The sequence below is a fragment of the Magnolia sinica genome, chromosome 15 (assembly GCF_029962835.1).
Source record: "Magnolia sinica isolate HGM2019 chromosome 15, MsV1, whole genome shotgun sequence".
In the NCBI taxonomy this organism is placed as follows: domain Eukaryota; kingdom Viridiplantae; phylum Streptophyta; class Magnoliopsida; order Magnoliales; family Magnoliaceae; genus Magnolia; species Magnolia sinica.
The window spans coordinates 53291979-53364067 of NC_080587.1; the positions used below are offsets into that span (position 1 = coordinate 53291979).

The 72089-nt window shown below is 41.3% G+C and overlaps 1 protein-coding gene and 1 pseudogene across 1 annotated transcript in view; one reads left to right on the forward strand and one right to left on the reverse strand.

Moving 5' to 3' along the window:
• Positions 1–7327: 7327 nt before the first annotated feature.
• On the reverse strand, positions 7328–49350 carry LOC131226938 (aquaporin TIP4-1-like; annotated as a pseudogene).
• A 15434-nt stretch (positions 49351–64784) lies between these two features.
• Positions 64785–72089, forward strand: part of LOC131227231 (probable lactoylglutathione lyase, chloroplastic) — a 17546-nt gene continuing 10241 nt past the window's right edge. Inside the window, exons 1-4 of the mRNA XM_058222984.1 lie at positions 64785–65030; positions 71255–71459; positions 71561–71685; positions 71895–71959. Of these exons, the coding sequence (XP_058078967.1) occupies positions 64841–65030; positions 71255–71459; positions 71561–71685; positions 71895–71959 (585 nt within the window). The 5' untranslated portion in view covers positions 64785–64840. The remainder of the gene's footprint in view (positions 65031–71254; positions 71460–71560; positions 71686–71894; positions 71960–72089) is intronic.

Genomic DNA, 72089 nt, shown 5'->3' on the forward strand with positions numbered 1-72089 from the left:
TGGTAGATTAGACCATGTATCAAATAATTTTATTGGTACCAATATCTTAAAGGTTTTCAATAGTTTTACGAATGTTTTTTAATCATTGATATTTTATTTTAATTGTTGAATATTTTGGACAAAGTAACGTGATTATTGGATAAAGTAACGGGGTTCAATTAGACAAAGTGACGATGTTCCACTAGATAAAGTTTAGGTTTACCAGACAAATTGATAAGGTTTTGCTTGATAAAATGTTGAGTTTTCTAATAAAGTGACTTGGTTCCACTAGACAAAGTGACGATGTTACTGTGAAAAGTGAGACGATGTTACTATAAAAAGTGACACGATTTCACTAGATAAAGTAGTGGCTTATCAAATAAAATGACAGGGTTTCAATAGACAAAGTGACGAGTTCATTTGACAAAGTGATAGGGTTCCATTAGATAAAATGATAGAGTTTCATTAAATAAACTAATGTATCCATTTTATATAATTATCTTCGTGGGTCCTATAAATTTTAAGGGTTGATATCTCTTTTCTAAATATTTTCTTTGGTGTGCCTCACATGAATCTCGTGTTAACATAATTTTTTTGGATTTGAGCCTAAATGATTACACATCTAATTGTTAGAATGGATTCTGCATACATATCATAATGGGCCCCCGCCAAAAATTCAATTCTCCATACTTCTCCAATTGTAAAGAGAGGCAAGACTCTTGATTTTTTTCAAGGCTCGCTGTGATGTTTATGTAATATCAACTATAACCATTGGCTATTAAGTCTCATATTGAACTTAGAGATACGCACTAAATGAAATAGTTGGGAGAAAGATGTCTACCTTTTATTTTAAAGGGTTAAACATTATACTTACATCAAAATCCACTTCAACAACTAGATTATTAAAATAAAATAAAATAATTTTTTTTTTAAAAAAAAAAAAAGCATTTTGCCAAAAATCTTACCAATATATGAATCACTTGGGCTAGACTAATGGAAACAATTTGAAAGGCGAGGATTGTCTATACACTGTTTACAATCATGTGATCAATCTGAATTATAGATAGAACTAAGTTTTTTGGCCTATGGCCTAAATTAGGGTGACGTATCTTGTGGTCTAGGTTGATTTTTCAAAAAATATCATAGTCTGGCCCACCTAAGCCATTGACTATTTGCTCATACAAGTGACTTTGACCAAAGGGACACTGGTAGCATATGCCACTAATTGCAGTATTGTGTGTTATTGGAAAAGCTATATTGGCTCCACCATGATGTATGTATTTTATCTATGCCGTCCATCCATTTTTACATCTTTGTAGTTCATGAGCACAAAATTAAGGAAGATTCAAATCTCAAGTGGACCACACCATAAGAAATATGGATGATTAGAATATTAAGAACTTATTGGGGGCTACAAAAGTTTTGGATCAAGCTGATATTTGTATTTTTTCTTCATTCATGTCTTTGTGACGTTATTAGTTGGTTGGATGGAAAATAAACATTACATTGGGCTCTACGAAGTTTATAATGGTATGTGTTCAATCACCACTTTTCTTATTGTGTGGTCCACTTGAGATATCAATCTATCTAGTTTTAGACTTATGCCCGATGTAAGTGGGCAAAATTGGATTAAAATAAACAACTATCATGGTTAGAGGTGGACATTGAGTTGATTCAAATCGAGTTAGGAGTGACCCGACTCAATTCGGTTGTGAAATAGGCCCAGCCCGTACTTGACCTGACTCGTTGTGTCCGATGGTGAAGGGGTCAATATGTTCTATTGAAACCCCTCTATGATGTGTGTATGGCATATCCAATCCATCCATCAGATGGCCAGCATCATGTTGGCCATGCTCCAAAAATTTCAGGCAGATCAAAAAAAAAAAGAAAAAGAAAAAAGAAGTGGGCGGCACCATTGAAAACAGTGGTAATTAAACACCCACTGTTGAAACCTTCTTATTAATGAAAACGTACAGCAGCAAGTGAAGTCCACCCTGATATACGTGTTCTAAATCGACACTGTCCGTAAGATGGCCCATACCAATTTATGCTAGTGGCCCAAAAATCAGGTAGGTCACACTATTTGGAAACAGTGGTGATTAAACACCCACGGTTAAACAAACCACACTACCAGACAAAGGCCACCGTTACATTTGGCATATAACACTAAAGGGGAGGTGGGACGCGGATTGCATCCTACTAATCCGTCCCGACGGGGCTTCGTGGGGCCCAAAGTGATGTAATTGTTTTATCCACGCCGTTCATCGATTTTCTCGGATCATTTTACATTATCATCCAAAAATGAAGTAGGTCCACATCTCCAGTGGACTACACCAAAGGAAGCTGCAGTGATAATGACATCCACCGTTGAAACCTTTCTAAGGGCCACCGTGATGTTTTTTCACCATCCAAACTATTCATCAAGTCATGTAGGCGTGGATGAAGTGAAAACATAAATACTAGCTTGATCCGAAACTTCTCCAGCTCCCAAGAAGTTTTTAATGGTGGAAGTTCAATACCCACTTTGTGGTCCACTGCCCTTAACCTGCCTCATTTTTTGGCTAATGCCTTAAAATGATATGAGAAAAACGATGAACAGCTTGGATAAGACAATTAAATCACGGTGGCCCCACAGAGCCCTGCCCGGACGGATTACCGTCCGGCCGGGGGTAGGACGCAATCCGCGTCCAGGGGAGGGGGGGAAGTGTCAACAACCCACGCTGCACCCCCACAGCGTGTGGGTTTACACGCTGCAAGGCAGGAGCGTGTGGCTTTTGTCCACCCTGTGGACCCCACCTTGATATATTTATTTTAAATCCTTGCCGTCCATTTGGATTTTCAGATCACAAAAGGGGCTGGGCCAAAAAATGAAACAAATGCAAAATCTTAATTGGGCCCACCGCTAGCAACCGTGAAGTTGACGCCTACTGTTGAAATTTTTCCTAGGTATCATTCAGGTGTTTATATACCATCATACTCACGTCAGACCTGGACGAAGGGAATACACAAGTATCAGATTGATCCAAATTTTAATTGGGCCGTACTACGAGCCCAACGTGATGTAAGCTCATATATCCACGTTTCTAACGTGTGGGCCCCACTCTGATTTAAGTGTTTTATACGCGCAGTCCATCCATTTTTGTACAGCCCAAATGGACCACCTTGTGACATATGTTGTCTCTACACACCATTAGACCATTTATAGGTCCACTAGGATACATGTGACGTACGGTTCAGATTGTCCCTTGGTTTTGGCAGTCCATGTGGCCCACTTTGATGTATGTATCCTGGGATTCACACTACAAATTACTTGTGTGGTGTGGCCTATTGCCAAGGCCTATTAGGCTTAATTAGAGCTATTTCAAGGCCCAAACATATCAGTTTTGTGGGCTAGAATGTGAACCTCATGTAGAATTCAAAACCAATGAAATTGTCATGAATTTTAAGGCCCAACAATTCCAAATGGGCAGCACATCTCTAATGCACATGATTTATGGTTTGATTGACGTGGGCATGGATTATATATGGTTGGTTTACATGTTTGAATCAGCCCATTAACAATAATGTAATAAGCCCATAAGGGAATGTGATGCGTATGTGATGTAGATAGTGGTATATGTATGATGTAGGTAGCATGAGATGTATGGATGATATGGATGGCATGAGATATATGCATCATGTATATGATATGTGATGGATGCATGAGGAAGATGGCATGAGATACATTGCATGATGTAAGACATGATCGACATTGGACCGTGGGTTAGGCCCATTGCTTATGGGTACCAATGCCAAGACCCAGCCCGTATTTAGGTGAGATGAAGGGTTCGAATGGACTTCTCGTGAACAATGGGCTATCAGATAAGGACTATGAAACTCATGGTATAAGTGATATAGTGGCCTTGTATTTTAAACTGACACCCGTATGTGACATTGTCATGTAATAACTTACTCCTCTAGTAACTGCCTTAACTTAGATTGGTCAGCCATAGATACTTTCAGCTTAGTATGGTGAAACTGTATATGGAATTTTGCTTCCATCTCAGTCCATGTCTGGACCGAGTCAAGTAGATTAATGTGCTAAGTGAAGGCAGCCCCCGTTAGAGAATTTCCAAATAGCTTTAGCTTTAGAAAGTTATTCTAAGACACCTCATTGTATTGCATGGTGAAGCGGCCAATATCTTCTATAGTAGAGGTCTCGTTGTCTCCTGAAAACAGGGTGAACTCTAGGAACCTGAAACCTCTGAAAATTGAAAATTTTGATCAACCCACTCAAGGTACAATTTCCTGTAAGTCAATTGAACAGTTCATCAACCATTTGATTGCACACCATACTCGTGAATAAGTCCAATAATATCGTCCTAGCCAAGCGGCCTTTGGGGGCCTAGCTGATTGAATTGGCCGGGAACTCTATGAGGTTGTTGTACATTTGGGTCTATATCTGCATTTGTAATGGACGTTGGGTAAGGTGCGACCAGGACTTGTCCCCGGGCATCTTACCCTTTGGTATCTGTTACGAGCGAGAGGCATGGTTGACGGCTGCACCCCGAGCCCCTTCATCCTAAGTTTCCTTGGTGAGGAAGAGTCATAATCGGAGGTTACCTCCTAGTGGCTCAGTCCTTGGGTAGCCATTGTGATTGGGATGCACAGTCAAAGGTTGCCCCTGAGCACGTCCACCCTTTGATATGCAGCCGATGCTACTTAAGGTTGCCCCCTTTGGTAATCAAATGTCTGAGGTTTTATAATAATAGGTAGGGTCTCTTAGAGGTTGGACTCTAAATGGCTCGGCCATATAACCATATAATGACGGCTGGGTTGCCGGTCGCCACCCCCCCTCCCCCCCCCCCCCCCAAAAAAAAAGTTACTTAGGCTAGCTAATAACTTTGCTGATCAAGGTGATCCAGCTGATTATATACTCGACCATCTTATTCATTCCTTATTGCCAATGCAGATGGTAAAGGACAACCTTGTGGTTTCGATCTGACTGGCTATAGTTGGGAGCTTAATGGATTGTTCTTCCTCGTGTCTAATAGGATGGAGTAGAAAAGAACATTTATCCATGGCTTCGAGCCTCACAATGAGGCTTTGGGCAGATTTCTCGCTTGTGTCATATATGACCTGCATAAGTTGGTAACATGTTGCATACATCCAACGAAGTATTCAAAGAATGTAGCAAAGTTACCAAAAATCTGCTAGGAAGATGACCTTGCTTCAAACTCGATTATGGGCTCATGTTGCTCGACAGCTTGTTGCTCTTCCACAGCTTTGACCATATAACTAACCTTTCTCAATTTAGAAAGCATCTTATTCTATTAAGAAATATAGTGAACATGGTTTGGATCCACCGAGCATGCCAGAAATAGTGTTGCCACCAATTCAATTAAATTGGACCACTCATGTGATTGAGGGCCTGGATTGGGTTCTCGTGAGTGGGTAAAATGTGCGGGCATCCCAGAGCCTACTTGACTCAAAGTTTAACTGAACCACTAGTGTTCCCCCATGTTGAGCTAAACAGATTGGAGGCATGGATCAAAGATCCAGGGTCTACTCAACTATTAATACTTGCACTTCTGTTTAGGTAATTTGTGAAAGGGTAGGGATTAGTCCTTCTAAATGAGTTCTTTTTTCCTTGTAATAATAGATGTGAGTCTATGGACTTTCACCAGCACTCTCAGATCAAAATATTTCTAAATGAATAAGGATGCGCATGCAAATTAAAGAAGGAAAAATGTTGCCGATTTCATTAATATTTGGAAATGATGTTCATTACAATCGAAAAGTTGCAAGACAACCAAATGAACATATGAATAGGGAAAAGATAAATACATGATGTTCTTATCAGAACAGTTGATCGAGGCGATCAATTAAATCGGAACTTAGATGATCACGGTCCTACAACTTAAGGTTGCAAAAAATTACTTCTACTCTTAAGGTATTGTAGGTATTGTAGCGGGAGTCATTAGGCAATAGCTAAGTAAAACTAGGCTACGTTAGAAAAGATAAATGAAAGGTAATCTAAAAGATAGAATGATGTTTTTGGCGGAAGGCCTCGAGCTCTTATTCGATTACTCCTTTTATAGATTGTTGAGGCGATGAAACCCTTACTAAGGTTTCCTTATAACTTCTAGATCTTTCATGCTCACGTTGCAGTTTTGAATATGGAAATTCCCTTGATTGCTCTTGAACTGGTGACTTGGATTTATAAATAAATAAATAAATAAACTTAAGTAAGATCCGGACTCCCTGGATTCTAACCAAACCGTTTTTTTCTATCTCTTCTAACTTAGGCTCAAACCATGGCTAGGTTCACTTGGAAATCGATCCGACCTTCAGATCTTTGAAATCTTCTCAAACTCTGCAATTTCTTTGAACATCTCTAGGAGGATCTCCCATTTTGGAAGGACTGTGAGAGATGGTCTCACCGAGAATATCATAGCCAGATTTGTGATAGACATGTTTTCTTGTCGAGTCTCTTATAGGCATGCTGGGTACGTTGCCTCATTAATGGGCACGATAAACGTGACCATGTGGCGTGTGTTAATTCATTCTTCTAAAAGTGGGCATAAGAGTTTATGACTTTGCATTTATAATCGAATGTGTATCATCAAGAAAGATCAAACGTCGATACTCTTGGATGAGAGTAGGTTTGACGCCAATTGCAATCATGTGATGTCAACATGTAGGGGCATTTGATTGATCCACATCTTCAGGCACCAAAAATGAGTGTAAACATACCCAACATGGCACATTCCATCCTAGTGTTTCTATGGTGAGCGTCTCCACCCTCATATCCTTCATTGTTCCATTTGGTGACAGCCCCTTAATTATGGCTTGGCCTGGATTTTGGGCTAACATTGGAGGGCACTTCTAATGGACAGGTTGGATTGTACTCTCACATCATGATTAGCCCCACACAGATTAGAAGTTTGGTAATTATCATGTGTAGGGAGCTGATTAGACACAGCCCGACCTCACCTAAGACGATGACACCCTCACCGAAGGGCCCACCTTGATGTATAGCTTCATGTTAAGACATCCACACGAAACATCTAAAACCCAAGTGGCCATAGAATTAGAAAAGATGAGTTGCAGCTACTAGTATTTTTCTCTCTATATGTAGCACACACCTTTTTCTTTATCACTTTCTCATTTCTCTCCCATACTCTCTTAAATTACATTTGTATTGTTAATCATTTTCATTTTAATCATCACCAACTAACAATAGGATCACATCCAATCAATCATACATAGATCCAAAACATGTCCCATGAACTGCACAGTTTGGACAGGGGCACACATGTGCCATATATGGACAACATCTTTATGTCATCATGATCTGTCAAGGTGCATCAAATAACTCACCTTTTCAATCAACTTAAGAACATAAAGGTTAAGCATGCAATAATAACCTAATTAAATATAAGATAGAAACGCCCAACCTATATAAGTTTAGGTACACAAGCATACCTAAAAGGAAGAAAGAAAACCCACATACACTCTTAACAACATCCCCTACAACCAGATGCAACATAATAGGAAGAGAGATTGTCCTTAGAAAGCTTCTTCCTCTCTTAAGAGAGGAACATTAGTTTTTATGCTGAAGAAGTTCTCATAGATAAGGCTAGCAAGACCTCTCCACCAACGAGGGGCCTCACCTATTGGGATTTGGTCTGCAGAATCACACAGATCTAGATCTAGGATAGCAATCCAATGGCACCAAGTACACACAAGAGAACACAAAGATTTAATGTGGAAAACCCTTTTGGGAAAAAAAAAAAAACCACGGTACAAAGCGACAAAATTCCACTATGAAAGCATAAATTACAAAGAAAAAGGACTTACCCGATTCGAACAATCTTGAATCTCATCCTTGCTACACCATTTGATAACCTTAGAAGCTTTTATAACACCTTTAGGAAACCTTAGAATACCTTAGAATAGCCCTAAGGACCCCTATTTATAGTTTAGGAAACTCCACTTACGCACCTCCTTTGGAAAAGTCCAGAAACCGCCTCAAATATACGCAGTCTGTGCAGGATCTATGTAACCCTCGACTAGTCGAAGGAGGGCCTCGACTGGTCAAGCCATCCCCTTGATTGGTCAAGCGGCCCGGACACCAAAAAACATAGGTCGCTAGACTTTGAGTCGAGTAGGCCTCGACTAGTCCAGTGGCCCATTCGACCGGTTGAACTAGGCTCTCGACTGGTCGAGAGACCCAAAATCAAACAGATTTAAGGCATCTGTTAACAATCTCCACCATGCCTTCAATCTTCAACCGTGTATCTTACTTCCCTCTTCTCTTATCTCTGCATCATATCATAAATTCAATCAACGCTTCTCGTGCACACTCCGTCCTTCTTTTACTCCATCGCCAAGCCCAGAGAAGTTACACAGAACTTGAACTTCTTTATAGGAACAACCTTAGTGAGCATGCCTGCTGGATTATGAATCTTTTTCAGTGTTACGCCTCCTTCTTTAAGCACCTGTCGGATAAAGTAGTGACGAACATCAACGTGTTTAGTACATGAGTGATAAACAAAATTTTTAGCCAAATTAATAGCGTTCTCGCTATCACAGTTAACAGATTTAAGGCATCTGTTAACAGTTAACCAAATTGATAGCCAAACTGATTTATCATGCCTCTAAGCTAAACACCTTCTTTAAATGCTCATGTCACTGCCATATATTCTACTTCGGTCGTGGAAAGAGCCACAACGGACTGAAGCTTCGACATCCAACTGATTACTCTACCTGTTAATACAAACCAGTATCCTGAAGTAGACTTCATGGAATCTATACTGCCTGCGTAATAGGAATCCACATACCCTAACAACTTTGTCCATGTCTTCTCAAAAGTTAAGACGTAGTCTTTCGTACCTCGAATGTATCAAAGTAGCCATTTCACCACTTTCCAATATTGTTTGCCGAGGTTTAACATGTATCTGCTCACAACACCGACTGCCTGTAAAATATCTGGTCTCATACAGACTATGGCATACATTAAAATGTCAACCGCATTCGAATAAGGCACATGAGACATAACCTGCTTTTCCTCATTGGATTTAGGATATTATTCTGAGGAAAGCTTAAAGTGAGCTGCGAGAGGAACGCTCACCGGCTTTGCCTGGTCCATCCCATACTTGATCAATACCTTTTCAAGGTATTCTACCTGTGATAACCAAAGCCTGCTCTTCTTCCTGTCTCTATGAATATCTATGCCGAGAACCCTCTTTGCAGCCCCCAGATCTTTCATCTCGAATGTCCCTGATAACCGAGTCTTCAGTATGTTGATTTTAGACATATCATGACAGGCGATCAACATATCATCAACATACAATACTAAGATGATGGATCTGCAACCATTCAGTGTCTTGTAATAGACACAGTGATCGTATTCACTCCGAGTAAATTTTTGACTCACCATGAAAGAATCAAATTTCTTATACCACTGCATAGGCGACTGTGTTTAGGCCGTACAACGACCTCATTAACCTGTAAACTTTTTTCTCTTCCCCTTTAACTTCGTAGCACTCTGGTTGCTTCATGTAGATCTGCTCTTCCAACTCCTCATGCAGAAATGCAGTCTTGACATCCATTTGTTCCAGCTCAAGATCATATTGGGCAACCAGTGCCACCACGAATATGATAAACACCTGCTTAACCACCGGCGCAAATATCTCTGTGAAGTCAATTTCTTCTCTCTAAGCGTAACCCTTCGCTGTCAATCTAGCTTTATATCTATCATGTTTCCTTTTGAATAACCACTTGCATCCGATCACTTTTCGGCCCACAGGAAGCTTCACCAGCTCCCATGTGCGATTTTTATGCAACGAGTCCATCTCATCGTCCATAGCCACCTTCTACTTTTCTGCATCAGGCTCATCAAGAGCCTCCTGAATAGTATACGTGTCTCCCTCATCTGTAATGAGGGCACATGCAATATTAGAGTTGTTCCTGTATCTTGCCAGTAACCTGCGATCATATGGTGGATTCCTTCTTAAGGGTGGTTATTCCACCTAATCCTGTACCTCTGTCTTCACATCTGTCTCTGCCTGAGTATCATCTGTGTCAATCTGGACGTCTACGATCACCCTTTCTGGTTCATCTTACTCCTCTTGATTATTCTTGCAAAATAGGGAGCTTTCATCGAATCTGACGTCACGACTAGTGATGACCTTGCGTGTGACCTTTTTGAATAACCCATAACCTTTCACACCAATGCCAAAGCCAACAAAGATGTACTTTTTGGCTCTATGTCTAACTTATCTCTCTCAACTGACGGTACATGAGAGTAAGCCTCACAACAAAATATGTGTAGATCTGAGTAGTCGATTTTCTAATCACTCCATACTTCCTCTGAAATTTTACATTCAATTGCTGTTGAAGGAGATTGGTTCACCAAATTATAAGCCGTGTTAACGGCCTTTGTCCATAGGTCCTTGCCCAATGCAACATTACTTAACATGCATCTGGTCCTCTCCAGGAGAGTCTGATTCATTCACTCAGCTACACCATTTTGCTCAGGTGTGTGGTGCACTGTGTTGTGCCTGATGATCCCTTCATCCTTGCAATAATTATTAAACTCCGTGGAAGTAAATTCTCTACTATTGTCAGTTCTTAAAATTTTTATTTTTCGCATTCACTGTTTTTCCACCATTGGCTTCCATTGCTTGAATATGGTAAAAACTTCCGATTTACATTTCATAAAGTAAACCCAAACTTTCGTGAAGTACTCATCAATGAATGAAACAAACCGTGACGACCCCCCAATGGAAACTTCTGGCGATGGCCCCCATACGTCAGAGTGCACGTAATCAAAAACTCCCTTACAAAAATGTTTTCTAGATTTAAAAGACAATGTAGATTGTTTACCATATATACAATGCCGCATATATCTAAATCAGAATTTTTAAAAACTAAAATCAAACATCGATTAGAAAGTACCTTCATACCCCGCTTACTCATGTGGCCCAGACGAACATGCCACATACGTAGAGACGTGGAGTCTGAAATAGTTGTTGCCGCTCCACCTGATGGAGTGCTCCCAATTTACCTGTAAAGATTTTTATACCTTTGTGCTCTCATAACCACAAGTGCTCCTTTTGAAACTTTAAGAACATCATTAATACCGATGAACTTACACCCTATAGCCTCAAGTGCACCGAGAGAAATCAGACTTTTTTTCATATCAGGAACGTGCCTGACGTCAGTCAAGGTACACTTTATCACATCAAACATCTTGATGCTCACCATACTAATAGCCACAACATTACAAGCATTCTCATTGCCCGTAAAAACTTGTCCACCGTCGCGTTTTCTGTAACTAGCGAACCAACTCCGATGAGGAATCATATGATATGATGCTCCTGTGTCGAGGATCTATTCATCTGCATGATTATCATACACATGTCCGATCATGGATACAGACAGAACTTCACCACCACTTGTCTCTTCATCAGATGTGATAATATTGGCCTCCTTAGAAGAAGCCGCTGAATTTTCTTTCTTTGCTTTAAAATTGGTACAATCCTTCTTCATGTGTCCAGACATCCCACAGTTCTAGCACTTTAGTTTTCCTTTGCCCTTACCCTTGGATTTGGATCTAAGTCTTGAAGATCTTGTATCTCACTCAGAATTCCTGCCCCTCATAATCAGTGCATCAGAAGATGTCCTTGTGTCGCTGTTAAGCTTTCTCATAGCCTTCCCTTGAAGGGCTGAAATAACAATGTCGACACTCATGGTTTTATTCGTGGAGCACATTGTGTCCTTGAATGACTCATATGGTGTCGGAAGAGAATTTAGCAACATACATGTTTGTTCCTCATCTTTCATTACTTCTTCCATATCCAACAATTTGCAAACCAATTTATTAAAGTTGTTGATGTGGGCTTTCAGATCTCCACCCTCTACCATCTTAAATTTATACCACTGCCGCTTCAAGTGTTGGCGATTTTCTGAAGATTTTTTCGCGTAAATATCCTTTAACTTTACCGATAAACTAGCCGCAGTTTTCTCCCTCAAAAAATTATAGAGAACCTCATTCGCGAGACATAAGTAGATTTAGGATAAAGCTTTCTCATCAAGAGTATTTCATTCATCATTAGTCATACTAGACTTTCTCGCCTCAAGAGCACCATCCTCACCTTGCTTGGTTAAGAAACTGATCATCTTGATCTTCTATAACTCAAAATTATTTTTCCTTGTGTACGTCTCAATATCATACCTAGTACTTCCCATTATTTCTAATCCTGCAGATTTAGATCTGTACCCCAACGATTGCTCTGTTACCACTTGTTGGGATTTGGTCTGCAGAATCACACAGATCAAGATCTAGGATAGCAATCTAATGACACCAAGCACACATAAGAGAACACAAAGATTTAACATGGAAAACTCTTTTGGAAAAAAAAAACCACGACACAAAGTAACAGAAATACACTATGAAAGCATAAATTACAAAAAGAGGACTTACCCGATTCGTACAATTTCGAATTTCACCCTTGCTACACCCTTTGATAACCCTAGAACCCTTTAGAATACCTTTAAGAAACCTTAAAATATCTTAAAATAGTCCTAGGGACCCCTATTTATCGTTTAGGAAACTCCACTTACGCACTTCCTTTGGAAAAGTTCGAAAACCGCCTCAAATTTACGCAGTCCGCGCAGGATCTGCGTAACCCTCAACTAGTTGAAGGAGGGCCTCAACTAGAGAAACCCGCTTGACCGATCGAGCCATCCTTTCGACTGGTCGAGCGGCCCGGACACCAAAAAGCATAGGTCGCTAAACTTTGAGTCGAGCAGGCCTCGACTAGTCGAGCGGCTCACTCGATCAGTCAAGCCAGGCTCTCAACCAGTCGAGAGACCCAAAATCAGATAGATTTAAGGCATTTGTCAACACCACCTAATAAACCCAATGGTCGGTCCAATCCCAGCTAGCCAAAGCAAGCCCAAATGACCTTGCAGGGTTCATGGATGCCCCTGAGAAGGGCCCACTAGCTAAGATATTGGCCCCCACCACAAACCCAACAAGTATGGGGCCCAGCCCTACAAGAATCAGCTTTTTGGGTTCAACCATCGTAGCATAGACAGTTAACAATGAAGAGAATGTGAGAACGATCTCCATCATAATTCCTTGGACAAAGCCCACCCCACTAGCGAGTGTGTGCACTGGAGTATCCTTCACACGTGTAAAGTAATGTATTTTCAATTAACAAGGTGTTTAGGCCGTCCACGTGTACCAAAATGTCCACTATATAGTACGGGGTGTAGAGATGGGCCCATCTAAATTTCAGGCCTAGCTTACTTTGTCATATCCCAGACCCAATAGTCTTAGAATACCGCTATATCTATTGGATCTGGCACGCGACAAGCCGAACTCCGGGATTGGTACCCGATGCTCACACACTAAGCCCCAATCTCGGCGTCCGGCAGGGTAATGTAAAGGATAAATCTCACCATTCATTCTTCACAAAAGAAACATCAGAGATAAGATAAGTAACATCCGCATACAAGTAAACTAGGTACTACAAAATTCCAAAAGTACAACATCTGTCAATGCGATACATATATTCGTCATGTACAATTCAAAATTTTCAAAAGTCAAATCAGTTCCCTTGACGTGGCACCTAACTCGTAGTCGCTACTTGTTTTTCTTCTTTAGATCCTTTACCTAAGTGGTTAAAAGACAAGTAAGTCTTATAACTTAACAAGTGCAAAGCCTTCATGGTAAGTACGCAAGATAGGTTAACATAAAAGATATAATTGACAAATACAAAGTCCACATGATAAGTATGCAAGATAAGTTAACTTAAAAGATATAATGAAAGAACTACCAAAAGTAATAAACTGTGAAAAGCGATGTCTTAATGAATGATGGAGCATGATCATCTGTGAAATGCATAACATAACTGTATGCTAACTGTAGAAACACCTGCCAATAGTCCTCTCACCACGGACTTGACAGCACTACTCATGAACATCATCATATCGACTATGATCAATATATTGTTGGAACTTAGGATCCACTGGGGTCGATGCCCATACGCCAGACACCAGCAATCAACCTCACTACCCACCAATGGGGTTACAACCAATATTGTGTACACTAGTAGCGGACCTCGTTCGCGCTTCTCCTCACCGGCGGGTCAAACCAGTCCCCGTTTGCCACCTCAGCCCTAAGGCAGGTCGGACATACCCCTTCTCAACCTGGCCTCGTCAATGGGAGTCAAATCCATGGCTCATGTATCCACCCGGCCCAACGGTAAGGCATCCCAAGGTACCATTGGGGTTTAGGGTCTCTCAACCCAAGGGGCACATCATCCCCTACTATTTTCATATTTTCGGTGTTCATGATTAAATATCATCATCCTTATCGTAATATGGTAAATCCGTGATGTTATAAAGAATTTAGTTACTATTTCTCATCATATATCATGCCATGGAATGCATAGTGATGATAATGACAAGTGACTCAAAGATAAGTAGAACTCAATATATACCGATATGCAGGGTGCAAGATTATTAAAGAGCCACGTACCTAGGTAACCAATTCTTACATGATGCTATCAACTTGTGGCCTCGTAGCTTGATACTTTCGACTACAAAATACTTTTCTCTTCTTGTTTTAATCATGACTAGTTGAATTGTAGTCCTTATAATTTTTAAACTATGGTACTTGATCATAATTTTAGTTATGACTCATTTTTATAAATTAACATCCCTTCTTACGTATGAATATCCTACTAACAATCAAATTGCATACTCCACGATTTGATCATTGCATTGTATTGAATGATTTACATGCCTAGTATAACTATTTAAGATAATTATGAAATTGGGCCACAAATTCTTGTCATATAGGGTGACTTTAAGTCCAATCCACAACGAAGTATTCATGGTGGGCTTATATGGGCTTTGGATTGGGCTTTGATAAGGAGAATATATAGTTATTGAGAGGCCCAAAATTTAGTTTCACCATATATGTATTATGTATATACACCCTGATCCATAGCTCAGGTGGTAAACTGAGTGAAAGATACCTCATTCAACACTTAGGTCTTGGTATGGATCCCTAGTGGGGGTGGCTAACAGTGAAGTGTGGACTAATAGTGAGGTGTACTGACTAGCTAATAATTTTATATATATATATATATATATATATATATATATATATATAGAAAAAGGTTCTAAGTGGTCCAACACATGGGGACTTCCCATGAGGTTGAGCTGTTGTGGGCCCAACATGATCAAGCTGTGTGGGCCCATCATGATGCGTGTTGAACGCTTGCCCCAACTGTGTGGACCCAATGTGATGCGTGTCGAACATCTGCACCATCAGTTAGATGCACCGTTACATGGTGGGCCTAGGTTTAAAAATCAAGTCCACCAATGACTTGTTTCAGGCACACCATATGCAAACTACGAGGGGGTCACCCTTCATTAAAACATTCTTAATCATTTATTGGGCCCACCAAGGTGTGGTTCACGAATCCAGTCCATCCATTATGTGCGTCCCACTTGATTAAGAGTTCAGTCCAAGTTTCAGATGCATCCAAATTTCAGGTGGGGCCCAATGAGTGCTTTTATATGTTTTAACATGTCTTCACCTAATTTTAGATGGTGTGGGCCACCTGACTTCCATTAACGGCTGATTTTTGGGATGACCCAATTTTTAAAGGAGGCTCATCAAATGGACGGTGTAGATAGTCGACATACATCAAGGTGGGACCAGTGGTGGACCCACCCTTCCTCCAGCTTCCAGCGTCTGCTGTATTGTTTTTTTTGTGATTTTTCAGTGGTGGGGCCTACATCAGGATGATCCAACCCATCTACTGGGTCCTCTGGCTCGAGACGGGTCCAATAGTCTAATATTTAATATTTTTGAAGTGCAGAAATATTACAGTGGGCCCTAACAGACTTTAACCGTAATTATCACTATTTTCTATAATGTGGCCCGCCAGCGATTCGGATTGGCTTAATTTTCTAACTCAACGCCTAAAATGATGTGAAAAATAAGATGGACAGTGTGGATCAAATACACGAGTCATGTTGGGTGTGTTTTTGCCCACAACCCCTTCTTCTTATTAAAGCAGTTTGGACACTGCTTCCTTCAGCGTCTCCTGGATGTTGTCATCACGCTCCTTCCTGCAGCATCTCATGGACGCTGTCAGCGTCCACTTCTCCCATATATATATATATATATATATATATATATATATATATATATATATATATATATATATATAGATATATATATATGACTCGACCTCACGATAAGCTCCCATGAGGTCGAGCTGTGTGGGCCCCACCGTGATGCATGTCGACCATCAACACTGAATTTGATGGGTCCCCTCTAAATTATGGGATATCCCAAAAATCAGTCGTATACGGAACTCAGGTGGGCCATACCATCTAAAATCATGTGAAGACATGCCAAAAACATATAAAAGCACTTGGTGGGGCCCACCTAAGTTTTGAATGCTACTAAAACTTGGTTTGAACCCTCATCCAAGTGGAACACACATAATGGATGGGTTGGATTTGCAAACCACATCTCGGTGGGCCCAAAAATGATTATGAATGTTTTAATGGTGCACGGCCCCTCCCCACTTCTGTATGTGGTGTGGCCCACACAAGTCATGGATTGACTTGATTTTTGACACCTAGGCCCACGATGAAATGGTGCATCTGACTGATGGGGTAGATGTTTGAAACGCATCACAGTGGGGCCCACACAGCTCGACCTCATGGGACGGTCCCATCAGCTCGAGCGCATAGTACCTTTTCCCATATATATATATATATATATATATATATATATATATATATATATATATATATATATATATATATATATATATATATATATATATATAATTTGTTTAGTTATTTATCTATTTATTTATTTTTATTTTTATTTCTAAATTTTTGTGTGGTGTATGAGGGATGTGTGTGTGAGTTTGGCCCCATACATAGATAGTTTGGATGGCATAGAAACATTTTGGTGGGGCCCACTGTCAGTGGGTCCCACATGAATTCCTTAACAATTTAATTTTGTAATTTTTTTCTATGCATCCACACCATTAATCACATCATCAGCATCATTACAATTATTCAGATCATCATCATCATCTCCACTATACATAAACAAAAAAATAGAATAAGACTAGTGAGGTGGGTGTACTTACCTCGATGGATTAAATGGATGGTTGAGATGGATGAAAGGGATGAAATTGATGGAAGGGATAGGATTGATGGAATGGATGGTTGAGATGGATGGAAAGGATGGGATTGACGGCCCACCAAGATCACTCCTCTCTCTCTCTCTCTCTCTCTCTCTCTCTCTCTTTTGTTGTAGAAAAAAAATGGTGAAAATGTCATGGGGTGGAGGGGTTTATGTAGAAAAATGGATAAGATTATGGTTAGATTAAGCTAATGTGATTAATCTTAGCTTAGGCTAAGATTATAGGAATTTGTACATGATTAAGAATTAATGTGGATTAAAAGGGCATGGGATGGCATGGTGTGATGATGTCATGCATGAGAGAAGGTATTGAGAAGAGTTGACTTTGGGGTGTAAATGAGAGAGGGAGGGGTATAGGTGTGTGACATCACACACATGGGTAGAGATTCTCTCACCCATGTGTGGTATGGTACATATGTGGGAGCATGTGTTGTGCACATGTTATATAGCGCCTTGAGCACATGAGACACTGACGATTCTTCACGGTGTATCTTACTAACGGAGCGTCGCACAGATGCACGGGTGGTTATTAATTTTTATCGAAGTAATGTCATCTCTACCTCCATAGATTATGGGAATCCATTCAGTCGGGTGTGTACTATGCACGGCCGATCTAGATCTGGCCAAAAGCATCGATCATCGTGCACATTGGTATAGAAAATGGTATGGAATGGTTAGGGTGGTCATCATGGTATCGGTTTCAGTTATTTATGGTCGCATTATAAGGGGTGCACTATAAGGGGTTCTTTTGAGTATTTAAATTGTGCATGTAGGTATTATTGAGTTTTATTTCGGAAGGTGAGTCTCACCTACTAACCAGTCAGTCGTACTTATAAGATGGATCGGGTGTTATATACAAAACAGGGTCGGTACTGATTACATTGTTTAAGGCTGTCATGGAACTTGTTGACTTTCTGGCACAATATGAGGATGAGTTTTGCTAACAAGGATCTTCCCCGCCCTTCTCACCCTTTTGGCCCACCACCTGATGATCCGACCCGTTCATCTATGAGAACTCTAAAAGAACGGTTTAGATCATCACATGGGGAGTTAATTCACCATCACAGCAGATAGGCCCACTAGGCAAACTTCTTGAGCCGATGCGCCTATTTCTTAAAAGGGAGGTCCATTAGTCAGTTATTCAGACAGCGGACCGAAGGATTTCTAGGAATCCATCAGATAAGAAGATCCTTGCCATCCGATACTTTTACTTGACCGCCCATTTTGTGGGCCACTGATCGAATGGTTAGGATCTTCCAACATAGGAAATTTTGGGGACACCCATGATCCACGGTATGTCCCAGAAAATCCACGATTTGGATCACCGAGCCACGGGCCCCATCTACACAGCTGAATTAACGAACGGTATTTTCTCATTGACTCACCAGCCCTCCAGTTAAAACTTTTTTTTTCATTATTTTATTTTATTTTATTTTATTTTACGCACGCACGCACACCCCCACACACTCACGCTAGTGGAATTTCACCACCTATGTGTACTCGAACCCTTGACCAGGTGTTGAAACTCGTGAGAGTCTACCACCTAAGCAAGAGTAAGGATCCTCCAGGGTAGAGCCGAGAATCTGAGCGATCCGATAGAGAATGGATCGAAAGATGGTTATGTGGCCCCCAACGGCTAAGCCTAGCGTCCCCTGAAATGTGCAGACCCGCTGAGATCATCACAGCCACTAATAATGCGTGGGCCACAGCAACAGTAGTTAACCCCATGATCGACTCAGCTCCTCTAAATCATCTTTGCTGTCAATGTATAAGAATAAGGAAAAATCATTTTAAAAGAAAACGAGAAATTAAAATAGTGGGCCCAACTGATGAACGGATTGGATCCCGTCCACGCATCACCGGTTAGCAAATAGTAGACGCGATTCAATGGGAAGCGGATTGGTTGGTGTACCACACACCACCGGCATTGACCAAGTTCTGTGGGTCCCACTGTAAGATATGTGTTATATCCAAACCGTCTGTCCATTTTTGAGAGATCTTTGTAAAGCATGAGCGAAAAAGTAAGATAGATCCAAAAATTAAGTGGACCACACTACAAAATTTAGTGGGGGATTGAACGTCCACCACTAAAACACTTCTTGGGGTCACAGAAGTTTTGGATCAATACCATATTTTTTTCATCTTTGTCCACATCTGTGTGACCGTATGAATAGATTGGATGGAAAAAAAAAATGTTGTTGCGGGCCCTAGGAATGTTATAACGGTGAGAATCATTGTCCCACTGTTATTCGTGGCATAGTGCACTTTAGCTTTCGACGAGAGTCATTTTTGGATTCATGCTCTAAAATGATCTCCGGACGAACGAACGGTGTACATATAATAAATACATCATTAGCTGGCGTACGTATTGATGTTAGCAAGTCTGGTGGGTCACATTATGAGATATGTGTTATATCCAAACCATCCAGCCATTTTGCAAGCTCGTCTTTAAGGGCTTGAGCCAAAAAATAAGGCAGATCTAAGGATCAAGTGGACCGCACTTCAAAAGGCAGCGGGAGATTGAACTTCTACAATTGAAACCCTTTTGGGCTTTCTGGAAGTTCTGGATTAATATGAAATTTATTTTTCCTTTTCATCCAGGTATTTTTGACATTATGAACAAATTGGATGGAAAATAAATATTATGGTGGGGCCTAAGAATTTTTTAACGGTGAAAATCATTACCCGCTGCTATTTTTGGTGTGGTCCATTTGAGCTTTGGATATGATTCAGTTTTTTCCTCATGCTCTAAAATGATCTAGAAAACTGAATGATCGGTGTGGATATAATAAATACATCATTGTGAGGCCCATGTAACTTTGATCTCCTTTGAACTGTTCGTCCAACTCAAAGCTCTCGGCGCTCATCTTCGCACGACCCGTGTTTACAGCAGCTATAAAGCTGATGTGTGGTACATCAGCCAATCCACTTCCAGGAAGCTGATTGGCTGATGTGCAACACATTAGCTATATAGCACATCAGCTGTATAGCCGGTGTATGTACGTGTCGTGCAAAGACGAGCGCTGGCGCTCGTCGGACTCTATTGGCTCATGGCTAAACATGAAAATGACATCCACTCCGACCATCATACATGCCCTCTGATGTTTAGCCAACAGTCAAAATATTAGACTGATCCATGGCTGAAGTGAGCCACACAAGCGAGAAGAAACGAGAGGAGATAACTTTGATTTTCGTAGAAGGCTCACCCAAGTTTTAAAATGCCTGATTTTTAATATTAATGGATTTTAACCATGTTTGTACTTGGCAAGGGCTAGATTTGGGCCCAAAAATCAGTGGTAACCTTTGTTGTGAGATTAAGGGTGTAAGAACACTCAATTAGCCTGATTTTTAGACCATGGCCCACGTGCTGTTACGCCTACATATGCGTGGCCTGGATCTTGTAAGTGTCAGCATTGTCCCTGTGGGAACTCATCTGCAGATATGTGTACAGAAAAAGTGATGTATGTGCATTGCAGCTCACCAATTACCTTCTGACCTGTTGCACTCAAATTGGATACATGGAATTGAATTCATCCCCTATAGAGTGGGCAGCCTAGCTCACTTTAACCCAGGTCTGGTCTGAGCGTGGTTGAACACAGGCCATTGAGCCAGACATCAGCTTGCACATGCCTAAAGGCCTAGAGGTGCACCATCTCAGCCTACTTTATTTAAAATTGTTGATGGGTCAACCAGGACGGATCCCAATTACTCATCTCATGATCTGGGCCCACCCCAGTTGCAACTATGAGAATAGGGTTGCAATGGACAAGGATGTCCCCCTTGGGGTGGAACTGGGACTACTTTAGTAAGCCCATGGGCGGACCTGGGCCTAAAGTGGAAGACCATATGTTACTTGAGATGCCGTGGGCCTCAGTCATTTTGTCTTTTTGAGGCTATTTTTGTGATACATGATGCATGGTGGAGCACAATGACTGAATAGCCTCGATCGTACATAAAAGAGGGTGGCACTCTGGCTCATGAAGGACACTTTAAAATTGTGACGCGACAGGGTCGAAGCCGTTTCTTTTGTCGCACGACAGGCCTAAGTTCGGGCTTAGGCTTGTACAAACCTCATCCTACTCCAAGCTCGGCCTATTGACAACCCTCTTTCATTATCATTATAAAGATGGGTCCAGAATACGCTGTTATTAGTTGAACAGAGAGTCCCTAATTGCTTGCTTTTTATTGGTCTACATCAATTGTTTACTCTTTGAAAAACTTAAAAGAAAAAATATCTGGACCTCAAAATATTATCAAAAAAAATTTAAAAATTTAAAATTTTAAAAAAAAAATGAGAAAAGAAAAAACTTAACTGAAATAGGAGTGTTTGGATCCTCAATTGAAAGAAATAGTTTCTGGAGCCCTGTTCACTCCCTGCTCTCCCTCTTCTCTCCCAAATTTTCCTATTCTCTCTTAAGATTTCTGTTAAGCCCAGATTCCGTGAAAGATTCAGATTTTAGATACATGAAAAATGTTTATATTTATCTGGACCGTGATAACATAGTAGTTAGAATTTACAAACAACTCAATTTGCTTGAGACGGCTAAACACCCAAGTTTTTATTTTATTCATATAATTTGGTTTTGATTTTATTTGTTCGATGGGATATCTTGATTGTTTATCAGACTTCTTAGACTTTTTTATGCACTTTTAATGAAAATTTCGTACCATCCTTGGGAAGTGGTCTATTTATTCTAGAAGATGAGCATTCTCCTAAAAAAAAGTGCACAAGAAGAATCACCCAAAGTGAAAATACTCTCAAGTGACTATCAAAGACCAATGCAAGTGATGGTTTGAGTTTTTTTTTTTTTTCCTAGTAGGAAGCACCACAAAAGTGGAAATGGTATAATTTTGTGACTTGAACATAAACCATCTGCATTTGCATTTAGAGGCATGTTGAAAACATGAACCTGATTAAACATTATTTTGTTTTTGCATGCTTTCATGGCTTCAAATCACAAGGCCGAATGGATAATTTATTATCTATCATAGGTATTATCCATCATAGGTAAACATAATCTATGGATAATTATACTTATAACATATCCATTTTCATTTCTATCAGATTCCACTATTTACTAGAACAATGTCATTTTAGGAATAATGTAGCTTTTCATATCATTGTCAGTGTCTAATAGGAACTCTTTCATTTTTCCAAAATGATTGTTTGGTTATAAGCTTCATTCTATCCATCTGGGTTAGACAATGTGTTGCTACTTTCTGAATCCAGTTTTTCCATGCATGAGAACCAAAACATGGATCACTTTTCTCCCAACCGTCCACTCTTTTTTTCGGGTGTTATATAGGATTACTTTTTCCTTTTAAAAAAGGTGTAAAAATTGTCCAAACTTGAAGAGCTCAAGAGCTAGATTGTGGTGTTTTTTTATATACATATTGGGATCTAGTCCGTAATCATTTCTACTAATTCATAGATGTCTCAACTTTTCGCTATGGCTCTAGTTTGTAGCCACTGCTTCAATAGCAATGGCAATGGTACCAATGCTTGCGGCCCCACTATGGATTAAAACCATAGTGATAAACTAATAGCTTTTTTTTTAGTTCGTAGTCGTTGCTCATTTTTCTAGTAGTGCTTGGTTTTTTTTTTTTTTTTTTTTTCAAAATGGGAGAAGAGGGGTTAGTTCTATAAGGGGGAATAACATTGCATCTTGTGTGGATTTTTTGTACTATTTTTTTCCTTTTTAATAATAGTTATACTTCCTTTTTTTCCCTTTTCGTAGAATCTATGGCTGACATTAGCAAGGATGACATGGACCAATAAATATGTAACAAATAAACACTCCATGTTTTGCTACAAACAGGGGATCCAAACTCTTTTCAAATATACTTGTAAAATGAGGTAAAATAAAATATTGTCATTATATTTTCACTTTTTAAAAATCACTATTTTTATAGTGATTACAGGGTGAAACAATGTAGTAAAATCATCATCATACTCAAATGTAAGTGACATGAGTAAATTGTCATAACTTATTTACAATCATTTACCATTATCGATTGGGAAACCAAATAAGCCCATGTATCTCAAAAAATGTATGAAATACGAAACCACACCACACAAAATAGTGGTGGTTAAACACCCACTATTAAAACTTTTTAAGGTCCACTATAGTGTTTTTTCTACCATCTAACCTATTGATAACGTTACAAAGACCTGGATGAAGGGAAAACAATATATAGCAAGTTTATTTCATGGCATGAGCATAAATTGAAGAATGGCCAGCTGAAGGTAGACCACACCACAGGAAACAGTGGGATAATCGAAACTTTTGTGGCTTGTAACAAGCATTTAACAATGATCATAGATGATTGCATCACTTAATGAATGCGCAAAATCACACATACATGTTCCATATTAGCATTCATCCATAACCGCATAGATAACCTCGTCATTGCATGAGTTTAGACCTAACAGAAATCTTAAGAGAGAATAGGAAAAGCTAGGAGAGAAGGTGAGAGAGAAGAGGCAAAGAAGAGGGAGAGCAGGGAGTGAAGAGGGCTCCAGGAACTATTTCTTTCAGTTGAGGATCTGAATACTCTTCTTTCAGTTGGGTTTTTTCTTTTCTCATTTTCTCATTTTTTTTATTTTTCTCTTTTTTTTTATAATATTTTGGAGTCCGATTGTTTTTTCTTTTAGTTTTTTTAAAAAGTAAACAAGTGACGTGGACCAATGAAAAACAAGCAATCAGGGACTCCCTGTTTGACTAATGCAGAGGATCCAGACTCTACAGAGATTCTTTCTATGGTATTTGGAAATGTTGTTGTAACATGGAACAGATTAGGTGAGACCCCAGCCTCACCCCAGACGGTGTGGCCCTTACTGTGGGCCCACCTTGATGCATGTATTATGTATCCACGTCGTCCATTGGTTTTTCCAGATCATTTTGGGGCACTATCCCAAAAATGAAGTAGATCTAATTATTAGGTGGACCATAACATAGGAAACAATGGTGATTGTATGCCTTGCCATTGAAAGCTTCTTATAAGGTGCAACTCACTGTTTCCATAGTGTTTATTGTCATCTAGTTTGTTGATAAGATCACATAAGCCTGGATGAAGGGGAAAAACAAATATGAGCTTGATTCAGAACTTTTGTGGCCCATTCATGGCCAATCACCACTATTTCCTATAGTATAGTCTACTTGATAATTGGATTTGCTTCATTTTTTTGGTATAAGGCCTTGGAATGATCTAAAAAATTGGATGAACAACATCGATACAAAATACATACATCAAGATGGGCCCCACAGTGAGGGCCGCACTATCTAGGGTGAGTCTGGGATCTCACCTAATCTGCTCCTATTATAGCAAAACTTGGTAATCTCAACAAAGTGTAAATTAATTTAGGTATATTTTTTCAAGATGAGCCCTCTTGATGGGACAATTTAAACATTTTTTCAACATGTGTAAGCCTTAGTAATCTTAACATTGATACTAAGAGGATTATTTAATATGTGGCATGCACCATAGAATATGGCTTACGGTACCCATTTGATTCGTTGATTACGAGGGTGGGAATATTGACAACGAGAAATCCACAAGCAGTGGTTGCGTTTATATAGGGAACTTCTTAGTAGCTTGGCATAGCAAGAACCAGAACTCGATTTCATTATCTAACGTTAAAGCTAAACATCGTACTCGGTAGTTGCTTCCCTCAATTATTATGGATGAAGCATATGTTGTCAGATTATGGGATTATGGAGGAGATTATGATTTTATTATGTGATAATGAAAGTGCAATCAATATCTCTAAAAATTCTGTCCAACATTCTCGGATAAAACACAATGATATCCGACATCATTTTATTTGAGAGCTTACTAAAGAGAAAGTTATTTCGTTGGAATGTGTCAATTGAGAGACAATTTGTTGATATCTTGAGGAAATCGTACGATGCAAATAGGTTTGAAGATTTTAGGAAATCCATCAAAGTATGTGTGATATAGATTGGCTGACAATTTGATGGTTTTGCAAAATATTTGAGGATCTAAGCCTCATAATCTTTTTGTACATACATGTTGTGACCTAAAAGTTTCCTAATTTTGGTGTGTCGGGACCATACAGTCCCATTTCTAGTGTGTCAGGGCAATAATGCCCTATGTTATCTGCTCGATCAATTCCTGATCAATCTATGCACTTTCATTTGGTCTCGATCGATCGATAGGGTTGTATCAATTGATCGACGACGCATATTTTTGGACAAATGGCTTTTTAAACCTAGCGTGCTTAGTTTTAGTTGTCATACCCTTAACCTGGTATCCGTTTTATTCCATTAGGTCCCGTGGTCCTTACGGTCGAATTCCGACAACCCGCGACCTGTAGGTTACATTTGCAATGATTCTTAAGTTTCGTCCTGTAAACCCGAACCGATTCGACCCAAAACCTATGCCTTTGCGACCCTATCGTCACTGCATTCCAACACTGCGTCTCGTGTGTTAATCCGATTTGTAAATCAAAAGTTGTATGTTGCGCATCATTTGGACCGTTGATCGTGATTGTGAGACCCGTCTATTGCATGTACACGTTTCCCTAGGTGATGACATCATCCTATTCCATCATGACCTAGCCTAGCCTATAGCCTACCCTACTATAGCCTAGCCTAGCTAGCAAGCTCATGATGGCTTTTTTCTTCTCAAAATAATCATTGTTCTACCTATCCCATGTGCCATGATAGCTTTTCTTCCCAAGACCCATGAGTATCTTACAAACTCAAGATGAGTTTGCTACAACTCCCCATCTCTCTCTCTTTCTCCCTCATTCCTCTCTCTCCCTCCATTTGCAAGGACTTGGGATGTCCCACCATTCTCAGATTTTCCATCCCCTCTCTCTCTCATTTCCCAACCATCTAGCCCTTGCAATCTCATCTTCACCATTGAAACAACTCCATAGAGCAAGAAGGACCTAGTGTTGAAGAAAGGAGGAGGATCTAAGAGGTGGGTGTGCATTCTAGGCCAATTTTCTGATTTTTCTTCTTACATTCCATTCTTGGAAGCTTGTAGGACCCACCAATCGATGGTGGAGGTCCTCCTTGACTTCCTAGGTGTGGCCAATGGCCCACCTTGTGTATGCATGAGCCATGATGGGGCCATTCTCCATGGACCCCATCATGATGATTTTCCTTGATCCATAGTTTGATTGGGTCATCTAGACCCTAGATCCATGGTGGGGATGGTATCCCCACCTCAGATTTTTTATTTTTGGGGCCATACATGTATAGATCCATGTGTTATCTTGATGAAATATTATGATGTGTGGTTGTGATTGATGGAGAAGGACTCAATAATGGCGGAGCCCTTCTCCTATGGCCGTGATCATCTCTCTCTCTCTCTTATTATTTCCCTGATGTGTGTGGCCACCTGGTGTGCCTAGGACGTCCAGACCGTCCAGCAAGGTGGGATGCCCTTACTGTCCATTTTCTGGACGTTGGGTGTCCCACTTGCTGTCCATTTGTGACATGCAAGGAGACTTGATGTGGTGTCTTAGTTTGGGGGTTTGTGGGGCCCACTAAGTTAGGCAACATCATGGTTTATTGGGGGTATTTCCCTTTATCTAGCAAGTTATGGACTGATATGTCCAGAAATATGTTGCTGTTTAGATATTTCTGGGCCATTGATTGCTGATTTTTGGTATAGGATTTAACCTTGCATGTAGCCTCTTTTTTTTTTTTCTCCCTATTGAGGGGTGTTTCTTGGAGGTGTGGACTTTGAACCTCCTAGCAGCCAGCCCTTGGTGGATGCCCTGGGATGGGCCTAAGGTGGGCTGGATGGTCCAAATTTATGGACCGTCCAGTAGCATTATTGAAGGAAAACATAAATGTTAGCCAGATTTTTGGGATGGTGGGCCACTCGTGTGGACCCCACCTTGTAGTACAATTAAGAGTGCATGCCGTACGCCCATTTTTTCCTGATTTAGCCAACCCTAGGCTCACTCTAGGGGAAGAATCCAGCAGGACCAGCAACATTCTTTTTCAGCACCTTGTTGTCTAGAATTTGTAATTGTTATTGCAGGTGTTTATGGACCCCCAACTCACCTCCATTGTGGTCCACCTTGTTGGGATGCACCTTAGGTGCATGTGGACCATCCAAACCATCCATTTTTGGGGCTACCAAAGCTGGGCCAGCAGCCCACCTGCTGGACGTTCTAGCTAGGCTGACGTCCAGCAAGGGCTGGCCGTCCCTAGCTCTGCTGGCCCACCTTGATGTTTATTTTATATCCACGTTGTCCTTCCTCTGTGTGGCCCACTTGGACGTGGTCCACCCCCTGGTGGACATCCACAAGTGGGGCCCACCTTGTATGTTTATATAGCCAGCCGACCAGGCCATTAGGGATGCCCAGGCCCACTGGGGACGTCCAGATTTTTGGGATGTTGTTGGACTTGTAGTCCAGCAGTAGCCCCACCTTGTTTTATGTGTTATGTACACACTTCCCATCTAGTAAGGCCTACTGTAATAATTATGGGCCAGTAGGAAATATTTGTGCACTCAGTTTTACCATCTGTTGGACCTTAGCAGGCCTAGGAAGTTAGGTGGGCTGGATGTCCAGCAAGGGCCTTAAAATATTCTGTATATAGCTGAAAGTTATGAGGTTGTGAGGCCCACCAGATTGTGAGATTATGTACATACACCATGCTTGTATTTCTGAGATTTGGGCTTAATTAATGCCTTATGAGGCCCACCTTTGGGTTGATTTTTGAGGACCATAGTAGGCCAGATTTTTAGGATGTCCAGCAAGCCCAAATAATATTGGACGACCACTCTTGAGCCCAGTTTGGTACATGGATTGTTTTCACCTTATGCTGGACCTCGTGGGCTGAAAATCGGATCTTTGTTACCCATCTATCTTAACCAGTTTTGGGCTAAATTGTAAGGCTTAACTTGGTAAATATTGGATATGCCTTACCTATGTATTTGGGCTTATGGGCTGCCTATTAGGTTTATCATAATGCATGAATTCGATGGTCATTGTACTTGGGCCATGATTTACCCCTTTTGGGTCTATGTTAATGTATGTAGGCTTTGGGCCGTTTTCTCAAGGCCCATCATGTGATATAAGATGTATGCATTGCTGCCTATTTCATTTACATGGTTGTATTCGGGCAATGGGCCTTGTCTTAGCTAAACTCTTTGATGGGTTGCCTTCTTGGGGACAATGGTGGTTGAATGTCCACATTGTTTACCCCCTTAGGCCCCTTTGTTAGGTCCATTCTCATCTATTGATGGTTGAATGTCCACCTTAGACCTTGATTGGGCCCATTCTCACCCATTAGGCACATAGTATTACTTACTTAGGCTTTGTGGGTTACCCCAAATCGTTGGGCCCCCACTACTATTTATGCTTCCCCGGCCCCATATCTTGAGGAATTGCCTAATTACTTAGACCCAACCTTAGTAAGAGAAGAGTACAACTTCACCGCATGTTATGTTGTCTTTATGATTCATCCCCATGTGCACCATGTGCCTAGATGCGACTTTGTCATGAGGAGAGTACATTATTGTCGCATGTTATACTTAGATACTTTCATAACTCATTCCCATGTGCATCATATGTGTGCTTGAGGAGTGATTGGTCATGGTATATGTCATTGGGCAGGTTGTTATGGGACTCCCTGAGTGATGGAGTTGCCCCACATGAGCTCGCTGTATGCACATGGACTGATGTAGGGTTGATTGGTTGATTCGTGCATCCCGCATTTGCATGGCACAGTTATTATTCGCCCTAGCTTCATCAGGGCCGTAGTCTCCACAGGCACATCGTGGATGGCCAGATTTAGACACCAGAAATGTTTAGTTCTAGCACTGTGGGCATGTAGGATGTCCATGGATGAAAGGCTCAGAACCTTTATGGTACCAGGAAATGCTCCAATGTCGAGACCGAGTGGAAAATATGAGCGCTAGTGCCGTTACCATTAGGCCACGTTTCTCACTTTATCGTGGTTGGTTGGAAGGGGGTGTGGCCTTTTCCGCCCAAGTGAGGGGGCTATAAGTTAGGCTGAGTTTGACTAGCTCGCAAATGGTTCCGCTACCGGCGATCCTTGTAGGTGTTGGCTAACCACAGGCAGGTAGTGAGGTCTCTTCTACTCGCTGGGCTGCGCGACTAGGGAGACGACAGTCAGTGTGGAGTGTATTTGACCCCGGTGATTTTTCAGAGAGGAACTATACTGATACGTGGACATGATATGAAGATGAGCATGATTGCATTGCACATTGCATATGCCATTTAGCTATATAGGCCCCGCATTGCCTGGCCTTAGGATGACTGATGGCACTCCTGCATGGTATTACATAGCCTTGTTACGGCTGTTGGTATTCATGGTCTTACCAGCATTTTTCACATAATCTGATATTGCATACTTGGTACCTGTCCCACACACACTTACACCACCCTCTAAGCTTTCAATAAGCTTATGCATGATTAATGCGTGTAGGTGATTCTAGGCCGTAGCAGGAGCAAGAGCGTGCTGCGGATCTTCTGGAGTTTTTTCTTTTATAGCCATTGTTTCTTTTCCTTTTGCGCCTTGTATTGTAAAAGTTTTTATTATTAGTAGATTTTGTGATGATGCTCCTATGGTTATTATCTGTGGTTTATGATCTTGGTTATGCTGATTATGGAGCAGACTTGTGATTTAGAAATCCTCCTTTGTAGGATCCCAGGATCGGAACCTGGTGAATGGGTGCCAAGAGCCGAGAATGGGGTACTACGGAGAACGTCGGTGTCGAATTCAGCGATCGAGAATTTTATGAGCCTGATTTTTGAGTTTGGGGCGTGACATTAGCTTTTATCATTTTGTTTTCTTCTTCTTTTCCCCTCTCGATTGCTCGACTCCATCCATCGTCCAACTTCGATTGACCATTGATTTCCTTCATCAAAATTTCGATTCCTTCATTCCATCGACGATTCTTCTCTTCTTCATCATCGATTTGGGAATTTTTGTATAGGTAGGTTCCTCTCCATTCTTTCTTCATTTCTTGCATTTTTTGTGTATCATTTTGGTATTTGTTTTGAGTAACATGAGGAGTTTTAGATCATCTCATCAAGAGGGTCGCCCATCAAAAGCCCATATTGAATATGGGTTTTCCTGCCTTACATGAAGCAAAACTATGGCTACACAAGGGCGTTCCCGCGCACAAACCCATGCTCCTTCCACACCACAGGAGTCCTCCTCGCACTTTGACTCTCTAGTTCTCCTTTAGATGGTGAAACAGTGTCTAAGGTCGATGTCACGATTAAATTTGTCAGTCACATTGTGATGTGTGAACAGAAAGTGGATTTAGGTTGCATTAGGGGGTATGGTATATATGAGCTACTTCTTGAAATAGGTTGGGTTCCCATTTTATTATTTAATGAGCTAGTTCATGAAAGTCTAGTCCATACCTTCTTTTTCGTGTGCTCGAATTCTATCAAGTTCCCTCCAAGTTTCAATGTTAAATGTAATGGGTTGAGTATTCATGTCAATGTTAATCGTATTGCATGTCTTATTGGGAAATTTGAGTCTAACTATAGGATTAAAGAGTTTAGCTTGTCACTTAAAGCAAAGCACATAGTCTAAGACCTAAGCTTTATGCAATGGTCACAATGTACCCTAGCATAAGGGTGATGCGCTTAAGGTGAAACACATGTCGATTGGTTCCGTCTCCTTCACTTGATTTTAATGACTAATGTCTATCCTCAAAAAGGTAATCAAGTTAATTTGTTATCACAAATGGTAGAGACCTTGTATCATGTCAGGGACATAGACTGTGCCTTCCGACCTTGATCATGCATCAGCTCACATCAGCCATGTCAGCCAGTTGTGGTTTTGTTCTACCTTTTAGGTATCTCGTCTATGTACTTACCCGAGAATGTGGATTTTAGACTCCTCTAGGCTCTCCTGTCATCTCTAGTGAAATCAATTGGTCGACCCTAAAGAAGATGAAGCTGCCACGACCAGATAAAGAGCCAATAGCAAAGAAAGAGGCATAAGTAGACCATCTAGCCTAACACCCACACCAAGCCCATCTCAGCATCGAGAGACAGCTTTGCAGGATACAACGGATCATCAGGCCAAGACACCCATGTGATTTTATACTCGTTGTCATTCTATGACTTCTGGAGCTCCACCGAGCACATCACATGCATCCGGATCTTCTCAACCAGACGTGTTGTGTAGACTTTTAGAGTAGCAATCACATCTTATAGCCGATCAAGCCCAACTACGTGAGGATCTCGTTCATCATGGAGAACGTCTATTTCGTTTGGAGCATATGGTTCAATTGATCCAACACATAGTTCAGGATATCGCACCATTCTTGACTTGCAAGCGCAATGATGTGATGACCCTTGATCCTTTCAGTAAAATCATTTGTGCACATTAGAGACAATGTTGTTGTTGTTGTTATTGCATGTGTGTGTGTGTTTTTTTTTTTTAATCATCTGGTTCATTAAGCTACAAGAGTATATGTGAACCTTGAGATGTTGTGTATTATTGTCTTTTGTGGAGGATGTGTATTATTCCTTCCTATAGGTGATGATTTGGTTCCCTATGGATGATATATATATATATATATATATATATATATATATATATATATATATATATATATATATATATATATATATATATATATATATATATGGGGCTATTCAGCTATATACAACTTTGGGAATTACTTGTGTATATTGATTCTCTATCTTTATGTGTTGTTGCATTTGTTTCCCCTTGTGCATTGATGTTTTTTATTATGTCTTGCCATCTTTAACATATTTTCTGCGCTTATTAGTATATCCTTAAATGTTATTTATGTTACACATGCTATATCATTTAATTCTTTGTCAATCACTAACAAAAAAGAAGAGAATACACTCCCATCGAAAAGTCAATATATCTTTTTGTAGGCTTTCTTTGGTGCAAGGATTTAGGGGAAGTAATGAAGTCAAGATTGTATGTCTATTGTTGTACATGTCATATTTTCTAATTCATCATTGCAAATCATGTATATAGTGAGATGTTTTGACTTTATATTTTGAGTAGTCATTGGTATGGACCATGATAAGTTTAGGCTAGGTTTTGTCACGCAATTGACAAAGGAGGGATTATAAGTGTATATGTTTATCAATCGCTGTGTCTAGTCAAGTTCGATGAGCTATATTGATAGATGAAGACAAGAAGATTCGAAGAACTGCGTTAACAAGCTTGATGGAACAAGTAAATAGTGTGGTACCTTAGTTTGCCAAAACCTTAAGCATTAGAATTTTTGTGAATCCCAAAACCCAATTCTCTAGATGGGTTGACCCTAGTAAGAAATTCATAACCTTGTTTAATCTAGAGGAGAAGTCTAAAAGAACAACTTAGACTTGTCCCATCTTGTTGCAAAATGCCGAAAATTGTTAAATCTTCTTTATGCTTATGCCCTGGCTCAATTGATCGATGGCAGCAAAAAATGCCCAGTAGGTTTCTGCTAGAAATCCATCCTAGATCAATCAATCAATGCCTTGGCTCAATCAATCTATAGCTTGGATCGATCAATCGATGCCTTGACTCGATCAATCGAAGGTAATGAAAAACATCCAGCAAGTTTCTACCTAAAATCCTTTTTGGACGATCGATCAACATACCTAGTTCAATAGATCGATGACACTCAAAAGTGTCCAGAGAGTTTTTTTTATTTGGTTGAAAATTAATTTAGCTCGATCGATCGATCGATCAAACTAGTTATTTTCTGGCCATTTTTAAGATGTTATAAACACATTTATTTATACATTGGCTTGGGCAGTTGGGCATTTTGGATGGTATTTAATAGAGCTTCTCCAATTTATTTGTCTTCTTTAAATCCTTCTCCCTTAGCTCTAACCCATTAAGTTCATCATTCAATCATTGTGATTTAGCACATTGAGCATTCAAAGCTTGGATTAAATCATGAACTCAAGCATTCGTTAATAGCTCTGATCTTAATCTTAATAGACAAATCACTTGTCTTAAAAAGGCTGTTGAATGTTAACTTTGGTGAACCATAAAATATACTCTATAGATCCTCAATCTTGTTGTTAGGTTCATCAGCCCATCTCCCAACGTTGGCACTACATTAGCACATCCAAACAAGGTGTTGTTTGTGGGAGCTGAAGAGAGGTTGATTCATGCAAGAAGAAGCATCTTGGACATGGTGCTATCATGGAGCTCATTCGGCTAAGTCTTAGTGTTAGAGTCCATTGTTAGAAACAATTTTTTTATTTATTTATTATTATTATTTTTTTTGTAGATTGGGTTTCAAGAGTTTAAAGGCTCAAACTCAATAAGACCTTGTGTAGGCCTCTAGTGGGAGTATACGCGATTAGTCCATGTGTAGGAGAGAATCAAGAGTTTGCAATCCAAACTTGCCAAGACCTTGTGTAGGCCACCGATGGGTGCAAAACGTGTAAAACCTTGTGTAGGTTATACAAGTTTATGGTAAACCCAATTTAAAAGTATTATGACAGTGAAATTTGGTACACTTATAAAGAGTGCGTTTGCTAGGAGTTGAGTAAGCAAGTAGCCAAACCACTATACATTGCATGCAATGGGGTGAATGAATTTTATTTACAATTGTTTCAAATTGTTGAATGTCTATGAATGAATAGATAAATTACTTATATGTTGTTTACTATCTTTTATTATAGACTTTAGCTGAACTTGGTACATCTATTAGTCTATTAGATTGTGTCCCTAGGTGATTGGTGGTGCCTTATAGTGCTTTAAAGTATAAAATTTTAAAAAGTCCTATTCACTCCTCTCCTAAAACTTAGCCACTATTTCATGATCCTATCATAGTGTTACTTGAACTTAAAACACAATTTTAGATGAAAACCTGAAGGCCAAGATCTGATGGCTCACTTCTGATTAGCATGTGATATGATAATTAGTGAATACATTATGAAAATAGAGGAATTGAATCATGAGTATATCTATGAATGATACGAATTGATGGGCTTCCTTTATAGTAGGTTTACCAAAGTCCGTGGGGTGGCAGAGCACCATACTGAATACACCAATGAAACCATAACCTCTCCTTATATGATCATCATATCCTAAAGAAGAGAAAGAGCTAGCCCTGCATGTCCTCTTATGGAATGTGTGAGTGTGAGGAAAATGAGATAAATTTTGAGAAAGAGCAGAGATTCACTTCATCAAATTCTATTATCCTCACATGTTGTCCCCTTGTGTGGATGGTATACGTCTTTATCGTCTCTTATCAGATGATTAGATGTTAGGTTATCTTGATTTTTTGGTATTGAGATAAATTAGGGAGAGACTCCTTGGCCTGGAAAATTGACATCGATGGATCAATATCACAAACATATCTTTCATGCACATCGTGTGTATGTATAATCTCCACCATTTATATATATTATTGTATTGTAAAAATTTGATGTTATTGTAAACGAGGATTATTGGAATGGGTCCCATGATTAAATTGCATTGTATTATATTTTGTTACATTTGTATGCCAGGGATGCAATGTTGCAGTTATAGGGTAGCACACTGCCTATAAGTGCAGTAAAAGGAGGGGAATTTTATCAATAAAAGGGCGGTGATTGGGTACTACCCCTGCTAAGACCTAGCTTTAGACAGGCAATCCTATCAGGGGCTATATGGGGCCCATCGTGATGTATGTGTTTTATCCACGCAATCCATCAATTTTAATAGGTGATAAGCCAAAAAATGAAGCAGATTGAATGTTCAAGTGGACCACACCACATGAAATAACATGGAGGATTGAATGCCTAGCTGAAATCCTCTTGGGGACCATGAAAGTTTTGGATCAAGTTAATATTTATGTTAACCCTTCATCTAAGTTTATGTGATCTCGTGAACAAGTTGGATGGCAAATAAACATCACGATGGCCCTAGGAAGGTTTAAACAGTGGGTGGTCATTGTCACCACTACTTCCTGTGGTGTGGATCACTCGAGTTTTTGATCTACCTCCTTTTTGGGCTCATGCCCTGAAATGATTTTTCAAAATGGATAGATGGCTTGGATAAAACACATATATTACCATGGGCCTCAAAAGAACCCTTGACAAGACCGTCCGTCTCCAGCTACGTCCTGGTGGGGTAGTACCAATGTAATATCCCGAATTTTCACGGCTAGAGTTCGTACTTATGTTTGAGGAAACTGGGTGTTAATGATATATAATTTGGATGCTTTGAAAAATCGCACCTTATTTTTTTTCATTTGGATCACATCCAGATACATTTATGAAGGTAACATTCACAAGAATAAAATCAACTATATTGATTATATTTCATCAAAGTAAAAAGAATAATCAAATGCCCTCTCAATGGAATCTTATTATATTTATCGAGTTCGGAGCAGAAGTATAAAACTAAGTCACAAATTGTCTTCTTAATCTTTCAACATAATCTTCTTTAGGGAGATCGTTCACTACTTCTTTAATCTGTGCGTCACCTGCATAATCTGTACGGTTAGGAGAGAGTCAATGCCCTACTCATAGTGATGGTTATCCTTTAAGATTAACATTAATTCAAGATATTCATACAAGTAATGTAAGGGTTTTGATATGTCCCATAGTCCATTAATATGATAATATCAGAATGCGCTAACAACCTACATGAGATGCATGCCTAACAAAGTATGTGGGGCTCATCATACATAGTGATCATCACAATGTGGAATACGATTTATAGAAAACCGGCTCGACCCGCACTCTCACTATACGAATATTCTCTGGCATGGCCAACGCTATCATGGATTTACGTGAACTCCTCAAGGCGCACAACACATGAGCTAGGTGAATTACGTGACACAACTTGATCATGGAGCGATTATTTGCGACATCCAATCTCGAAAATAATGTGACACTACATTTACGAATTACACACATCGACTTGTGCACTACTACCCAAAGGCTCATGAAATTACGTGAACCAAGAGGGTCTCTACCCAAAGCGCATTACGTCCATGATAAAATATTTGAATCACTAATTGTGATACATCTTACACATCATTTGCACTTATAGAGATAAATTGAATCATAAAGAATATAACAGAATTTGAATCATGAAGAATATAAATTGAATTATGGAGGTTCTGGAATAGCAAGACACATGCCCAAGCCGTAAAGATAGACGGCACGAGGCCAATATAATTTTTTAAAAAAAAAGAGCAACAAGTGTCAACTCAACATAAGTGGCAAGGCCAATTATAATAAGAGAAAAGTGATAATGGTCAACTCTATCATACGGAGAGTGGCAAGGCCAACCTAATAATAAGAAGAGTGACAAGGGCCAGCTCAATTAATTTGATAAGGCAGGACAAGGCTCGTATCCATGGCCTCACATAAATTCAAAGAAATCACTTGCATTTGACATCATGTCGTAAACCCAAAGGGCTAGTAGTGGTAAGGATATTAACCACCTCAATTGATAGGATAATTATCAAAAAAATATAAACATGGAAGGCGGAATAATTACCATCATTAAAGGTATGAAAATGCATGATAATTCACATCGTAAAAGGCATGAAAGAGGCCATAATTGATGGTGAAACATATAATAGTATGGGAGATTCAAAGTGATATGTAAAAGGCCAGATAAAATACATGTAAAGGCAAGATCAAATTCATAAAGGAATGTATAAAAGCAGAATGAATTTAGCGGGTTAAATTAATGTAAGCTCAAAGGATAAAACCCTCACCTTTGGTTATCTATCTACCCACTGTTAAGGTTAGATGTTCCGTAGAGCACTAAATCTTGTCCTAAACCAAACTCGGGGCAGCATTATAGCAAGCCCCAGCCGAGTTGACTTGATTTAACTTGACCCCAGGTGAACTCTCTCTCTCTCTCTCTCTCTCTCTCTCTCCTTCTTTCTCTCTCTTCCTATTCTTTTCTTTTCTTTCCTTTCTCTTTTCTTTTTCCCTTCCTCTCTTTCTTTCTCTTTCTCTTTCTTTCTTTCTCCTTCTCCTTTCTTTTCTTTCTTTCTTTCTTTCCTTCTCTCTTTCTTTTCTTCTTCTCTTTTCCTTCTTTTCTTCCTCCCCTGCTGGATGGCAGCAGGCCTGGCTGACTGCACCGTTCTCTCTCTCTCTCTCTCTCTCTCTCTCTCTCTCTCTCTCTCTCTCTCTCCCCCACATTTTTTACTCTTATTCTTGCGGCAATAGAGCCCTTTTATAGACTGTCTGAAGTCCAGAAACTTCTCTGCGTAAGTCTATTTATGCAGCCAAGAAAAATAGAGCACTTAACTCCCACATTCTTGCAAACCGGCGTGACACTAGGTCTTGTTTGAATTTTCCATCCCTACAGGATGGACGACACAGATTTGCTATCACCTCTAAGATAGAGGCCCACAATGATCTGCAATAACCGATGCCTGACCCAATCACGAATTGCGCAAACAGAGTTTACGGGATTTGCGGTGCGAATAGGCTTTCATCCTTGTTGACACGGACTGTAAGAGGGCTGATGTCCGGTCGGTTTTTCCTTCTGATCAAGATGGATGGACTGGATCATCTTAAGGGGTCTTATGGGTGGCCCACCAGGCCTTTAAACAGACCTGGTCCGTTTAAATCATGGACGCGGGAAGTTTCAGTTGCGAATCGTTGGGAGAGTTGAAATTTGGGAGAGAAGCTAGGGTCTGGTCGAAAATGGGGTTCATACGTGATGGACGGCTTGGATTGTCCATCCAGATGGTGATGGTGGGCCATCAATCGTCCCAGCGGATGTCAGAGAGGAGGAAGAATCCTCTCATGTACAGTGCACCGCGAGTGCACCCCTGTGGTGCGTGCGCAACACTCGTGTGGGGCCCATAGTGATATCTTTGCTTCGATCTTCACCGTCCATTCGCTTATCCACTTTCTTTAAGGGGTTGAGCTCAATATTGAAACATATCCAAGGGTCAGATGGGCCCCAAAATCGATGTTTATTGGATGATCTATCCACAGGGCCCTTTCTACAATGATCTAAGGGCTAAATTTCAACATGAACGGCTAATTTATGATCCCTAAGCATGGTATAACTTTTCTCATTAAATGGATCGTGAAAACTACGTGATCTAGAATTCAAGGGTCTAGGTTAGTGGCATTATCGTAATTATTGATAATCTAAGAATTTTGTGACATCTAAGGGGTCTATATGGTAGTAGGAACGTTTCCAAGTAAATTTTATAAAATAATGTACATCTAAATCATTACGGATAGGGGGTTATTTTGTCGATTTAGTCAAAGGAAGGTACATATATCAACCTACATGATCAACAGTCGGAGGAGTTAATTCTTGGATGAAGATCGTTCTCAATCAGTCAGACTCACGTGTAATTATTATGCTACTTTTCACGGCAATGCTTGAGGACTTTTGATTCTCGAGTATCAAAAAGTTCAGGGCATTACAACCAATCGCCCTAATACAAAAATACAAAAGCTCATTTGTTAATTAACAATAAGAATTTTAATTGCAAGTGGTGAAAATTATAGACAAATTTTGGAAAATAATTTAAAAGTGAGAGGTTTTTAGTCCATAGCTAAAATTACATTAGTTTATTATTAGCATATGCTCATTTACTCTTCTAAGTATACGATCTCCGGTCTCCGTGGTTAATTTGTAAATAACATTGATGAAAAAACAACAAAAAAAGGAAATACATTTGAAAACTTCTCTCCCTAGGAGAGGCTATATCCTCTACAATGTTTATAGAAATTATAAATATTTCTGATGAGGCCACACATTTAACTTGTCCATACACCTGACCATAAAACACCCCAAAATTTAGCATAATCAACCATCATGTGGGCCACCCTACGAATTAGAAGGTTTTTAGATGGTTGTCAATGGTTTTGTATGTAGTTGTCCATCTTTTTATTTTATTTACACACTCACACACCCACCCACATTACATGGGCACTTGAACCCATGAACCCATGATTTTAATGTTGAAACAGAGTGGGATCACATAAAAACAACATAGCCATATAATAAAAAACAATGAACAACCTACTAAAACCTCTAATTTTCATGATTACCCATGAATGGTTAGATTGGCTTGATTCCTGAGGAGTCTCAATTTCAGGAGAGTGGATTGGATACTGAACACTTCAGTAGCCTTTTGGCTACTGAAGTGATGTGGCAAATTGTGGTTGGTGGAATACCAATAAGTTGTTCTGTAATGAATGCTCCTGCACGTCACTTCCGTTAGCCTCCGTTTCCGCCGTGAACAGGTAAACCCCATTTTTAGTTTTTTTTTCTTCACTCTGTCTCAAATTTAAAAGGGTGAGAGCATCGCAGGACATATTCCAATGTGCCACTAACCAGGTAAGTTTCACTGTCAACATTCCATCAATTGGATCGAGGTTTTGTGCTAAGAATCTCTAAACGAGAAGATCCAACGGTACATATGCAATAATTTTTTTTAAAAAAAACATGGCCTTTATTTTGAGTTTACCAAAACGACTTTGATTATTATGAATTGTAAATGATTTTTGTATATTGTGAATGGTCAGGATATATCACAGTTATTCTATGTTAGCATGTGGGGTGCGATGGTAATTCTCCATTCACACTAGTGGGTGTAATAGCTATTCTCAGAGTAGAAGTAGAGAGCGTCATGACCTGTGACCGCATCATCTTCACCCTTTAACTGCTCTAGCGACACTTCAAAGAAGAACCAACAAGCATGGTATTGTGTGTTTACCACACGTAATAGTCGCAGCAACTCATAGAACGCCAATCAAACTGATGTTTAATGGGACTTTTATCTCTTGCTTTAACTAAGAATTATCAGCTCAAAAATTCAATATTAAATAAATTACAAACCCAGCAGCTACCACACACATGGCCATTTTGGAGGTCGGTCAATTCACCGCATATGCCAAAACCTCCATGTAAAAGTAGCAACTACGGTGAAAACGCTCGGAGCCATTCTTATCCCATCGTTAGAATTGGAGAAGGGCCACGTACATAATGTAGTTCCGACCATCCAAGCCGCCCCAATCCATTCAATACGAATATCCTTGGCCACACAAACAAACCATTAATTGACTGGATTTAGTCATGTTTAGCTTGCAAACATCTGCCCCACCACAAACTCAAAAATTCTGCTTATCTATATGTATACTTCAAATATGCAATTACTCACATTAAAAGTGTCGATCTACCATCGCCTCTTAGATAAATTGTAATCACGAACATGCACCCCAAACACCAATGGATTTGCAGCAGTTGCTATTGAAGTCTACGAAGAAAAGGGGATCTATCTTTTCTCTTGCTTGTCACGACTGAAGTCTTGTCACCAAGAAGTTGAGATGTAAGAAGTTGATCAGATGCAGTCAAGAAGTTCTGCATATCATTCTCTGCAACAATGGTACCACAATCAACTGTTTGGATGGATAAAGTGATTAAGCCATTTAAATTAGCATCCAAACTGATAGGAATTTCACCCGGACCATCTGTTTTCCGCCTGTTTATACAAAGTCAAGTCCTCAATTCCTCACTGCCACATTCTCCTTCCATGGGAATGTGCCATGATCCTTTCTCTGACTCTTGGATGACTGTGGAATATGAGGGCGGCCATCTGAAGTTTCAAATCACCGTAAACCGAACTTGATGGCGCTCTTTCCACTTAAGAAAAAAGATGTTGCCTAAGAGTTCGAAAATGTGATATGTTATGGTAGTGTCTTAGGACTTTATGCTAAGCTTAGAATAAGTGGGCCATGGCTTTCATGATGTAAGCACAGCCTTGCATTTTATTGACCATGTCCCTCAATCTTCATCATTGGGGTTGTTGTTTATTGTCCTATCCGTTTTTTAGCATCTTCTGTGTAAAAAATAAAAAATAAAAAAATAAACCCACACTAGTCCTTGGGCCAAGTTTAGGGGCTAAATCCTAGATGTACGACCTATTGCCGGCCTTAGCACATTGATCAACATGCCTGTCACTTCACTTCATGGTCAAGACATTTTTTTCCTTTATTTCTTTATCCAAAAACCTACACAACAATGATATCTTGCATTTGCATTAGCCTTGTAACTATGAATATTCATCTCTTGAAATTTAACCAACTGAAGGTTCGATAAATCTAAAAAAATATGATTTCCATTTCTTTGGGTTAGCATTTGAATGATTCTGACTTTACTCTATTTTGTGATTTTTACTTTTGTAGGTAGTGAAATGGATGATAACGCTTTTGAAAGTCAATCATTTTTTCAACCATGTCAGAGGTTGAAATTTGATGTTGAAATATATAATCAAGAAGCAAGCAAACAAATAGAGGATCAAGAAGCAAGCCAACAAATAGAGGATCAAGAAGAAAACAAGATGTACTAGTCAATGCATATGAAAAGTTTGATGAACAACCAAAAGTCAGAATGGAGTTCACTTCTGATGAGAGTGCATATAAGTATTACAATAGTTATGCTGAGAAGATAGGATTCAGTGTTCAAAAAGATTGGATAAGCAAATCAGATGGGGTCATACTTCAAAGAAGATTTTGTTGTTCTAAAGAAGGTCGAAAATATGAAAAGAAACAAATCAATCAACCGAAGTTTAATCGTCCAATTACAAGAACTGAATGTCAAGCAAGCATGAGTTTGAAGCTTCAAGAAAATGGAAAATATTGTGTAACCGGCCTTGTGGCGGAGCATAACCATGAGGTTGTTTCACCATCAAAGGTATATATATTAAGATCACAAAGAGGCTTGACTAATGTTCAAAAAGCTGAAGTGGATATGGCAAATGATTCAGGAATAACACCTAAAGCAACCGTAGATTATCTAAGTAAGCAATATGGTGGTCGAAAAAATCTGGGTTTCCTACCCATTGATTATAAAAATTACTTACGAAAGAAGTGTCACGCCCCAAACTCAGAAAACGGGCTCACAAAATTTTCGATCGCCGAATCCAGCGCCGACAGCCTCCGTAGTACCCCATTCTCGGATTCCGACACTTACATGCCAGATTCCGATCCTGGGATCCTACAAGGAGGATTTTCAGTATGAATTTTTTTTTGTAATGGAGCATAACCACAAGCATAACCAAGTCACAAAACAACATCACCACATATCCACTATATCAAAAACTTTTAAGTACAATGGGGAAAGGGAAATACAAGGTGATAAAAAACTTCAAAATGATCAGATGCGCGCTCCTGCCTCAACGCTACTGCTGTTCAACGGCACCTGCACGCAACGGTCGTGCATAAGCTTACAAAAGCTTAAAGGGTGGTGTAAGTGTGTGCGCAAGGTAAGTGCCAAGTGTGCAATATCAGAGTAATGAAAAAAATATGCAGTAAGTCTATGAATGCTATCAGTTGTACCAAAATTATGTAATGCAAGACATGAATGCTATCGACCATACTAAGGCCATGCGATGCGAGGCCTATGTAGCCAAATGTCATATGCGAGATGCAAAGCAAGCGTGCCAGTACTCATCAAGTACACATATCAGTACAGTTCCTCTGGATATCACCGGGGTCTAATACACCTCACACTGACTGTCTCCTCCCTAGCTGCACAGTCAAGTAAGTGGAAGAGACCACACTATCCGCTTGACCAGTAGTCTGCCAATACCTACCCGGCTCGTCGATAGCGGACTCATTTGCGAGCTGGTCAAACTCAGCCTAGCTTATAGCCCCCTCACTTGGACGGATAAAGCCACACCCCCTTCCAACCGACCACGACACAGTGGGAGACGCGGCCTACTGGTATTCAGCACTCAGGCGCTCATGTATCCACTCGGTCTAGACGTTGGAGCATCTCCTGGTACCAAAAGCTTTTGGGATTTTCACCCAAGGACATCCTAAGTGCCCACCATACTAAAGCCAATATTTTCAGTATTCAATACGACCATCCACGATGTGCCTATGAAGGCCATGACCCTGATGTCGCTAGGGCGTGTAGTGAATCACGACACACAATGCGAAATGCATGAGTCACATCGTCAGTCATGCAGCAATCTCGCGCATACCACGCGCTCATGTGGGGTACTCCATCTCATAAGGAGTCCCGTAAATGTCTCAGCCCAACGGCTTGTGCAATGATCAAACATTCCTCATATCAAGCATACATATGATGCGTATGGGCATGAATCACGGAGATATACTAAACATGTTACAAAGTGATGAACCCTCAACAAGTATGGGCCCACCAATGGGCCCTAAGGAGAGTTATAATGCAGACATTTAACCAACATTATTCTTACAACGTGGACGTCAAACCAACATTGCTCCTAAGGCATGGCCAACCATAAAATATCATTACCTAAACCATAGGGAATCACACATTGTAATGGACCTATATACTTCTTATTGGGCCTCGACCCATATGCCTTAGATACATCAAATGGGCCACCTCATATGGGCCTTATATAAATCAAGTGGCCGCATCAGTGTGCACATTGCAATGGGCCATAACCCATGGGCCTTGAATACAGCACAATGGGCCTTATAACATGGGCCTTATATTCATATCAAGGTGGGCCTCAACAACGGTCACAAATACATTGAATGGGCCTAATCACATGGGCCTTATGTACATCAGATGGGCCACACCAATTGGGCCCCATGTCTATACTCAAGTGGGCCCCAACAATGGGCCATAATACAGCGAGATGGGCCTAATCCTATGGCCTTATTTTATACCAAAGTGGGGTCCACTTGGACTATAGATCTGTCTTATTTTTAGTCTCAAGCCTTTAAAAAGAGCTTTCAAAATGGTTGGATAGTTGCATGTGACACAAGCATCATGGTGAGGGGTCCACATGAAGGCCCACCATCATATATATATTATGTATAATATAATATATAATTTATATAAAGTATATATGTACAATATTATATATAATATAATTATGTATATATATATATATATATGGATATATATATATATATATACACATACAAATACACATGCACACACGCGCACACACACACCGTCCCGATAGAAAACGTAAGGGGGGGTTTCACCGTCCACCGTCAGTGGACGGTGAGAATGAAACATGTACATCACTGTGGGTCCCATGAGGGGCCCACCACCATGTCTATATGCCATCTAATCCGTTAATAAGGACACACGTACCTGGCTGAAAGGGAAAAACAAATTTCATCTTGATCCAAAACTTCTGTGGACCCAAAAATGGGTTTCAATGGCAAACAGTTCAACCCCACTGTTTCCTCTGATGTGGGCCACCTGAGTCTTGGATGTAGCTGAAATTTGGAGGGGGCCCACTGATGGAGGTGGCCCACCATATGAATGGGTTGGATGGCAAATATACATCAGGGTGGGGCCCACAGATGGAGCGGTGGGTCCCTGCCTACACGGTAGCCCGCCTCCACGCGGTAAGCGATGCCTGCGCCTCTGGCAGCAGCAGTGTCTGCTGCCTATTTACTATTTTTTTTTAGAAAAATCGATTTTTCTGAGGTTTTTCACGTGTGGGGCTGGCATCAAGCGAATCCACCCCACCCACTGGTTCTCATAGCTCAAGACAAGCCAAACAAGCCCAATATCAGATATTTTTCGGTGTAAAGAAACGACAGGGTGGTTTTTCAACGATAGAAATCACTTTTTTATGCAGTATAGCCTGCTAGAAGATCGGATGGACTTCATTTTTCGGCTCAACGTCTAAAACGAGCTGAGGAAAGAAATGGACGGTGTGGATTGAATAAATACATCAAGGTGGGGCTGCATGAGCAGTACACCCCAAATCCCCTTTTTGTCTGGACGTTAGTACACCCACTGTCAACTCACACTTCACACTTCACTGTGTATCCCGTCCAGTGTCCAGGGACGCTGGACGGCCGCATCTAACCCATTTAAGGTGGGCCCCACCCACAGAAGTGCTACTAGGGTGGGCCACCAAATGTTTGGATGGGGTACATGAGACCCACATCAAGGTGAGGTCCCTTTGATGAACGGTTTGGACAACTCACAACTCCTTGAGTGGGCCACACAATCATACCCTCACACACAAAACAAATGAAAAAGATAGGGAGAGAGAGAGACACACGTGCATGGAGGGCTCTGTCACTATGAGCCCTCCCTTCCATACATCCAATCATACATCAAGTGGGTCCCATTACATGTGAGCCCACCAAATCAAAAAAAATCAATGGTAGAGATTACTTCTCCACTAAAATGAAAGGTCTAGATGACCTCTATCCTTGCAAATAAAATAAACATCATGATGGGGTCCATGGAGAATGGCCTCACCATGGAATGATCATAAGGATTAAGGTGGGCCATCGGCCACACCTAGGGTCCAAAATGAGATCCATACCATCAATCGGTAGGCCTCACTTAGCCCATCATCAAAATATGAAAAATCTAGCCTAATGAGCACCCACCGTCGATCTTCTTGGTCCGTTAGAAAGCCGATCTCCTTGTGCTTCACTTTGATGGAGGGAGATGAGAAGTGGATGGCTTGGATGAAGGATTTTTAGGATGGGAAGTGGGACGCCAAATCACATTTTTCTCTCCATGGGAAGGCTTGGACGTGGAATTTTCCTTGCTTGGGAATGTGGGTTTGAGAAATGAGAGAGAGAAAGAGAGTTGTAAAGAGAGAGAGAGTAGCTTAAGTAGGCCGTGATTACTTGTAAGGGATGGTGACTAGTAATAAATGTTTGTAAGAAGGCTAGGGGGTAGGGTGGCTATAGCTAGGGTACGGTGGCTATAGCTAAGGTAGGGTGGCTATAGCTAGGGTACGGTGGCTATAACTAAGATAGGGTGGCTATAGCTAGGGTGATGTCATCCATCACCCTCATGATTACCTAGAGATTGGTGCCACATGGGATGGGTGGGTCCCGCAATATGCGGTCCACGGCCATTATAATACATGGTCCACATCTTATGATATAAGCGTTGGGTTGGCGCACGAGACGCGGCCACGGTGCGGTCGCAATGGTACATGGCTCGGATTAAGCTGACTCAAATCTATAGGATATGGCTTAGGATCGCGCGCAAACGTCGATTATAGGTCGCAGGTTGCCGGAATTCGACGGGAAGGATTGCGGCAGTCGACGGAATAGTACGGACTAGGATACGGGTCTTACAGCTCTCCTCACCTAATAAAAATTTTATCCTCAAAATTTGCACTACCATTGTAGCTAACCGTAACTCATAAGGAAATAGAAAACATAACATCATATATAATCAAAACACAGTACAACATATAATCAAATATCGAAAAGATGGGGATAGCGCTCGCGAATCTCCGCCTCGCGTTCCCAAGACGCCTCATCCACACTATGATGGCCCCACTGCACCTTTATCAAGGGCACCTTGGTCCGCAGGACCTGCTCCTTTCGATCGAGGATATGAACTGGCTGTTCAACGTAAGAAGCGTCCTCACGAACCTCCAACGGCTGCCAATCAATAACAGGCACGATGTCTGACCCACACTTCCTCAACATAGAGACGTGAAAAATGTTGTGGATGCCAGACAACTGAGATGGTAAGGCAAGCTGATAGGCCACAGCGCTAACGCGCTCGGTGATCTCGAAAGGTCCTATAAATCTCCGGGCAAGCTTGCCCTTCACTCCAAAACGAACCACACCCTTCATGGGTGAGACCTTGAGATACACATGGTCCCCAACGGTAAATTCTAAGGGACGACGCTGACACTCAACAAAACTCTTTTGCCGGCTCTGAGCTGTGCGCATCCTTTGCCTGATGATGTCAATAGTCTCTGACGTCTGCAGCACAAGCTCGGGACCTAGGAGACTCCGCTCTCCAACTTCGGCCCAACAACTCAGAGATCTACAAGGTCTATCGTATAATGCCTCAAAAGGAGTCATGCCAATGGTCGCCTGATAACTGTTGTTGTACACGAACTCAGCCAATCGCAGGTGCTCGTCCCAACCACCCGAGAAATCAATCGCGCAAGCCCGAAGCATATCCTCAAGGATCTGGTTGACCCTCTCGGTCTAGCCATCGATCTGCGGATGATATGCAGTGCTAAGCTGCAAATCGGTGCCCATCGCTCTCTAGAAGCTCCTCCAAAACTGAGACGTGAACCTCGGGTCTCGGTTTGAAATGATCGAGACAGGAACGCTGTGTAGTCTCACGATCTCATCAACAAACATCTTGTCGAGCCGGTCTGTATGCCAAGTCTCACGAATCGTAAGAAAATGTGCCGACTATGTCAGACGGTCCACAACAACCCAAATGGCGTCATGATCACGCTGTGTCCTCGACAAACTCATGATAAAATTGGTAGATATGTGCTCCCACTTCCACATCGGGACACTCAACGGCTGCAATAGACTAGGGAGTCTTTGATGATTGGCCTTAACACGCTGGTACGTGTCACACTCGGCCACAAAACTGACATCTGGCGCTTCATCCCCGACCAAAAATACTAATGCCTCATATCGTGATACATCTTCGTCGAGCCAGGGTGGATAGAAAATCGCGATCGATGTGCCTCAGTCATAAGATCTCGGCGTAACTCAGGAATATTTGGAACACATAATCGGCCTCTGAAGTGAAGTCCACCATCAGAACCAATCTATCAATCTGTCTGATTCTCAGATGCTGCCTCTGCTTGGTAATCTTGTAACGACTTGTCTGTCTGCTGAGCCTCGATCACCCTTACGACAAGAGAGAGTTGAATCGACAGACTCGATAACTAAACGATAGAAGACTGCAGACCAAACTCGAAGTCGTACTCTGTTATATCCTCGAGCATCCTCCACTCCTGAATCATCATGTGTGCCACCAGGCCTCGTGGCTGACGGCTGAGGACATCTGCCACCACGTTCGCCTTGCTTAGGTGGTACTGAAGATCAAAATCATAGTCTTTCAAGAGCTCCATCCAACGCCTCTGCCTCATGTTCAGCTCGGACTGAGAGAACAGATACTTCAAGCTCTTGTGGTCGGAGAAGAGCTCGAACCTCACCCCATAAAGATAGTGCCTTCACACCTTTAGTGCAAAGACCACTGCCGCCAGTTCAAATCATGCGTGGGGTAGTTCAGCTCATGGACCTTGAGCTGACGAGACGCATAAGCCACCGGCTTCCCGTGCTGCATCAGGACAACACCCAAGTCGACTCGTGAGGCATCGGTAAATACAATAAATCCATCATTCCCAGAAGGAAGAGTGAGGACAGGAGCGGACGTGAGGCAGTCCTTTAGCTCCATAAATGCCCACTCACAATCGCCGCTCCACACGAACTCGGCACCCTTTTGGGTCAACCTGGTCAACGGGGCTGCAATACGAGAGAATCCCTCAATAAAACATCAGTAGTAGCCCGCTAAACCAAGAAAACTGCGGATCTCAGACGCGTTCGTGGGCTGGCCCCACTGACGCACGGCATCAATCTTCGAGGGGTCCACGGCGACACCCTGCCTCATCACCACAAGACCGAAGAACTTCAACTCCTCCTGCCAGAACTCGCACTTCTCCAGCTTCGCCTAAAGCTGGTGTGCACGGAGGGTCTGCAATGTAATCTTTAGATGCCGCTCATGCTCCTCATGGGTCCTTAAATAGATCAGAATGTCGTCGATGAACACTACAAAAAACTGGTCGAGATACGGACGGAAGACCTCGTTCATCAACTGTATGAACACTGCAGGCGCATTGGTCAGTCCAAAAGACATAACCTGGAACTCAAAATAACCGTAGCGAGTCCTGAAGGCTATCTTCGGGATATCTTCATCTCGAACCCGAACCTGATGATAACCGGACCGCAAGTCTATCTTCAAAAAGAACTTCGCCTCTTGCAGCTGATCAAACAAATCATCGATCCTCGGAAGCGAGTACTTGTTCTTGATTGTGACCTTGTTAAGCTCGCGGTAATCTACGCAAAGCCTTAACAAGTCATCTTTCTTCTTCATGAAGAGTACCGGCGCTCTCCATGGCGAACTACTCAGATGGATAAAGCCCAACTCGCGCAACTCGTCCAACTGCTTCTGCAGTTCCTGTAACTCTAACGGTGCCATACGATACGGGGCCTTCGAAATAAGCGCGGTACTGGGCATGAGATCAATCTGGAACTCAGTGTGCCGACGCGGTGGTAACCCTTGAATCTCCTGGAACACATCGGGAAAACCACAAACGACCGGCAGTTGGTCGATACACAAAGCAACTGACTCCTCAATGGTGCACGATAACAGGCAAGAGAGTTGTTCTCCTCTGGGCTTGACAACAAACTGGAACTCTGGCATGCCGGGTATACAGAACGTGACTGTCCTTGCGGAGCAGTCTAATATGGCATGGTACTCGGAGAGCCAATCCATGCCCAAGACAACATCAAACTCGGACATCGGTAATACGAATAGGTCGACAGGCAAGAAGATATCCCCAATCAAAACGGGGCAAGATGCATAAAATTGGTATAATACTGCAGTCTTCCCTAAGGGCGTCGATACTGACAAACCCTCGCGAGCAGACTCCATCGACAAACTGGTCGATCGACAGAAATCAGCGGCCACAAAGGAATGCGATGCACCAAAGTCAAACAATACATGTGCAATGCATGCAGAAATAGGGAGAGTACCCTCGACAACCCCTCTTGATGACTGAGGGTCCTGTTGTGCGGCATAAAATCTTCCCCTGCTGGGGAGGTGCAGGTCCCCTCTAAGATCTCTGCTGATGCTGTTGCCGCTGTGGCGGCCTGATCTACTGCCTCTGCTATTGTGGGGGAGGCCCTGGAGGCTGGTGCTGTGGTTGCTGTTGCTGCTGTGGTGGCTGTGGTGGGGGCTGATGTGATGCCCTCAGCTACTGCCGCTGTGGATGGGGACACTCGTGCACGCGATGTCCTGTCCTACAGCACCCAAAGCAAGTACCTGCGAACGGTCCCGGAGGTGGTGCTGGGGGTACTGCTGGTGCTCGAAATGCTGGATGGGTCATGCGTCGCTGCTGTGAACGATGCTGCTGCTGCTGGAAACTACCAGAGGGCGCCTTCCTTTTCTGATCTCCTCTCTGGTCACAGGCTCTCTGCAAACTGGCCCAATCTGACTCATAAATCTATGCCCTCTCCATGATCTGCTCAAATGTCGGAAGCAGGTGTCCGATCACACAACTCCTGAGGGGAGGACGTAAACCGTTCTCAAAACGGCGGGCCTTTCGCCCCTCATCATCAATAAGATACGTCGTGAAGCTCAATAGTGCGACGAAATGTGCCTCATACTGGGACACAGTTATGTCTCCCTGGACTAAAGTCTCAAACTCTAATGCGCTGCTGTTGCACATGCTCAGAAAAGAACTTTCGGTCAAACCAGTTCACAAAGTCCTCCCAGGTCCACTCAAAATCGGCCGCTACCAATCGGGTTACAGATGCCCAACAATGCTGAGCCTCATCCTGGAGAAGGAATACAGCCAATGGGAATCGCTGCTGGGTCGTACATCTCATGGTGTCAAATATCTTCTCCACCTCGGAGCATCATATCTCTGCTGCAGTAGGGTCAGGCTCGCCCCGAAAATGCGGAGGATCGTGCTGTCGGAAGTCCTTGAGAAGGGCACTTGCACGCTCCTGCTCGGCCTCAGCTGGTGTAACAGTGGGACGCCTACTCTGCCCCTGAAGAATAACGGTCATCACCTGAAGCATCTGCTACACCTGGGTGGCACTCACGGGTACGGTCGGATCCGCACCGGTCTCAGGTAAGGGAGTGGCATCCTCGGGATAGAAAGCAGCGATATCCAGTGGCAGAGCGGGAGTCGCAGGTGGTAAAGCGAGAGTAGTGGGTGGTGGAGCGGGAGTCGCAGGTGGTGGAGCGGGATTCACTCAGGTCGATCTTCTAGCCATTATGTACTATAAGAAGAAACAAGGGCCTATCAACCTTGAGAATTCTCGAAGGCATAAACGTTAAGGGTCTATGTTAAAAAAATTGCTAAGTTATTCAGACTCAGAACCTTTTCACACAAAGTTCATAGAAGATATGTGATGTGATCCTTAGGTATTCCCAAGGTAAGCTCTGATACTAATTTCTGTCACGCCCCAAACTCGAAAAACGGGCTGACAAAATTTCCGATCGCCGAATCCAGCGCCGACAGCCTCCGTAGTACCCCATTCTCGGATTCCGACACTTACACGCCAGATTCCGATCCTGGGATCCTACAAAGAGGATTTTCAGTATGAATTTTTTTTTGTAATGGAGCATAACCAAGTCACAAAACAACATCACCACATATCCACTACATCAAAAACTTTTAAGTACAATGGGGAAAGGGAAATACAAGGTGATAAAAAACTCCAAAATAATCAGATGGCGCTCCTACCTCAACGCTGCTGCTGTCCGACGGCACCTGCACGCAACGGTCGTGCATAAGCTTACAAAAGCTTAGAGGGTGGTGTAAGTGTGTGCGCAAGGCAAGCGCTAAGTGTGCAATATCAGAGTAATGAAAAAAATATGCGGTAAGTCCATGAATGCTATCAGCTGTACCAAAACTATGTAATGCAAGGCATGAATGTTATCGACCATACTAAGGCCATGCGATGCGAGGCCTATGTAGCCAAATGTCATATGCGAGATGCAAAGTAAGCGTGTCAGTACTCATCAAGTATACATATCAGTACAGTTCCTCTCTGGATATCACCGGGGTCTAATACACCTCACACTGACTGCCTCCTCCCTAGATGCACAGTCAAGCAAGTGGAAGAGACCACACTATCCACTTGACCAGTAGTCTGCCAATACCTACCCGGCTCGTCGATAGCGGACTCATTTGCGAGCTGGTCAAACTCAACCTAGCTTATAGCCCCCTCACTCGGGTGGATGAGGCCACACCCCCTTCCAACCGACCACGACACAGTGGGAGACGAGGCATACTGGTATTCGGCACTCGGGCGCTCGTGTATCCACTCGGTCTAGACGTTGGAGCATCTTCTGGTACCAAAAGGTTCAGGAATTTTCACCCAAGGACATCCTAAGTGCCCACAATGCTAAAGCCAATATTTTCGATATCCGATACGACTATCCACGATGTGCCTGTGAAGGCCATGGCCCTGATGTCGCTAGGGCGTGCAGTGAATCACGACACACAATACGAAATGCATGAGTCACATCGTCAGTCATACAGCAATCTCGCGCGTACCACGCGCTCATGTGGGGCACTCCATCTCATAAGGAGTCCCGTAAATGTCTCAGCCCAACGGCTTGTGCAATGATCAAATATTCCTCATATCAAGCATACATATGATGCGTATGGGTATGAATCATGGAGATATACTAAGCATGTTACAAAGTGATGAACCATCAACAAGTATGGGCCCACCAATGGGCCCTAGGGAGAGTTATAATGCGGACATTTAACCAACATTATTCTTACAACGTGGACGTCAAACCAACATTGCTCCCAAGGCATGACCCACCATAAAATATCATTACCTAAACCATAGGGAATCACACATTGCAATGGACCTATATACTTCTTATTGGGCCTCGACCCATATGCCTTAGATACATCAAATGGGCCGCCTCATATGGGCCTTATATAAATCAAGTGGGCCGCATCAGTGTGCACATTGCAATGGGCCATAACCTATGGGCCTTGAATACAGCACAATGGGCCTTATAACATGGGCCTTATATTCATATCAAGGTGGGCCTCAACAACGGTCACAAATACATTGAATGGGCCTAATCACATAGGCCTTATGTACATCAGATGGGCCACACCAATTGGGCCCCATGTCTATACTCAAGTGGGCCCCAACAACAGGCCATAATACATCGAGATGGGCCTAATCCTATGGCCTTATATTTATACCAAAGTGGGGTCCACTTGGACTATAGATCTGTCTTATTTTTAGTCTCAAGCCTTTAAAAAGAGCTTTCAAAATGGTTGGATAGTTGCATGCGACACAAGCATCATAGTGAGGGGTCCACATGAAGGCCCACCATCATATATATATTATGTATAATATAATATATAATTTATATAAAGTATATATGTACAATATTATATATAATATAATTATGTATATATATGGATATATATATATATATATATACATACATACACACACGCACACATACATGCACACACGCGCACGCGCGCACACACACACACACACCGTCCCTGGACGGTGTGGATAGAACACGTAAGGGGGGGTTTCACCGTCCACCGTCAGTGGACGGTGAGAATGAAACATGTACATCACTGTGGGTCCCACGTGGGGCCCACCACCATGTCTATATGCCATCTAATCCGTTAATAAGGTCACACATACCTGGCTGAAAGGGAAAAATAAATTTCATCTTGATCCAAAACTTCTGTGGACCCAAAAATGGGTTTCAATGGCAAACAATTCAACCCCACTGTTTCCTCTGATGTGGGCCACCTGAGTCTTGGATGTAGCTGAAATTTGGAGGGGGCCCACTGATGGAGGTGGTCCACCATATGAACGGGTTGGATGGCAAATATACATCAGGGTGGGGCCCACAGATGGAGTCGTGGGTCCCTGCCTACACGGCCACTGCCTCCACGCGGCAGGCGCTGCCTGCGCCTCTGGCAGCAGCAGCGTCTGCTGCCTATTTACTATTTTTTTTAAGAAAAATTGATTTTTTCGAGGTTTTTCACGTGTGGGGCCGGCATCAGGCGAATCCACCCCACCCACTGGTTCCTATAACTCAAGACAAGCCAAACAAGCCCAATATCGGATATTTTTCGGTGTAAAGAAATGACAGGGTGGTTTTTCAACGGTAGAAACCACTGTTTTATGCACTATGGCCCGCTAGAAGATCGGATGGACTTCATTTTTCGGCTCAACGTCTAAAATGAGCTGAGGAAAGAAACGGACGGTGTGGATTGAATAAAACCTTCAAATTCATGTAGTGGCCCACTCCATCCATCAACTTTAATGGTGGGCCCATCTTGATGAACATGTTAAATGCCATCCACACACCATGGTGGGCCCCATCCACATCATAACAACTTATTCAACGAGGACTTGCCATGAACTTCACTGGCCTCCTACAACGGTAAGCAAATTAATCAACAACTCCAAGTGGGCCCAATTCATTCCCCACCAAAAAAATAAAAAGGGGGAGAACCCCACCAAATGGAGGGTCAATGACCCTCTTTTCCATAAAATAAACATCAAGTGGGGTCCCATTAAATTGGGCCCCACCAAATAAAATCAAGGTGGGATTACCTACCAAATGGAATCCTAATGGACCTCCTTCCCTCAAAAAAATAAAAATCTAGGGTCCTAAATGGCCCCACCTGGAATTTCTTGGTTGGTTGGGCCATTCCGGCCACATAGGGGTAAAATGGATCCTTATAAGGTTTGGTAATGGGCCCACCAAAATAAAAATTTTCTTCCCTAAGGCCCACCGTGGGATTTTCCTTGGCCTTGGGAAAAGGATTTGGAAATTTGAGAGAGAGAGAGAGAGAGAGAGAGAGTAGCTTAGGTAGGCCATGATTACTTGTAAGGGATGGTGACTAGTAATAAATGTTTGTAAGAAGGCTAGGGGGTAGGGTGACTATAGCTAGGGTAGGGTGGCTATAACTAAGGTAAGGTGGCTATAGGTAGGGTACGGTGGCTATAGCTAAGGTAGGGTGGCTATAGTTAGGCAGATGTCATCCATCACCCTCATGATTACCTAGAGATTGGTGCCACATGGGATGGGTGGGTCCCGCAATATGCGGTCCATGGCCATTATAATGCACGGTCCACATCTTATGATCTAAGCGTTGGGTTGGCACACGAGACGTGGCGTTGGAACCGCGACAACGGTGCGGTCGCAATGGTACATGGCTTGGATTAAGCTAACTCAAATATACAGGATATGGCTTAGGATCGCGCGTAAACATCGATTCTAGGTCGCAGGTTGCCGAAATTCGACGGGAAGGATTACAGCAATCGACGGAACAGTACGGACTATGATATGAGTCTTATAAGAAGCGAATGAAAATAATGGAAAAGGATGATGCAGGAGCTGTTCTAGAATACTTTCAAAAAATGCAAGTAGAGGATCCATCTTTCTTTTACACAATTCAAGTAGATGAAGATGATCAGATTACGAATATGTTCTGGCCAGATGCAAAGTCAATAATGGACTATGGCATTTTTGGAGATGTGGTTTGCTTTGATACCACATATAGAGTAAATAGTTATGGGCGGCCATTTGCCCTATTTATTGGGGTAAATCATCATAAGCAAACTATAATATTTTGTACAGCCTTACTATACGATGAAACGATTGAATCTTTCAAATAGTTGTTTCAATTATTTTTAAGTGCGATGTCTGGAAAACAATCAATAACAATTCTAACAGATCAAGATGCTGCAATGGCTAATGCGATAGCTTCAGTAATGCTAGAATCATATCATCGTTTGTGTATATGACATATTTACTAAAATGCTGCCAAGCCCATAACCATTTATTTAAAGGTTCAAAAGGTTTTGAAATTGATTTCAGTATGTGTGTATATGATTGTGAGAGGGAGGAAGATTTTATGACTGCATGGAATGTTATGCTTGAGAAGTATGATTTAGTGCAAAACAAGTGGCTACATGATTTGTTTAAAGTAAGAGAAAAATGGGCTTTGGTTTATAGACGAAATACATTTTATGCTGATATGAAGAGCACTCAACGAAGTGAGAGCATGAATAGTTTATTAAAAAAAATATTTAAAATCTAAACACAATCTCTTGCGTTTCTTTACTCAATACAAATGGGTGGTGGCTGATCGACGATACCAGGAATCCATGGCTGATTTTAGAATGAGGCAAAGTACCCCTGTAATGTTTGTTGATGCAAATATGTTAAAGGAAGCAGCAAAAGTGTACACTCCAGAAGTATTTGAGATATTTCAAAATGAGTATAAGAAAATTCTTAATGCTGCAGTTTATAAATGTGATGAGTTTAAAACAGTTACGGAGTTCCAAGTTATTTATAACAACAAAAATGAAGGATGGACTATTAGATTTGATTCATTAGACAGTTCAGTGACATGTAGTTGTAAGAAGTTTGAGTTCGTGGGAATCTTATGTAGTCATGCATTGAAAGTTTTAGATTATTATAATATAGAGGTGCTTCATCCCTATGTTTTGAAGATATGGCAAAGAGATGCAAAGGTAGGTGTTGCTAGAGATCATAATGGTTCAAGAATACAAGTCGAGTCCAATATTACTTTAGGCAAGCAGTACCAATATTTATCTCGCAAGTTTCTTAAAATTGCAGCAATGGTTGGGAAACATGACGAGGTTTTCAAAGTGACTGATAGATATACAGATAAATTTCATGATGTAGTGATAGAATGTATGAAAGGGATAAGGAACCTCCACTAAGGTTGTCTCAATTTATTGATGAAAGTGTAGATACTAAATGTGCATACCTTTAACCGACTGAATCTCTACATAATAAGCATGCATGCCATGAGCCGATGGAAAAAGAGATTACTTTTGTTGATAGTCTGAGTTCACAAACCGTAAGTGGAATTAAAGTAAAGCCTAGAGTTGGGGGCAACTCTCGTGTGTATAAAAATCTGCTAGATAAATTAAAGAAAAAAAGACCCCGACATGAATCTATGCAACTACAAGAAAATCGAGAGAGACGAGAAATGACTCAAACATCAAACATCATGCACAATTTTTCGTTCCGACCTTCACATTATACATTTACAATCCCCCAATTGCATTATTTCAATCAGGTATTATAGAAAAAATATTTACTAAAGCTTGTTATATCATATGTTATTGTTGTTTAAATTTCTTATTCTTTTTTTTTCCCTTTATTAGGGATCACATGTTTCGGTGGCGAGTCCTTTTGAATTACCAAGTGGATCCCATGCAGGACACGGTCATAATACGGTGGTAGGCTACACTTAATGTGGGTACCAACCACCTCGTGTTAGCATGTTTCAACATAACCCTTTAACAATTGGAAATCAGGTAAACATGAGTTTTAATGTAGTTGACTTGCTATATTACATTTAGCATTCGTATCACTTATGCTTATTGGAACTTCCATTATTATGTTTTTACTTTACTAGAGTTCGAATGTTACCGAATTCAAAATACCTGAGAGTGGCCCTAGTGGATTCATGAATGTTCCTTTGGTTACTTCTGGCTACCAACCAAACATCAACTTATACCAACAAATTCACTTAAGCAACCTGCAATTATTACATTTATGTCAAGACTCATCTCAAGGAAACATCGTGGTTAGTAAGGTAAAATTGAAATTTTCTAACTCCCATAATATTGAATAAAGTTTATCAATTTAGATATTGCAAAATATCTTATTCATTTAAGTGTGAATTTGTTATGCAGGACAATGACATTCATTCATGAGCAATATATAAGGAACTTCCGTTGCCCCAGTTTTTTTATTGGCGCCCATCGAAACCGTTGGATGGATGACTCTTTTTGTGCAGTTTTTTTTTTTTGGATATATATGATAGGTGTGGCTCTTTTTTTTTTTTACCTAAATAATTGGATTGATGGTTCATTTTGGGTAATTTCTTCAATTATATTATTTGGTGGGTCCACATGCTAAAATGGCATGAAAAAACAAGTATCCATAAGCCCATGTGGCAGTTACTTGCATGTAGATTTCTCTCTAGTCATTAGGCAAGTGGAGAGATTGTCCACTCTGGTGCTTTGAAAAATGTGAACAATCAAATCAGCCATCCAGACAGTATTAAAATCACTTTTGCATGGGCTATCATGAAAAATACACTACTAGAAGACTCTATAGAAGATGTGATCTTAGAACACTGAATCGCTTCTCTAGAGCTCTCAGAATGCGGTGAAACTTCAATTTCTCATTTTTCATTAGGTCACTTATTTGCTACACAAACTGTGGATGCATATGTACAAGATGTGGGGCATTGAATAAGTTGGATGGACGGTGAGTGTTCCTTTGTCCAAAAAGGTTTGGCAGCTTAACTAAGTGGACCACCCATTCAAGTTGACAAACACTGCACACCCAGTCAAAAGATAGACAATTTCACAATACGCGCTTTATATAATATTCAGCTCAAGGAATACCCAACTCCGACACATGAAACAAACAACTGAATTTGAGCATATCAATGTTAAAATATGGCCTATGGCCAATGTCTAGCTAATCAGTTCTTAGCAATAAATTCAACCTAGCAGCAATATGTTAATAGTCATTGGTAGCAATAAAAGTTGACTACACAATTAAGTTTTTTCTTATATAGGCCTTGCCTATGCCTTGTTATATGTTAGGTATCATGGTCCTAAAAAAAATATACACATTCTTGATTATTCCGGCCAGTAAAACTAGAGTCATCCTAGTCTCATTTACTTGATGAGAATAGCTTGAATAGGATAATTTCACTTGCAACAGACCATTGGTGTGAATTCAATCCGCTCCCTTGTAGAATAAGCTTATTCTACAAACGTTGCAGAGAAAGCTTAAAAATTAATTAAAAAACTTTGATAAACTAGCGGAGTACGATGATCCATACTCCTACATGTAGAAATTGTTATCACAAGCCACATAAGTAGCTCATCAAAATCCGTCTAATTAGTGGGTCCCACAATAGATGGGCCATAACCCAAATCAGATACTAAATAAAGGATTCTAACTAGATCATTGGTGTGAATTTAAAAGATAGTTGAAAAACAAAAGCAATCAATTTTTTCATGTGTAAAATGGGTCCACAATCTGGGGTTTAATTTCAAAAACAGGTATGGCACGAGCACCATGTCTCACTGTTTATCAGAAAAAAACAACCATCGCCTGGGTCATCCGGTCACTCTCCTTGGGTAAATGTGGGGCCGACACTTTTTCTCTAGACCATTGATCAAAAGTTACGGATCTTCCAATCATGAAGATTTTCAAACCAGAGACCATCAGTTATGTATCTACTTAGATCAACAGTCCAAATCGCCGATCACGAGGCCATATCAAAGTAACATATTTCATCCGTCTGTAGATTGGAGCATATCTCAGCCGTGAAAGGCGACACGATTTAGGTGGGCCCCACATCTAAGAAAGCAAACCAAATTGAGTCAGGATACAAGTTTGAAAATGTCAGCCAAAATTCTCTCTGGCCGTTAAAATTAAACACATCACCTGTCCACGGCGGAAACGGAGGCTAACGGAAGTGACGTGGAGGAGCATTCATTACGGGAACAGCCTATTGGTATTCCACCAACCACAATTTGCCACATCACTTCAGTAGCGCTACTGAAGTGTTCAGTAGCCAATCCGCTCCTTAATTTCAGATAGTAAGCCCACACAAAAAAGGAAAAACTGCGTGAACTCATCACCTACGGTCGCCTAAACAATAACTGATCATACCGGCTTATCTTTCCTACCAACATGCCACTTGTGGAGGACAACCTAGCCGTTCAAAACTTTGGTCCCACCATGAAGATAGCCCATCTCATGCCATATATATATATATATATATATATATATATATATATAGGGAAAAGGTACTATGCGCTCAACCTCACGAGTCTATCCCATGAGGTCGAGCTGTGTGGGCCCCACCGTGATGCGTTTCGAACATCTACCCCATCAGTCAGATGCACCATTCCATCGTTGGCCTAGGTCTTAAAAATCAAGTCAATCCGTGACTTGTGTGGGCCACACCACATATAGAAGTGGAGAAGGGTCGTGCACCAAGTTTCAGACGCATGCAAATTTCAGGTGGGCCCCATGTGTGTCCCTTGGATGAGGGTTCAGACCAAGTTTTAGATGCATGCAAATTTTAGGTGGGCCCCACCAAGTGCTTTTATATGTTTTAACGGTGTCTTCATATGATTTTAGATGGTATAGCCCACCTGAGTTCCATATAAGGCTGATTTTTGGGATATCCCATAATTTAAAGGGGACCCATCAAATGCACGATATTGATGGTCGACACGCGTCATGGTTGGGCCCACACAGCTCGACCTCACGGGAGCTTATTGTGAGGTCGAGCACATAGTACCTTTTCCCATATATATACATACATACATATATATATATATATATATATATATATATATATATATGGGAAAAGGTACTATGCACTCGACTTCACGATAAGCTCCCGTGTGGTCGAGCTGTATGGGCCACCATGATGCTTGTCGACCATCAACACTGTGCATTTGATGGGTCCCCTTTAAATTATGGGATATCCCAAAAATCAGCCGTATACGAAACTCAGGTGGGCCATACCATCTAAAATCATGTGAAGACGGATATCCCAAAAATCAGCCGTATACGGAACTCAGGTGGGCCATACCATCTAAAATCATGTGAAGACAACGTTAAAATATATAAAAGCACTTGGTGGGGCCCACTTGAAATTTGAATGCGTCTGAAACTTGGTCTGAACCCTCATCCAAGTAGGACACACATAATGGATGGGCTGGATTTGCAAACCACATCTCGATGGGCCCAAAAAATGGTTATGAATGTTTTAATGGTGCACGGCCCCTCTCCACTTCTGTATGAAGGAACATTCAATCAGACCCTCTATTGAATGCTAAAGAAGGTACCTGTGAGTAGGCTATTTCTACTTTTTTTGATTAATAATTACTGGAATTCAATCAAATTGTGCATTCAAACGTAACATGCCAATCAATTTTTCTTCAATTTTTCTTCATATATATATATATATATATATATATATATATATATATATATATATATATATAATCACACATGCGCACACACACCCCACACACTCACGCTAGTGGAATTTCACCACCTATGGATACTCGAACCCTTGACCAGGTGTTGAAACTCCTGAGAGTCTACCACCCAAGCAAGAGTAAGGATCTAGCCATACCTGTATATTTAACTCCTACCAGTAGTTGTCCATTGCTTCCAATGTTGTGGCCCATTTGAAAAGCAGACTGCCTGATTTCTTTGCCAGGGTAATCTTCGTGATGAGGCCCACCGTTTTCATGGTAAGGATGTCCTGGAAAAATGGCATCCTGGCATGAAAGATGGGACGGGCACCCCAAGTTATCACGCGGGCAGGCGGTACGTGATCGGCTCTAGACTACGGAATCTCAGCAATGCTGGCTTCCTTTCTTGGAAGTAGGATGTACAGGGGAAGCCCTTTATTCCAGTAATTAGATAATCCGGCTGTGTATGGTGCTTCATACAACGACACTGACAAATTGTATGTGTGACATACTTTAACACAAAGTAATCAGATTATATTGTCAGACATACTGTTGGTAAGTCATACTCCCATGATCAGATTGGAAAATAACTTCTGATTCGTGGACAGTTGTCTGTTCAAATAGAACCGTTGTTTTTTTTTTTTCAACGGCCCAATAAATATCCACTAATCGGATGGTGAAAACCTAATTAAATCAGTGCAATTTCTTGTTCATGATACATCTAAGAAGGGACCCACAACTTTGACAGTTTAACTTAAGTTATCTGTTTTCCACTTATGCATTGTCTAAGTATTTTTAAGTATTTTTATAAGTGCCTACGTATCATGATCACGTCTGCCAAAATATCTTAAATTTTTTTTGTCACTTTATTCTATTCTTCTTTTCCGGCTGAGAATGCATATTGTACATCAGCACAAATCCACCGTCTGATAAGATGTTTTTAGTTTAAGGTCACCTTAGTTTCATTACCTAACACGGTAGATAAGTATAAATAGATAATGATTATTTACCAGTGGAAATTCATAAAAGTTAGGGTCTTTACCTTAACATATTCGAAAAATGGAATACATAAAATTAATGGGGCTCACCGTGATGCATGCGTCTAATCTAGATTGTCCATCCCATTTATCAGCTCATTTTAGTGCATGAGCCACATACGTCTAATCTGGACCATTCATCAACTTATTTTAGTGGATGAACCCAAAAATGAGCCAAATCCAAAGCACATGTGGACCACACCAGACACTACAGAGGAAATGAACTTCTATTGTTGAAAACTTCTGGGACCACAAAAGTTTTGGATCAAGCTAATATTTGTATTTATGGTTTATCCATATCTCTCTGATCCTGTGAATAGGTTAAATGATAGATGCACAACATTGTGGGCCCCACGTAATTTTCTGATTTTAACATGGAAGTTATTATCCCTTGTTTCCTGCAGTGTAGTCCAACCTATTTCATTTTTGAACCCACACCTTAAAATGAACTGATGAAATAGGTAAACGACATAGATAAATTGTATATATTACAATGGGACTCATAAAATTTATGCAATCCCATTTCTCTGCACATCACGCATTCCATCTATGTCAAATGGGCTGGGCCCGGAGTTGTCTAAGCCCGGGTTTTGAATGGTTTTTGGCCGGCTCTATTAAAAATTCTGATTTTGCAGGCTCGGGACCCGGCCCATTGACACCCTTCTACCAGACAAAAATTAAAAAAAGTAACAATTACCCATGATGCGTACGGTTAGCTTTTGAACTAAATTTCACAATCGCCACATGGACAGTGGTGCATTCGTACGGACCTCTGCCAGCTTACCAACGGAGAGAATGGATTGGCTACTCGGCCTGCCACCATCCCGTTGCTGATGTTCGGTGCTCTGTGGGCCCCACCATGATGTATGTGTTTCATCCATTCCATTTATACATTTTAACAGATCATTTTAAGGCTTAATACAGAAAATGAGAGGGATATAAATCTCACATGGATTACACCACAGGAAAACAATAGTGATTGGATATCCACCATTAATATCCTTTTATAGCACACTGTAGTGTTTATTTGACATCCAATCTCTTGATTAGGTCATACAGACCCAAATGAAGGGAAAAAACAAAGATCAGCTTGATTCAAAACTTTTATAGCCCCCAATTTTTTTTTTAATGGTTGAAATTCATTCAACACTGTTGCCTGTAATGTGGTCCACTTGAGATGGGGAAAATTTACGGTGGGCCTTAGGAAGTGATGTGTTGAATTACATTGTTTCATGCGGTGTAGCCCCTTCATACGCTCTCCAACGGAGTTTGGTTGTTCATTCGCATGCACTCGGTAATCATCGATACAGCCTATATAAAACACAAATCAACTGTACAAGCAGCGTAGCCCACCTGACCACTGAAAATCATGATGTAACCAGTTGACATGTGGACGTCTAATGAACGGTTAAAATGAAAGAAAATAGTTAACGGTTGGGGTACAACAAACAAAGTATCGATTAATTTGAAAATGCATGCCACGTGTACGATGGTTGAGTGCGTGCGTATCAAATAGCTCCAACAAAATGGCATTGATCGGGGGAACGGATTGGGAACGGATTGGCTACTCCCCCTGACACCGGCCATTGGCTGGTGGTCGGTGCTCTGTGGGGCCCACCATGATGTATGTGTGTCATCCATGCCGTCCATCTATTTTTATATATCATTCTATGTTATGATAAAAAAAAATGAAATATATCTCAATCTCAAGTGGACTACATTACAGGAAACAGTGTTGAATGAATTTTGACCATTAATAACGTTTTAGGGGACATAAAAGTTTTGTATCAAGCTAATATTTATTGTTTTCCTTCATTTGGGTCTTTATGACCAAATCAGCGTAAATAAACAGTACCATGGGCATTAGGAGGATTTTGGTTGTGAATATTTATTCATTATTTTTGTCGTGCAGTGTGGAATACCTTAGATTTATAAACCTATTATTTTTTACCAAGCCCTAAAATGGATGAACTGAATGTATGAAATACGTACAAATAGGGCCCACAGAGCACCGACCACCAGCCACGGGGCTGGTATCAGGGGGAGTAGCCAATCCGTTCCCATTGATCGGATGATAAAGACCGGGTACGGATGCATGCGGATGTGAATGGAAGATCCCAGGTGTCCAACATCTGGCATTTTCTCCGCATTTCCTGTGTTTTATCTCGACCATCTATCTGTAGGCCACGGATTGAAGGGTGAGGATCTTCCAAGTTGGGAGACATTTCGGGCGTCTGAGCTCCCATCGTGTCAGACAACTGGTTTGGAACCGAAGCGAATTTTGTTGTAGGGAGCCTGGGCAACAAAACCTCTGTGGGGGTCAACGTGATGATTTTGTCAAATCCACTCCGTCCATCATTTTCCCCAGATCACTTTAAGAATTGAACCCAAAAATTAGGCTGATCTAAGAATCGGGTGGGCCACCCCACATAGAACATTGGGGATGGGAACACTTACTGTGGAAACCTTGTTGGGGCCTACCACCATGTTTATATGCCATCCAACCCGTTTATAAGCTGAATCCCACCAGGATTAAGGGAAAATGAAATATCAGCCTGATCCAAAACTTCGGTTGGCCCCAAGCAGGTTTCAACGGTGGTCGTCCCCTTCCCCACTTTTCCCTATGGTGTGGCCCATTCAAATTTTTATGGGCCCCATTTTTGGGATAAGATCCTCACATAATCTACCTTTAATTATTTACGGAGTGGATCTCAGACACACATCATGGTGGGCCTCAGAGAGCCTTTGCTTTCACTGACTCCATGCAACAGTTGTTGAAGGAAATTCACGTCCCGTTGATTTATAAAATGATCCTTTTAGAAATATTTTCAAAAATAACCCCATCCGGAGTGGACCTCACAATATTTACGGTTTGGATAGAGCTAAATGCATGTCTTACATACCAATTAATGTGCGCGTAAGCATGAAATCTAAATAAGCCATCAGAGCACGGGAATAACTCCCCAAAACACCAAACCAACGAGAAGAAACCAAAGCTCTCTACCTCTCTCCCTGGTAGTAAGGATAGAAGCAGCGAGCGAGAGTGAGCAACAGAGAAAGAGAGATATGGTGAGGATTATTCCCATGGCTGCTGCTTCTTCCTCTCTGCATCTCGCTTCTTTCCGCCCTCTTTCTCTCTCTTCCCTCTCTTCCTGCCGTTCCTCATCAGCAGCCGCTGCTGCCCGGCTCGCCGTCTCTCTCTCCGCCCCCAATTCCAACCCTTCCCGAAGGCTTGCTCTCTTCCATCTCGGCAGCGGTAACTTTCTCCTCTTCACAAAATTCCCTCTTCTGTTTTTCACCACTGACCATGTTTTTGTTATATTTGTACTAAAATTGCTTTGATTTTGATTTTGATTTTTTAATTTGAGTCGTTAGAATGAGTTCTTGTTTGTGATATTTCTAAAAGATTGGATTTTTGGGCTTTGCATTTGAATATTTTAATAAAAAAATCATTTAGGAGTTTTGTATACCAGTTATTCTAATGCTGTGGAGAGTGTAGTACGATGTGCATTACTATAAAAATCCCAATTTTGTTTTATTTGGAAGATACCGCTTTTTGGAATGTATTTTTTATTTTTTTAATTGTCCTTTTATCACGCCTTTTGCGTCCGACTAAATTAGTATGTGTTTATGCCGTAAGGATTTTGATTTCAAGCGTTCCATGGATATGATCGGATATGATCTTATTGATGCAAAAGAACGGGTAATGCTCTGGAATACAATCGGGCGAATGCATATATTTTGGGAGGCTATTTAGTTAGGGCCTGTTTGGGTTGGGGGGGGTGGGGCGGGGTGGGAGGATGCTATTCTGTACAAACGTTAATTGGGATGATTCAGGTAGAATATGAAACATTCTGGATATTGATTGGTGGTGGTGAAATGGAAATATGGTATTTTTTTGTAATTTGGTTCCAGAATCCATTTCACCTGCATTCTGCTACAATATCCTAGGCATCTGCAATTCGGGGTATATCCAAAATGATTTGGCTAACAAAAGATTGTCCATAGCATCTCTCTGTATGGGGCAAGGTATGCTCCTATAATTGATTTACTTTTACGTTCTTACTTATGAAGATGTGGGGAAAACAATCAATCTAAAGGAGAAATTAGTAAATAGAAGTAGATGGTTATAGATTTCAGCTCACATTGCATGAGATTTACTCAAGAGACATGCATAGCTATATCATCATCATCATCTAAGCCTTATCCCAATTAACTGGGTTCGGCTAGACATGTATGGTTATATCCATCTACAAATGTGCCATCTATTCTCCATGTGAATTACTTGAGAGTGAGGGATTGGCTTCCACATGAATTACTTGAGAGAGGGGGAGTGGTTTCCATGTGAGTTTACTTGAGAGAGGGGGAGTGGTTTCAAATCCAATAAGTTGAAGCAAGGGTTTTAAGTGTTTTTCTTGTTATCCAATGGGTGTGCGTGAGACAAGGTATTCCGTAACGGTAACAGTGGTCATAATAGCCGCCACTGTTACCTTTATGATATTGGTCGTAACGGCTATTATAGCATCCGGCAACGATCGTTATGGTCTCTCTCTCTCTCTCTCTCTCTCTCTCTCTCTCTCTCTCTCTCTTCTTTTTTCTTTTTAATTGAAATAAAAACCCCAAAAAACCTGTATCTACCCCGTAACTTGAAGAAAAAAAAAAGTCTGAGAAACCTTTATCTGTCCCATAACTGACCATTACGGGGTTGTTATGGCCTTTACTAGGGACATAACGGGCCATTAATGGTGGTTAACGGGTAATATTTTTCCATAATGGCTGTTACGGCTGTTATGACCACATAACGTGTAACGGTTGCCATCGTTACCTTTACATAACGACCTTTATGGCACACCATAGTGTGAGAAGGATGAACTTCACTTTTAAAAAGTTGAAAGTGAGGCAACTGTAGCAAACAAAGTGCAACTCCTTACAATTTGTCATCGTCGTCATCATCTAAGCCTAATTCTAATTAATTGGGGTTGGCAACATGAATCCTATTCTACCATTCCACTCTATAAAGGACCAGACATCTAGTTAGACCATAAATCATCAAGTTTGACAGCGTACAACTGGCCAACGCACCAAAAGCTCCAGAGCCGTTGGGGGAGCACCAATTTATCCCTATATTTTGGCTCTCCTAGGCAAACTCAAGCGAGTCCTACGGTGCATCCTTGGAGTCGCGGCAAGATGCCCCCGCACCATCCACCCACACCATTGAGGAGACTCGATCCCTGGGCTCCCGCTTTAATACCACTGTGACAGCGGACAACCGGCCAATGCACCAAAAGCTCCAAAGCTATTGGGGGAGCATCGATTTATCCCTATATTCTGGCTCTCCCAGGCAAATTCAGGCGAGTCCTCCCTATGGGCAACCTCCTAATCGCATGGGTCCTTGAATCACACGGTCCCACAATGGGACCCACCTCGTGGCCATCCTGCATTTTACAAGCCCCACCTTTTAGGCCACCCCATCCCCAGTGTGGAGATCCGGTGCATTCTTGGAGTCGCAATAAGATGCCCCCGCATCAAAGTCTTTCTTCCTACCTCCATCCACATCCTTCGGGCCTTCCCCTTGTCCTTTTAGAGCTTTCAACTTGTACCAACTCGCTCTAAATTGGTGTGGTTATTGGTCTTCGTTGCACATGACCAAACCATCTGAGTCTACTTTCCCTCATCTTATTACCTATTGGTGCCACATCTAAGTTCTCTCAAATGCATTCTTTTCTAATTTTGTCATTCCTCATCTTAACACTCATCCATCTCAACATCCTCATTTCAACTACACTCATCCTATGAACATGTTGTTCCTTAACTGTCCAACATTCTACCCCATAAAGCATGGCTAGTTTTATAGCTATCATATACAATTTCCCTTTCAGTTTGAGTTGTATGTGACAATCATGTACAACTCTAGAGGCACTTCTGCATTTCTTCCACCTAGCTTGAATTTTATGGGCAACATCCTTCTCAATCTCTTTATTCGTGAAATATTGACCCAAGGTATTGAAAGTGGTCATTTGAAAACTTCTTGGGTGGCAATCTTAACCACTTCAAAAAAAAAAAAAAAAAAAAAACTAAAATTGTACTCCATATGCTTTATTTTAGTCTGACTAATTTTAAATCATTTAGATTATAAACCATCCTTCCATAAATCTAGCTTGGTGTTTATGCCTTCCCACATCCTGGCATTCAAAATTATGCAATCTGCAAACAACATACACCATGGGATCTCTGATGCAGGACAACTAACCATTTGCTCTAAAAGCTAAAGCTAATAGAGTGTGGCGAATCAATCCCTTTATCCCATAGCCCAGGCCTCACATCGCATGGGTTAGGTCTTAGTCTGAACCCCCCTCGTGGACTCACATAACATGGGTTCCGCCTCATACGAGCCACCCGCCTCACACGGGCCGCCCACCCCGAGTGTGCCCCTGTATCTCATAGGCCATCTCACTCGAGCCTGGTCTGGAAATGCCCATACATTAATCACTCCCGGTGAGGAGTCTCGAACACGAGACCTCCCGCTCTAATACCACTTTAATACAGGAAAACTAACCATTTGTTCTAAAAGCTCGAGCTAATAGAACGTTGCAAATCAATCCCTTTATCTCATAGCTTAGACCCCACATCCCATGGGTTAGGTCCTTGGCCGAACCTCCCTCATGGGCCCCACATCACATGGGTTCTGCCTCACACGAGCCACCTGCCTCACACGGGCTGCCCACCTCGAGTGTGCCCCTGCATCCCACAAGCCACCCTACTTGAGCCAGGTGTGAAAATGCCCCTACATTAATCTCTTCCTGCAAATGCCTAACAAATGCATTCCACAACTAGCAGTAGCAGTAGAACAAGTACACAACACAACCAATAAGTGATTAAAGTCTCAGAGCTCATCAATTCTCAGTAATGAGGCTCAAGGTGTTCCAAAACAATAATGGTGGCCATAATGGTCACCATCGTTATTGTTATGATATGGGCCATAATGGCTGTTATGGCCCCCCCGTATTGGCCGTTACAATCCCTTTTTTATTTTTTGAAAAAAAAAACTGTTACAGACCGTTATAGGGCCTTTACGGCATGTTTTTTTTCTATAACAGCCATTACGATATGGTTTTTTTTTTTTTTTTTTCTTTCTATAATGGCCATTACAACCGTTTTGACATCGTAACGCGTAACGGTTATGATTGTTACCGTTATGTAATGGCTGTTACGACCATTATGTAACCGATTTTGAATACATTGATGAGGCTAGAAGAATTAACAGAACCGCCTATCAAAAAAGGGAAAAAGAAAAATAAAAAAAAAAGAATGAAGAGAACACTGGAAGATAAACACAAGAAGCCTAAGGCTTTCCTCTCTCTAAATAGAGAGATATTTGCCAAAACCAAAAGACCATTGCCCCTTAACATATGGGGTTTTATTAAACTTTCAAGAACCCAATGGAAAAAAAAAAAAACCAAGTGACAGATCACACTAGCTGATTCGAATAAACCTAACTCTATCCTATCTAGTGAGAATTAACCTCTCTAATCAACCACTATTGAAAATCTTTTCTCTAAACTAACAACCAATCAAAACTCAGCGACACCCTAAGCAAAAAACCTCCTAGCAGCTAGACATAAAATCTTGGAAAGTATCGAATATCCTAAGAAGTAGGTGTTGGGGGGAGGATTCAGCCTCCTCTCATTGCATGAGAAGAAAACCATGGGTGGATGGAAACTTGGACTTCCCATTATTCCTTGCAAACAATATCTAAATGATGCAATCTAGGGCTTATTGGAAAGCTAACTTAGTAGGCTTTTAAATGAGGCCAAAATCATGTCATTCCTACATCTTTTGATGTCCAAAAAGTAGGCTACACATTGCTAGGTACGTTTTGACTAATAGTTTGGGCTGAAATTTAATCCCAAGGTGTGGAATCATGGGCCACCTTGTAATAACCTCCCACGTTGAATTTAATGGATCCAATTAGGCCAAAAAACTTGAATCAATGCATACCGTAGGTTTTGCCTAGAATGATCTAGACGTCCCATGCTTGAGGTGGGACCCATGGTGTCCATCGTTGGTGGTTGGTATGGTCCCCTAGGTTCAAAGATGTCGATCCTCATGCAATGTGTAAAAAACGTAAGCCTTTGAAGGCTTTGACGATAGCCATTCAGCTACTAAGGATGGAAACTTTTTTCCTGATGAGGGCTCATGACAAAGTAATGCAAGGGTATTTTCACACCAGGTTCGAGTGAGGTTGCCTGTGGGATGCGGGAGCACACTTGGGGTGGGCGGCCCTTGCGAGGCGGTACCCATGTGATTTGGGGCCCACAAGGGGGGGGGTTCGACCGAGGTCCTAACCCATGAGATGTGGGGCCTGGGCTATGAGATAAAGGGATTGATTCGCCATGCTCTAACAGTTCGAGCTTTTAGAGCAAGTGGTTAATTGTCCTGCATCAAATTGGTATCAGAATGGGAGGTCTCATGTTCGCGACTCCTCATCAGCGGTGATTAATGCAGGGGCGGCCCGTGTGATGCCGGTGGCTCGTGAGAGGTGGGCCCCACCCATCTGATTCAGGTGGCTTGTGTGAGGCGGTACCCATGTGATTTGGGGCCCACGAGGGGGGGTTCGACCGAGGTCCTAACCCATGAGATGTGGGGCCTAGGCTATGAGATAAATGGATTGAGTCACCATGCTCTAACAGTTTGAGCTTTTAGAGCAAGTGGTTAATTGTCCTACATCACAAAGGGTATGTTTGGGTGTTATATAAAATTAAAATACACTCAGTCTAATGAAAAGGTTGATAATGGGCATAGGTGGAAATGGTAAGAAATGACTTTATGACCCATTGACCTATCGTTTTAATTGTGAATATGGTCCTTGATAGAGTGGAATGTGGAACAAGATTTGTGTAGCTGACCCCGATTAGTTGGGAAAGGCTTAGATGATGGTGATGATGGAATCTAACAATACCGTGATTTCCTCCCTTTGCATTCCTATTGGGCATACGGGCTTGAGAGTGAGGGAGTGAGGGATGTTCATAGTTCAGTTCACCTGTACATCAAGAGGGAGGGAGGGAGGGAGGGATGTTCATTGTTCTGTTCCCTTGTGCATCGGGATGGAGGGATGTTCCTTGTTCTGTTCCCTCGTACATCGGGAGGGAGGGAGGGATATTCATAGCTCAGTTCACTTGAACATTGGGAGGGATGTTCATTGTTCAGTTCACTTGTACATCCAAACGCAGCTGAAGTAACAGCTTGATATGCTTTTGAAATAATGAACAAATTTTTTACTTAATGATTATTATCTTCTTCTTTTTTTTTTTTTTTTTTACATATCATTATTAATTATCACTAAGTTGCTTGCTCCTTTTAGTGATTCTGCAGACTTAGGCCAGAGTGTATTTTCTTTACAAATTTGAGAAATTGACTCACAGCTATGGTTTTCCTCCCCTTTTAGGTTTTTGTGCTTATGATTTGTTTGTTGCAATCCAGCTATTCCACAGGCACAGTTATTTGGAATGAAAACACCCAAGCTGTTAAGAGCAGAAGGAAACAGTATAGAAGCTGGGACAGCTGGAAATATAGCGCAAGCAAGCACAGCTATTGGCCAAGAAAATGTCTTAGAGTGGGTGAAAAAGGATAGAAGGAGACTGCTTCATGTTGTTTATCGTGTTGGGGACTTGGACAGGACTATAAAGCATGTTTCTTTATCATAAGCTTATTACTTCATTGATCTTGACACGTATTTATTATGCAGGGCTTGCTTCAAAGCTGATTTTGTGCATGCTGTGATTGCAGATTCTATACGGAGTGCTTGGGAATGAAGCTGTTGCGGAAACGAGACATACCTGAGGAAAGATACACGAATGCTTTTCTTGGATATGGGCCCGAAGATTCACATTTTGTTGTGGAACTCACTTATAGTACGTTATCTTCTTAACACTCCCTGTGCCACCATGTCTTAAATGTATAGCCTTCTTTTCGGGCATTTTTCTTGATTTCTATTGTTAAAGCTATATGATCAAATGGTCTGAGATGCATTGTACTTAAATCTTCTTGTAAATTAGATTAGATAACGCTATTTTATCTGTTACGGCAGTCTCATCGAGTTTGTGTCATTTAACCTTCACAGATTATGGAGTAGACAAGTACGATATTGGGACAGGTTTTGGTCATTTTGGAATCGCAGTTGAGGATGTAAGATTCTGTTACTTGAAAAATGATTACAGGTTGTTTATTGAATAGTATTGACCATGGAAAATTCTAGACGATAATTTCATTTTAGCCTTAAAGTGGACAGTTCTTCTTCTTCTTCTTCTTTTATAAT